This window comes from Vulpes vulpes, chromosome X, assembly GCF_048418805.1.
Source record: "Vulpes vulpes isolate BD-2025 chromosome X, VulVul3, whole genome shotgun sequence".
NCBI lineage: Eukaryota > Metazoa > Chordata > Mammalia > Carnivora > Canidae > Vulpes > Vulpes vulpes.
Window position 1 is genome coordinate 795699 of NC_132796.1, and position 69062 is coordinate 864760.

Sequence of the window (69062 nt, forward strand, 5' to 3'; positions counted from 1 at the left end):
GGGCACAGCGTTTGGCGGTTGTGGTGTTAGAGGGGGGAAGTTCACGAGGGAAGCCCCGTACCTCGGGGGATCCCGCACACGGGGACTGGGGTCGGGCAAGCAGCCCCATCGGATCCCCCTGCAAGGCTACGGGTCCACCGGCTGGATGTGGGCTCGACTGCAGAGCCCGCCTGCGCTCTCGGACGCACCTGTCACCTCTGCTCCCGCCCTGGGCTGTGGCACAGCAGCACCCCAGGGCGCGCCCTGACCCAGCACCCAGTAAGGGAGGGACTCCTTCATGTGGATCCCCAGGCCTGCTGCAGCTGCGTCACCCCAGGGCAGCCCGCATGTGCCGGATGCTGACCTGCAGAGCATCACGCACGCGGGCACCTGGAGGGTGCAGGGCAGGGGGCAGCAGCCACGAGGCCGAGACCCCCGGTGCCGTCCTGCACCCCGCACCTGCTCAGCCCAGGCTGTCGGCCCCCAAGACACAGGACTTCTTACTTCGGAGGCAGGGGTTGCAGAGAAAGGAGGCCGCGGCCGCGGTTCATGTGCAGGGGACTCTGGACCCAACTGTCCGGTGTCCCCAAAACAGGCTCCGGACATGCTTCCCACTGCCAGGGAGTCCCGCGCAGGGTCCCTAGGATCAGGTGTGGGGCTGCTCCAGGCGGCGGGGTCGGGGGGTCTGTCCAGGTGTGGGTCTCGGAGCACCCGGGGGGACGACGTCTGTCCTGGGGCAGGTCTGTCCTGGGGCAGGTCTGTCCCCGGCTGGGGGGGCTGTGAGCAGGGTGGCCCCGCCCCGGCTGGGCGAGGTGTGTCGGGCCCTGCCCTCCTGGCAGCTGTGTGTCCTGCCTCACCCCTTCCCGGTTCCCCTTCTGCTCCTCAGTACCCGCCCCTCACCGTGCCCGGTCTGACCCCCTCCGTCCCGAGTGCACTGCCTGCACTCCCATCCCCCTGGTGCACCGCCTGCCCACACCCGGCCCCATCAGTGGGTGCAGCAGCAGGTGCCCCCTCTCCCCACCTCCCGTGTGCCCCCTCTCCCCCATGCACCGCCTGCACCCTGAGTGCACCACCCTTCCCCCGGGTGCACCACGTGCACCCTCACCCCCGGGTGCACCCCCTGCACCCCCCACCTCTGGGTGCACTGCCTGACTCCCTGCCGGCCCCCCAGGTGCACAGCCTGACCCACCCACCCCACCCACCCACCCCGTGCCCCCGGTGCATCGCCTGCCCCCCTCCCCGCCCCCGTGAACCACCTGACCCCCTCCACCCCCGGGTGCCCAGCCTGGAAGCGCCCGCACCCCTCCCGCTTCCCCACCGGGAGACCTGCAAGTCCGGGCTGTCTGTCCCCAGGGGGGCGGCCTGCAGGCGCTTGGGAAGCGCAGGGCGAGCAGCGGGCTGGAGCCGCTCCGGGGCCCAGGGAGGGGTTCCGGGGCCCCTAGGGCAGAGGCCTGGCACCTCCAGGGACAGGTGGCGTCCTGAGCGCTGCTGCAGGGAGCAGCCATCCGGGCGGCGCCAGCACCGGGTGCGCGACCCGCGGGCAAACCCTCCCGGCGACCCCAGCCCCGCAGGACGCGCTCTCGTCAGCCTCGCGCTTCCTCACCAACCTGCGAAGGCCGCTTCGCCAAGCAGAGTCCGCGCTGGGGACCGGAGGAAGTTGCCCAAGGCGGCCCTGGATGGGGAGCAGCAATTAGGATCGTAGCCAACAGGAACCCGCCCGGATGAAAACCGGAAAATACCGCTTTTCAGAGAAAGGGGAGTCATTCCAGGGAACTCGCGGCGCGGCTGACCCGGGCTCGCGGGGCAGGGACGGTCACCCGGGGAGAGGCGCCCGCCCGCAGGGTCACGGCGGCGCCCGAGCCTCATTGGGTCGCGGCTTGCGGGGTGGGGCCCCTCGCGGGGACCATAAAAAGGCGGAGGACGGGGACCTGGCTTCGCCGTCGCCTTGGGGACGGTTCCTCCCGCACAGCTGCGAAGGCTGCACAGGCGGACGCGTCTGGGGTCCCGCCCCGCGCCCTCCGCGCCCTCCGCGCCCTCCGCGCCCCCGCGCCCCCCGCCAGGCCGGCTGCGGTTCGCACGCGGGGGTGTCCCTGCCTCCCAGGTAAGACCCCCCTGACCCCCGGGCAGCCACGACGCGCATTCCAGTGGGGACCATTGCGGCCAAGGTGCGCCCCCCGCGCTCCCGTGCGCACTGCGTCCGGGACCCGCAGCGCGCACCGCAAACGAGGAGGATGCGGCAGCCGGCGCGAGCAGCGGGGGGCGGGGGCGCAGGCTCCCCAGGTGAGCGGCCCGAGGCGCTGAGCCGCGCACGGAGGGATGCACGCGCCCTTGGACCTCGCGGCCCTGGGCCAGGTGTTCCCTGGAAGAACGCGCCAGGTCTCCAGGAGGCCCCAGGGCCCCAGGGAAACCGAGCCCCGCACCTGCCGCCCCGCGGCCCCACCTCGGGAGCGATGCGCAGGGAGCGGAGCGCACGCTCGGCCCCGCTCCGGGATCCCGCTGCTTGGAAAATGTGTAGAACCGGGCAAATGCACGGGTGGAAAGTGGGTGAGCGGCTGCCGCCTCCGGGGAGGGGAACGGGAAGGGGAGCTCATGCTCTCGGAGGGTCTCTGAGCGGGATGGAAAGTTCGGGAACTGGACCAGCGTGGTGAAGGCACCAGATGTCCCCCGAGTGACATCTGGAAGGGGTGACGTTTGCAGAGCGTGAGTCTCACTCTCATAAACGTGTTGATGACTAGATACGTCTTGAAAAATGCAGAGGGCGGGTGTCACCCCAGGACTCACCCTGAGTGGGTTGTGGGGGACCGAGGTCCCAGAGGTGACGGGGTGGGCTCCCCAGAGAGGCCGCAGACCGCGTTTGGGGCAGCCCCCACCCCACCCACCCTAGGGCACCCACCGTGACCCATCCTCTGGGCTGGCTGAAGGCTGCATGTGAGTGGGGTGCACACCCCTGCACACTCAGGTGCACGTGGGCACCCACTGTGTCCGCCGTCGGCGCCGGGGGGCCACCCGACTTCAGCACCTAAGGCCGCGCTCACGCGGTCTCTCTGTTGCACATTCTCATCTTCGGTCATCGCGATTTCCTGCACGGACCCTTCAGGGTTATGGCTCACGGTGAACATGGGCTTGCACACACACACACACACACACACACACACCCGGAAACCGAGCCCAATGCGGGTTGCGCCTCACCCGAACCCCTGGATTACACACCCGCTACACGGCACCTGTCCCGGGGCGCCTCGCACACACAGGCAGCGCTGGATGCTGCCAGGCCCCTCTCCTGGGAAGGGGCCCCTGGGAGGGCTCCCCGGTTTGACAAGAAGCCCTTTTGCTATCTGATTGTGTAAGAGCTGGCACTTGCGGGAAACCACCGTCAGCCCCGTTGCTCACACGGAAATCTCCCTGAGCCCCAAGGCTGAACTGGGGTCCCTGTTGGGTCCTGCGCTGGGGGCTGTGAATGCTCAGGACGAGGTACGGGGAGTCCCCGCTCTCTCCTGGATCTCGGCTGAGATTTTTCCAGGTGGGATGGTCCGGAGGGGGCACGTTTTGAGGGCGATTCGGAGGGGCAGACGGAGCTGGCCCCGGGCCGTGAGTGGTGTGTGCAAGGATGACAGGGTGGGGAGGATTGGGGGTCCCGCGGGATACCCGCGGCTGATGGTTCCGGGGGTGCCGGAGACGGGCCCGGGCGGGGGCCCAGAGCTAGCGGCGCAGGCACTGCCCTGGAGGCTCCCGGCGGGGCCCCTGGAGCCCTCGCGTCCACCTACAGGAAACTGCATCTGGGCTGTCTTCGTATTTTTAATGACGCTTCCTTCCAGGGCTTTGTGACGCCGCCGTTTCCTGGTGCCCCGCGTGCCACGCGTGGGCTCTCCTGCTTTCCGCACGGGGCTGGGGCTGGGGCCGGGAGCACGCGCAGACCTCAGGGTGGACGTCTAGAGGCGGGCGGACACACAGACAGGGATGCACGCACGAGCACACACACGAGACATGCATACGTGCACGTAAGCACACGCATGTGCACACGTGTAAACACGCACATAGTGTGCACTACATGCGCGTGTGCAATGTAGGCATAAGTGCACACATGAGACATGCATACGTGTACACACACACGCAGGCTTGCACACACGTGTGCACACATGTAAACATGGGGTCTCTGAAGACCAACACCGTCCCCGCCCCGACAGGACATCTGAATCCCAGCCCTGGCTGAGGAGGGAGCAAACGCCCGTCGCCCATCGGGTTACGAAATCCTGTGGCCGTGGCCGCAGCCAACATCCTCGGGCCTGACGCAAGCGCCAGGTGGAGACGCTGCGGGCCCCCGCGGAACCGCCCTGCCCGTGTGTGCACTACATGCATGTGTGCAATGTGGGCATATGTGCACACACAGGACATGCATAGGTGTATGTATGCGCACGCAGACACGCACACGTGTGTAGCACATGTGCACACATAGGGTGTATACAGTATGCACACGTGCGATGTAGCACATGTGCACCCATGCACACATGCAAGACCTGCACAGATGTACACATGCACACAGAATGTGCACAATCTTATACACACATGGGCACGGCAGTGTGTACAGTACATGCACACGTGTGTAATGTAGGTACATGTGCACCACGTACACACAGGAGACCTGCACAGATGTACGCCTGCACCCCAGACATGCACATGCATGACGACCTGTGTGTACGCACAGGTGCATGCATGCACACACGCACACGGCAGTGCGTACAGCATAAGCCCGTGCGTACGATGCAGGCCCCCAGGCACACATGCACACGTGTGACCGTGAATGCACGCCCCCCGCCACGCCCATGCCGGCGCCTCCCCTCCTGGAAGGAGCTGCGGGTGGCGAGAGGCGCTCCGGGCGTGCACCCCTTGCATCCCACACGCTAACCGTCCCTTCTGTTCCAGCGCACGGCCCCTGCTCGGGAGCGGCGGCGCCATGGCCTCGCTGCGGCTCGCGGTGCTTGTGACGTCTGTCTGTCTGCTGCGCGCGGAGAAAGGTAGGACGAGAACCGAGTGCGGTGTGTGGCTGGGAAACCTCAGATCATCAGCGACGCCCTTGCGGCCCGTGCCCGTCCCCCCACCCCGCCAACGGGGTCACGCTTCCACGCGCCAGCCGGGGTGTCGCGTGTGATGCGGTCGAGGTGCTCGAGCGCGAGCAGCCGTCGCCTCCCGCGGTCCTGAATCATCATCCCGGGGCGGAACTGAGTCCCACCTGTGTGACCTCTTCCTGGGCAGGGTCGCGGGAACGACGGTGGTTGCGGGCTGCCCCGTGTCCCCAGCAAGCTCCGCCCTGGAAGCCCTCACCCCAGAACCCGTGCGTGTGACTGTCTTTGCAGGTGGGGTCTTTACAGATGGAACCTAGGATGAGGCGGGGTGGGGGGTCCTCAGGCAACAGGGCTGGTGTCCTCGCAGGAAGGGGACACATGGCCGCAGGCGTGTGCGCAAGAACAAGGCCGCGTGGGCCAAGGACGCTGTCCTTGCTCGTACAAGGAGCTCAGTCCTGCGTGGACCCCCAGGCTCCCGGCCGCGCGCCGGCAGCTCCGGGCCTCAGGCAGGGCGGTTCCGCGGGGGCCCGCAGCGTCTCCACCTGGCGCTTGCGTCAGGCCCGAGGATGTTGGCTGCGGCCACGGCCACAGGATTTCGTAACCCGATGGGCGACGGGCGTTTGCTCCCTCCTCAGCCAGGGCTGGGATTCAGATGTCCTGTCGGGGCGGGGACGGTGTTGGTCTTCAGAGAGCCCTGCACGCCGCATCCCTCCCAGCTCTGGGACGGCACATGGAGCTCCGGCAGGGACACGCTCCCTCCAGGGGCTGGGGGGGGGGAGTCCTCCAGCCTCTTCCGGCGTCTGGGGCCCCAGGCGTCCCTGGGCTGGAGGCCGCGTCCCTCCTGTCTCCCCCTCTGCCCTCAGGGGCTCCTCCTCTGCATCTGCGGCTCCTCTTCTGCCTCTTTCGAGGATCCCTGTCATTGGGTTTAGGGTCCACACCCTCAGAGGACGACCCCATCTTAATTAGTTACACCTGCAACGACCCCATTGCCAAATAAGGTCCCATCGAGAGGTGCTGGGGGTCAGGCCTCGGGCATGAATTTCGAGGGGACGCCGGTGGCTCTGCCCCAAATATTCATGCAGACATCCAGGGTCCTCTGGCCCCTGCAGGGGGCCCTATGGGTGAGAGCCAGAAGGGCCACCCACTCTGCTGTCCTGGAAGCCACTCAGGGGGCCACACCGCACGCCCCGGGGGCTGGGAGATGCGGGAGGCCGGGAAGAGGAGGGGCGTCCTCCACCTCTCAGGCCGTCACCCCCGGCTCTGAGCATCATGTGGTCTCTCCTCCCGGGTCCCACCTCTGCTTTGCCTGTCTTGCCCCGCGGCCGCCTCTGTGGTCACGCCAGGCCCGGGGTACTCGGGACCACTGACCGCAGGTGGGAGCTGCTTTCTAGGAACAGAGGCTGGAGGAAGCAGCTGACGCCATCTAAAGCTTCCACGTAAAAATAAATAAAAATACATTAATTAATTAAAAAATAATAATAATAAAGATTTCACATGTTCGCTTGTAAGCTGCTAACCCCCCACCCCCTACCCTACCGACCCTTCCACTTTGGCCAAAGTGCATGACAAAGGCCGTGGGTACAGCACACGGTGAAACACGGGCGTCCAACCAGACGCCTCGCCTGGGTCTAGTCTTAAGGAGAAGTGGTTAGTCCTTCACCATTGAGTCTGAATTAGCTCAAAGATTCTTTTCATATATTGATCAGGGTAAGGAAGCTTTCCTGCATGCCTGGTTGGCTGAGAATTCCTAGTACCACAGGACTGTTAAATGTGGTCATTCTGGGTTTTTTTTTTTTCTGCTTCTCTGGAGAAGATCATTACTTTTCTGTTAATGGGGGTGAATTATATTCATGATTTTAAAAGCTTGCGTTCCCGGAGTAAATCTCCTGGGTCATGATGTATTATTCCTGGATCGGACTGAGTCATAGTTTTTTTTTTAAGATTTTATTTATTTATTCATGAGAGACACAGAGAGAGAGAGGCAGAGACACAGGCAGAGGGAGAAGCAGGCTCCATGCAGGGAGCCCGATGTGGGACTCGATCCCGGGTCTCCAGGATCACACCCTGGGCTGCAGGCGGCGCTAAACAGCTGAGCCACCCGGGCTACCCTGAGTCATAGTTTCTGAAGGGATTTTACGTCTCTGTTAATCAGGGATATTGCCCTTCAGTTTGATTTTAACCATTTCTCTGTGATATTGGGATAATGCTGGCCTCCTAAAATGAGTTAGAACATATTTCCTGTTGGCCCCCCTCCTTGTTTTTTGAAATTTTGTGCACATGATACTACTTATTCCTTAAATATCTGATAATTTGGGGCACCCGGGGGGGCTCAGTGGGTGAGCGCCTGCCTTTGGCCCAGGGCGTGACCCCGGGGTCCTGGGATCGAATCCCACGTCGGGCTCCCGGCATGGAGCCTGCTGCTCCCTCTGCCTGTGTCTCCGCCTCCTTGTCTCTGTGTCTCTCATGAATAGATAAATAAAATCTTTAAATATATATATGATTTATATTTTTATATTATTTATAAAAAAATAAAACATGATGGGAATATGCTGACATTAATATTTACTATTTCAAAATTGAACAGCAATTTAAAAATAAATAAATAAATAATTATTAAAAAAAACTTACTATTTCACCCTTCCTATCCGTTTCAATGTTCGTTAATGCGTCGGCAGACCTGAGTGTAAATCTTGAGGGATGAGAATCTATCAAAAATTACATTCTGACATAGAAAAAAGTTCCCTAAATGAAATTTTTGTTATTACTAAGGAATCCATTGTCCTTACAGGTCAGAGGCCAATAATGCCGGAAGCCAAAGTGTCGATATGGTTTGGTCTTGACTATGAAGGAAACGTTGTTGATCTTGATAAGTAATCACAACGCCAGTTAATAAACTATGGGAACGTTGATGAAAGTCATATCCTGTAACTCGTTGAAGGGGGGGGTCACAGAGAAAACCTCATGAGGTGTCTGGTGGAGCTTTACAGCTTTGAGTTACGGGCGAGATGTGGCCCCGTTGCTCCTTGTACGAGGGCGAGCAGGTCTTGGGTGAAATCTGGGGAGTTCTGAGGTCGGCTCCGAGCGACGCCCTGTCCACCGACCCTGCAGCAGGAATACATGTGCTTTGACTGCATTTCAAAACGTAGTCCGAGGTCGCCTGCGTGGCTCAGCGGTTGGGCGTCTGCCTTCGGCTCAGGTCGTGACCCCCGGGTCCCGGGATCGAGTCCCACGTCGGGCTCCCAGTGCATGGAGCCTGCTTCTCCCTCTGCCTGTGTCTCTGCCTCTCTCTCTCTCTGTGTCCATCATGAATAAATAAATAAAATATTTAAAAATTTTTAAAAAATAATAACGAGAATGTGTCTGCGAGGGTCCTCGGCCATCTAGACTTCTCCTTCCCGAGGACGTCAGCGAACTGGGTGGGAGGAGGAAGCCCCCATGGTGATGCGGGTTGGAGCATCCACGCGGTGTCTCATCTAACTGTGACCTCTAAACGTTTCAGATCCAGATTCACCGATTAAGAACCTCAGGATGGAGCCGGGAAGCAGGAGACTGACCTGGGACCTCAGTGGAAATGTCTCTGAAATTAAGTGTTTCATCAACTCAAAATTTATCACTAAGGTAAAGCATCTTCCCCGCACTTGGCACGCCGGAGATGCTCGTGTCTTTGGGGGACCTAAGAGCCAGCAGAGCCCAAAGGCCACGTCCGGCTCTGGCGTCGCAGCGGCGGGGGTTCTAGTCTGCGCTTGGCCATGGAACGTGCCGGCGGGGGGCGGGGGGTGCAAGTGCGTCTCCGTCGTCCAAGACTGCGGCCCCGGAGAGCGGTGGAGAGCGACTGTGCTCAGCCGTGGCAGGCGCAGAGCCCAGCCGAGTCCTCGCGTCCTCGTGTGGCTGCCCCTCTGTGCACATCTGCAGCCTCGTCTGCTCTTACAAGGACCCCAGGCCTAGGGGGTCAGGGGTCACCCTGCTGACCTCATTATACCCTAATCCCGTCGTTAAAGACTCCATCCTCAGATACAACCAGTGTCTGAGGTCCTGGGGGTGAGGGAGGCCTCCAGCACATGAATTTTGGGGAACACAGTCCAGCTCATGAGAAGCCTCGCTGGGATCTCCTGGAGCCGGCTGACGTGCGGAACACGCGGGCTGCCCCAGGGCCTAGGACCGCCGGCCCGGAGAGCAGCCTCCGGAGTCCGCCTTCCCACCGCGTCTCCAAATGGCAGAGGGGCCCGTCCTGCAAGTGTGCGGCGCAGAGAAGGTGTGCGGGGCTGAAGGAGGCGGACGACGGGGAAGCAGGAGGCGGCAGGACCTCCTCCCCGAGACGCGACCGCTCAGGCCCGTGGGGACGACGGACCACGGAGTCGGACCGGGTTCCGGAATGCGGTAAAACGCGGCCAGATTGGTGCTACGCGAAGGCCAGGCCGGCCCGGGACTCGGGGTAGGAGAGAGCTGGGTGGCTCCCCCAGCTCCGAGGCCGAGAGGCATCGCCGAGGAGGATCGGGAGGTGCTGGGCCCTGCCGGCCGCCCCCGAAGCGCTGCGCTTTTCCGTAAATCGAATCAGTTGGCGAGACCGGGCTGGCTATGAGCCATCCCGGAGCCACCCCAGGAAGTCTTAGATCGGAGCCGGAGAAGGCACCCGGGTGCTTGGCGCCCCAGAGCTCCACGTGCGCTGTGGGATGAGGCCTCTAACCCCAGTCTGGTTGCGTCTGTTACAGACACATCAACGGGACACCGGGCGTCGTCGTTTATCAATTACTTTCCGCCGATCGGGGTCCCTGGGCCGGCTCAGCTGGAAGATCATGGCCCTGGACGTGGGGGTCATGAGTTTGAGCCCCCGTGGGGCATACAGATGACTTAAACACAAAATCTTTAAAAAAATTTAAAAAAAAAGCAATCACCTTCTACTTATTCATCCATCCGGGGCTTCACGCTCGCCGTTTATATTCACGTGTTGAATCGTGCAGGTGCGAAGCTGGAATCCACCACGACCTTCATACACATTTTCCTTTCATTTTTGTTCCTCCCGCGCTTCCAGGTTGATTTCCTCCTTTCCCGGGCTTTCCCGTGCCAATTCCTTTTATCGTTCGGTTCCTAGAAAAGGGCCAATTTATTCGTGGCGGGATTCGTAAACGGAATTATTACGTATTTATTCCTCAACGGATCTATTTAGTCATGAATGGATCGATTTATTTGTTTATGAATGGATTTATTTCTTTATGTATTGGCAGATGGAGTTAATTTATAGACGTTGTTGTGCAGTTTTTTAAAAATTAATGAATCCTGTGGTCCACCTGTTGGGCCCTCCCTCCATCTCCCCCAACCTGTGATTTCTACACCGTCTCCAATTTGTCGGCCGCCGCGAAATCACTGCCTGGGTTTTTGTTTTGTTTTGTTTTGTTTCTGTTGTTTTTGTTTTTTACTTGCTGGGGTTTTGGTGAAGATCGCGTGGAATCCACAGAGCAAGTGGAGGGCGATGATGGTTTGCGGCTGTTGAGTATCATCCACACCAGAGTCTACGTCTTGTCTCAACGATGAGTAAATCTCGCTCTCTCCCCCCCCCTCTCTCTGTCTCTCTGTCTCTCTGTCTCTGTCTCTCCCAGGCCGTCAACGGCCGTTACTGCCAGTTTTATGTGCTCCCCTTATGTGAAGTGAAAAACTTCACCATCTCCGTGAAGCAAGACCCGCCGTTCTCCACGGGGATTCAGTACGTCCCGCGAGGTGAGGGGGACGCGCTCCTGTCTGCCATCCGTTTGCCTGAGTGCGTGTGAGGTCGCAGGACCTGGACCCCGGAGGCCCCCTTCCGCGGGACTGCCCTTCCTGTCACCTCCCTGCAGGCACAGAAGGAAAGCCGGCGGCGGCCGCGCGGGGCCTGGACTGCTGGGTGCACGACGGGGACTTCCTGACGTGCAGCTGGGAGGTGGGCAGGGCGGCCCCCGGCGACGTGCAGTACCGCCTGTACTGGCGGGACCTGAAGTAGGTGAGGCCGTGGGCGCGGCGCCGCCTCCCGGGCCCGTGGGCCGCCGGTCACCGCGGGTGCTCCGTCCCCGCAGGGCCTACCGCGAGCAGGAGTGTCCGCGATACGAGGCGGACGATCGGGGCGTCCACGTCCGGTGCCGGTTCGATGACGTGTCCAGGTTGCAGAGGCACATCCAGTTGTGGGTGAACGGCACCAGCCGACGCTCCGGAATCCCCTGCTCCGACCTCTGTGTCGAATTACCGGAAATCGGTGAGTCCAGGGCCTGCCTCTGCGCGCTGGTGTCCAGCTCAGCGGCCCCGACGACATAACGCCGTGGTCCCCGGGCTGGTGGCCGCTGCGTCCCATCTCCGCCCCTGTCCCCACATGGCTCCTCCTCTGGGTCTCCTCCTCCGCTATGTGCACACCTGTCCTTGGCGTAGGGCCTCCCCAGTCTAGGACGAGCTCATCTCATCATCCCTCAGCCCGAAGTCGGAGAGGCAGGAGGTCACCCTGCTCGCTCGCCTGGCCTCGGTGGCTCCTAGCGGGCGGCTTCTGACCTGTCTCCAGGGTGCTTGGCCCAGCTGCCCTCTGGGGCACCCCCGCCTCCCTGGCCTCACTCCCTGGTCCCACCAGTGGGTGCACCCTCCCAAGCAGGCCACTTGCCCTCTCTCCTCTTTTGAGGGGAGAAGGCCATTTGTGGAGCTGGAGCGGAAGCGGGGTCCCACGGCCTGCATGGCTGCAGGGAGGAGGGAGGGGAGCTGGGTCGGAGATTATCCATGGGATGGAATTTCGGATGGATTCTGTGGGTGCTGCTGAGGTAGAGGCCTCGACTGAGGGAGGCTGGGTGCCCAGTGACATAATGGAATGGGGAAGTGGAAGGGGAAGAGGAGGAGGCAACGTGATCTTGGGGTGGGGGGGGGCTGCCCTGTACTGAGCTCAGCCAGGTGTCCAGGTGGAGCGCCCGGTGAGACAGGTGAGGACCCAGGGCTGGGCTCCTGGGGCAGGTGGGCCCCGGGGTGTAGATTCAGATGTGGTCACACCGGAAGCTGGAGAAGCCACAGAGTCAGGAGGGCACTTAATGCCCAGAGGGAGGGCACAGGGCTGAGCCCCAACATTGCAGCCCCAGTGGGGATGGCGGGAGGGTCCCAGCACCCAGCAGGGAGGCCCAGATGGACGGAGGATGTCCGGGGAGGAGCTGGCAGGGCAGAGGCCCGGTCAGGGGGGAGGTGAGGATGCAGCGAGGCAGGGGCAGATGTTTCCGGGAGTGCAGCTGGCTGGCCCAGGACATTGGACATGGGACTGGCCCTGCACAGGGTGGGGAGTGGGGAGCAGGCCAGGCACGGAGGAGAGGTTTGTGGGGTGGGGGGAGTCCAGGGCTGCAGGAGGCCTTCCTCCTTCTGCTGGACACTAGTGGAAACATGGGGTGTAGACCCTGAGAGCACCTTCCAGGGGGTCTCGGGCGGGCGGGGGTCTGTCACAGGCTACAGCCTGAGCAGCTAGACCTAAGGCCGACTCAAGAGGATATTTCAACATATTTGGTCATGCATCTATATTGATATTTTGCCCATTCTTTAACCTTAGAGTGGCGCTTTCTTCTCCTCCCACACCCCAAATTTGTATGAAACCTATTTTAAAGTATTTTCGGTGGGGTGGGCGTGGGGATGGGGATGTTGATTTTTTTCTTACTCATTAAATGTTTTTGGTGGGTTTTTTCCTCCTGTTCTAGAGAGATTAAGTCCACCCCACATCACTGCAACCTGTAATAAATCCTATTCAATGATGGAGTGGAACGTATTAAGCCACTTCAATCACAGATTTCTGTATGAACTTCAAATACAAAAGGTAAATGCTTGTCCTAGCTGACAATTCTAGGTTCTCTAGGATCTGTACCCCCGAGGCTTTGGAGGCAGATAAAACATACACACAACAAAAATATGAACCAAAAAAAAAAAAAGTGTTTTGGTCTTTTAAAAATAATTAAACATAAATAAAAAATAAAGATAAAGCTTAAGTAGATTTTAAAATACATAGAAACTAAAAAAAAAATAAAAAAATAAAAATAAAATAAAATACATAGAAACTAAACCCTACATAACAATGAAGATTGTTTTTTGTTTTTGTTTTTTTTTATGATAGTCACAGAGAGAGAGAGAGAGAGAGAGAGAGGCAGAGACACAGGCAGAGGGAGAAGCAGGCCCCATGCACCGGAGCCCGACGTGGGATTCGATCCCGGGTCTCCAGGATCGCGCCCTGGGCCAAAGGCAGGCGCCAAACCACTGCGCCACCCAGGGATCCCAACAATGAAGATTGTTTTTGTTTTTGTTTTTTTTTTTTTTAACAATGAAGATTGTTAACACACACACACACACACACACACACAAATCTGAAAAAAAAACTACTGAATATCATATAAGATGTTGTGTATGTGTGAAAATCATCAAAAGAAGACATACAAACTCTAAAAAAAAAAGTTTTGACTTTAACAAAAGTATCAAAGTTGGCTATTCAAAAGACAGAGGTAAAATTGGAAGGGCAGGTAGGTCACAGATGGAAGACACCAGGTGCATATCTGTCAGACAAAGGACTCCTGTTTGGGGTAGATAAGAAATGCTTCCAAGTCAATACCAAGAAGACAAACAACTGTATTTAAAAAAAAAAAAAAAAAAACAAAGGGCAAACAAATAATCAAAAAACAAAGGGCAATGATGGAAACAGCCACTTCCCCAAAGAAGATGTGTTCATGCCCCATAAACACATGAAATGGTGCCAGAGAAATACAAACCACAGGGAGAGGCCACTCCATAAACTCGTTAGATTGGCTACAATGACAAATTCTAGCCAAACCAAGGGTGGTGAGGCTGTCACCCAGTTGGTTGCAACACTTGCTTGGCACTAAGAGGTGGCCATTGAGAATGGTACGGGTGGCTCCTTCTTCTTTGAAACGTTCCTCGTGGATGACCATTCCCCCTGTTGTACGAGCCAAGATAAAATCCCACCCATTTAAGGAAACATGGCGCAGGCCCTGTGGAAGAGGCGTTGACGGAATCTTGCAGGGCCCACCTTTCCCCGGCTGGGCCAGGCCCGGAGAGAAATGAAACGTAGGCCCACCTGAGTGGGGACCGGGGTGTGGGAATGACTCAAGGGAAGGGATGAGCCAAAGATATCCCGGCCTGGAATCCGGCCCCCAGGGAAGGTCAGCCAGGTAGGCCCAGGTCGGCCGTGGGGGATCCCATTCCTACAGAGGGAGAGGTGTAGTGCAGGACGGTCTACAGTGAGTGACACACCTGTGCTCTGGGTGTGAGCGGGGACGAAGGCAAGGCAGGGGGCACAGGGAAATTTGGGGGTGACCGAGTCATTCCTCGCCTGCGACGGGCGGTGGTTTCACGTGCACGTGTTGCTCAAAAAATCTCAGCAAATCCTGTGCCCTCCGTGTGTGGTTTGCTCAAGCAAATTTTGCCTGAATAAAGTTATCCTAAAAAATGACCAAGTATGGACGCACCTGGCTGGCTCAGCGGGTGGAGCGTGCGACTCTTGAGTTCGAGCCCCACGTTGGTGTAGAGGGTTCTGAGTTTGAGCCCTACGTTGGGTGTAGAGACCATAAATACACTTAAAAAATATTTAGGTCTATAAATGAAAAGGAAACGACGAAATGTTTTGAGGTAATTAGTACTTCATACTCCATTGTCGACTTGAATGTATTATTTTTATTTTTTTAATATTTATTGTTGATGTTCAACTAGCGATTATACTCAGTGTTTCTGTAAACCTAAAACTGCTTAGAAGGATGACGTTATTAGTTCTATATTAAAAAAATAAGGTGTTTTTACGCTAATCCCTGCTTTATACTCTATTTATATGTTATATCGATCATTTAGACCCAGTCACTGATTATATTGTGCTCAGTTTGTCTTTAAACCTAAAAGGGCTCAAAGAAACAAGGGCCTTCGTCAGGGGACAGCATGAGGCAGCCGCCGCTTGTGTCTTGTTTTGTAGGGCACCGATCCTGCGTCCACGGAGAAGGTGAGTGTCCCCCGCGTGCCCAGAACCGGGCATCCCGAAGCGCAGGTGCGTTTTCCTTACTGTGCGGCCTCTCCGCCGTGCGGGACTCCGCGTGGGCCCCACGCACCCACCCCGCGACCTCCAGGATTCGGAGCGGAGGGGAAACAGCTGGGACGTGAGGTTCTGTCTTCACGTGGCTCCTCTGTGACTGGTGTCCTCCTCTGTCCGTATAAGGACCCCTGTCGTTGGACTCAGGGCCTCCTCATCCGGAGGAGCTCCTCTTGAGATCCTTCACTTAAGCACGCGGCAAAGACCCTACTTCCGAATAAGGTCGCGACCAGGAGTTCCAGGGGGACGCATCTTCCTTGGAGGTGGTGGGAGGTCACTGCTGCAGAGCGTGCACGGCAACATGTGTCTGGGGCTCATCAGGGGTGGCTGTGGAGCATCACGTCCCAGTGACATTTTTGTTTGGACCCCACAAAGTCTGGGCTGAGGGGGCTTCCAAGTAAGGTCAGCTTCTAGGATTGGGTGGGTGAGAACTTGCACATCCGAGTTTGGGGAGGACCCGCTGCACCCCTGCCAGGGCCCCGTTGTCTCTCCCCCCTCCTTTTCTTTTAAACTGCAGCTCTACGAAAACCACTTCGTGATTTACAATCCTGGAAACTACGTGGCGAAACTAAAGGTGCAGGGTTTCTTCCGCAAAGACTGGAGCGAATGGAGCGCCCCCCAACTCTTTGGTGAGTGGGGCGCCCTTCCACCTGGCCCTCCGGTGTGCTGAACGCTGGGGGCCACCACGCCTGGCCAGGAGGCACAGCCCCCTCCTGCGCTCTGACGGGCTCCTCATCTGTGCTCTGGGGCCCTCGGCCCCCAAGGGAGCAGGGCTGGAGCTCCACCCACTTCTGTGACCCCAAAGAGGGCTCTGAAGACCACAGGTGACCCTGCGCTTCGTGCTCACCCCATGGGAGGGCAGAGAGTGGGCGGGACAAGACCCCCAGTAAGAGGCCCCAGGGCTTCTGGTAACAAAACGGTCAGCAGGGAAGGGGTGGGGCGGGTCCTCTTTCATCCCCCAGGGTGCCTGCCTGGGCTCCTGACTCTGATTACAAGGATTTCCCCAAAAAAAAGACCTGCTATTTCTCCCTGACCTGTTCTGAAACCACACCGACCAACGTCCCATTTCCGGGGTCCCATGTGGGAAATGTGGGTCAGTGGGGTCCTGGGGCTGCTGCAATAAATGACCTCACCTGACCAGGGAGGGGGCTTAAAACCACAGAATCCATCCTCCCCCAGCTCTGGAGACCTGACGTCTTAGGTCCAGGGGGGGACGCGCTTCCTCCAGAGGTTCCGGAGAGGGTCCCTCCGGCCTCTTCCACTGTCTGGGGCCCAGGTCTCCATCTCCATCCTCACGGGGCTCGTCCTCTGCATCTGCGTCTCCTCTTCTGTCTCTTCCAAGGACCCCTGTGGTTGATGCGGGGCCCATCCTATTCCAGTGGGACCTCACATTTACTTGATTACATCTGCAAAGACCCTCCACTGTGGGCTCAGATGTGTCCCCCAAATCCACATATTGTCACCCCCAGGATGTCAGAATGGAACTGTATTTGGGGATGAGGTCTTTAAAGAGGTGGTCAAGGTAAAATGAGGTCAGTAGGGTGGGCCCTGATCCCATAGGACTTGTAGGAAGAGGGGATGAGGACATGGACGCGCACAGAGGGGCGACCACGCAAGGCCAGGGGGAGAACACAGGGAGACAGGCCTCAGGGGGAACCAGCCTTGGCCCCTCCTCATCTGACTCGCTGCCTGCAGGACTGGGAAATCAGTTACTTAAGCCACCCAGTGTGTGGGGCTTGGTTGTGGCACCCCAGGAAACTCATACCCTCCCTCCCGGGCCTCCTGTCCCAGCGGGGAGCCTGAGGTCCTTGCAGACCCGTGAGCCAGCTGCTCCCCCTACTGGCCACGCTGCAGGGGATGCTGGTGGCCTGGGACTAGCGCTGGGCTGGGAGAGGTGTAGGGGCTGGGGGGGCAGGCATCCCTCTTCTGCTGGGGCCTCACCAGCCCCCCCGCCCCGGCAGGCAGGTGGCCACCGTCCCCTCCTGGACGCGCCTGCTGCCTCTGGAGGGGGCCCCTGGGGAAGCATTCAGGGCTGCGTGCAACCACCACCCCTGGGACCCGCTGACATGTCCCGTGCACCCTCTTCCCTAGTGTGTGACCCCAAGGATGAGCACCTCCGTGACTGGCTGGTGTCCGTACTGGTCTTGCTGGGGACACTGCTGGTCCTGGGACTCGTGGCCCTGCTGTGTAGAAGGTGAGCGCGCCGTGCCTGCCACCTCGCTGGCCTCCCTGCAGTGTGATGCCTGCCGTCCTCGCCCCCCACCACCGGAGGATCTCACCTGCTGGACTGCTCTGTCCCCGGGGGCAGGCCGCTGCCTCAGGCGACCCCATGGGGTTTGTAAGACGTGACCCTGTTAGGCCCTCTGGTCCTTGCCACCCACGGAAACCAGAAGCTGGGTGCCCCGTGCAGCATCCTCAGGACCCTCTGTCCTCAGTCCTGTTGCATGTTCCCATATCTCCCCGATGCTCGGTTTCCCACCCCGTGCCCAGATTCCTCGTCCCCCACTATCCTTCATGGGGGGCTGAAGGGGCTCCTCTCGGATCCGCCCTCCTCCCCCTCTCCCTCCTCCTCCTCCTCCCCCTCCTCCCTCCTCCCTCCTCCTCCTCCCCCTCTCCCTCCTCCTCCCCCCAATCCCCTCTGCAGCAGGCAAGAGTCCAGTGATGGGATAATCATGACCTTTCCCGCCTGAACAACTCTCCTGCCCCTGAGGTGCCTTCCAGATGCCTAGTTGCTAAGCCCTATCAGGCGCTGCCCGGTGTGTGTTTGGGGTGGGGGGGAGGGGGAGGTCTGTCCTAGCAGGCTCTGGCCTCTCTGGCTTCACCCACACCCGCCCCCTCCCAGCCCTTCAGGCTGAGCGGCCCCGCCCAGGGTGCACAACCTGCTGGGTTGATGAGGAAGGGCAGGGGCAGGTTCCATGCAGCCAGCAACCCATGGACCACCTTCAGGCCTCCCGGGGCCCCAGGCAGGGGTCGGGGTGGGGTGCACAGCCCCCCCCTCAGCAGGAGATGCAGGTGTGCTTGTTATGTGGTGGCGCTTTGCCCCTGCGGATCAGGATTCCTCACTGCTGTAGGACTTGGGCCTGGGGGGCAGGCAGTCGAGACCACCCCCCACTGCACCCGGGGACTGGGGCTGGATTCCTAAGTCCATCCGGCAGCCTGTGGCCTCTGAGTTCTGGATTCAGAGCATGTGTTGTCTTTCTCCTCTGAGGTACTCAGTTTTGCAGAAACTCTTCCCTCCCATCCCTCACATGAAGGACCCCATCATGGACAACTTCCAGAGCCCCAAGCTGGTACGTCCTGGCTCGTGCTGGGGAGGAGGGGTGCGGGAGGAGGAGGCCACAGCCCCGCCCGCCGAGGGCTGGTCCTGTCCTGGTAGGAGGGAGGATGGTGGGGGGATGGGGAAGGCTGCCAGGTGACAGTCACGCGAGGAGTTGGACAAAGTCCCAGACCCGCACACCAGGGACCAGCCAGGCCCCCGTGGCTTTCATGGGGGGGAGGGGGCGTGTGTGCAGCCCAGCCTGACCCCTGCCTCCTGCAGGTGCCCTGGGACACCAGCAGAGCCAGCCGGGAGGACTGTCCGGTGGCCGAGGTGCACATTTTGGGGGAAACATGAAGCGGGACCTCAAACGTTCTTCTCCGATTGGCCAGGAGCCCGGACAGCCTGGCTGCGGGGGGACCCACGGAGGAACGTAGTGGGCAGGGGAGGGAACACCTGTGTCGGGCTCATTGTGTAAATAAAGGCCTCTTGCACCCAGCCCCTGGACTCCGGGGAGGCGGGATCCAGATGGTCGTGTGGGGCCCTGGGGCCTCCGGTCTCCCCTGAAATGGGACCGACCCAGATGCTGCTCGCAAGGTCCCGGGACTCGCCGCTCCGAGCCTGTTCAGCGGCCTCAGCGGCCGGGCCTGCTCTCGCTTTCCGGCTTCATTCCGTGTAAGCACCCGACACCCCGAGGTGCACAGGGTGGCACGTGGGAAGCCCCGGGAGCCCGGCTGTCTCCCACCGCCGCCCAGGGGCCAGGGTTGATGTGGGACGCGGGGCCACGGCAGACAGCCGGCTGTATGCAAACCCGCAGATACAGGCTCCCCCCACCCCCAGGAACCAGGATCTCCCCCAGAGACCTGTGCTCCCACGTCCACTGGGGAAGGGGCCTCTGGCCCCTCCGAACCTTCCCTGCAGGGCAGTAAGCAAGCACCCTTCGTTGCAGCCGTCGCCCCGCTTGGTCTGCACCCAGCTCATGAACTGGGGTGGGGGGTGAAAGCACAGCCCCAGGGAGACAGTGACCATGGCCATGGCCCCTAAACCCCCACGGCTCAGCAGGGAGTGCCCAGGTGCCCACGGAGGCTCGTCTGTGCAGCCCGGAGGGCAAACACGGCTGGTCAACAGTGCGTAGTCCTGTCCTATGTCCTTGGAAGCTGCCTCGTGACCCCGGGCAACCCCCCAACCTCCTAATCTCAGACTGGACCCCTCCTTGCAACAAAAACAAGGGTTTGCACTTGACCCCGGTCTCGGGAAGACCAGCCCCGCCTTCCGTGTCGTGTCCTCTCCCAGCCCGGGGGAGGTTTCAGAGCCCAGCTGGCCTTTCTACCCCAGGTCTCCCGCTTCACAGGTGGAAGCAACGGCAGGTCCAAGGTTCAGTCTGGAGACCTGTTCTCCCGCCCTCACGTGGGGGTTTCTGCACAAACAGCCACACAGGATGCAGACCTGCCCCAGGGTGGACTTGGGCCACAGGATGTGGCTGCTGGGGCTACTTCCGGGATGTTTTTCTCAGCAGGGAGACTGGCTACACTGTGCTCCTTCACCGGGGGTGAGAGGGGATTCAGGAGGCCCCAGAGGTCCTGGCAGGTGGCACAGAATGGGAGGCTTGGGTCCATGTCCTGAAAGGTCCCTGGAACAGGGTCCGGCGCCCCAGGCTCCCTTGCACTGGCTTGTCTTCAGCACCCAAGGTGGTCTGTGGGCGGAATGAGCTGCAGATGAGCTTATTTCCATCACCTCACCAGGGTGCTAGGAATCACATCCCAGTCCCCGAAGGACTCTCCTGAGAGCAGAACGTGGCCTCCCTGACCCCGTGCATCTCCCTCCCCACTGCTCACCATGCCCGACCCCAGAGCCCACAAGGCTGCTCCGTTGAAAACAAAGCACCAGAAACTCTGTGTCCCAGTTTTTATGGTTTTGCAGCAGAATGCCCGACGTGGAACATAATTGCAAATATTCGGCTGTGCAAAAGAGAACAGTGCTTAAGTACAAATGGAGACATGATTCTTTTTTTTAAATAAATACTTAAACACAACCCGGGTCCCACAAGCACCTGGACTCTATGGTCTGAGCGGCGGAGCTGCCAGCCCAGCCCGTGGACCCACGAAGACGTCATGATTGCCCTCCCCCCGGAATCAAAACATGGAACCTGGTGCCGATGATCGATCACAATGAGCCCCCTTTGGAACCTTCCCCAGCCCTGTCTACGTGATCTGGCCGGGACAAGGACACTGGAATTTCTCGAAGATCAATGGTCCGTAACAGTTAAAAGGATTCTACGTGATTCCCTTGGCCCCCGGGTCTGGAGGAGGAATGTCTAGATGACTTTCTTCAGCTCGTCATACAGAACCAGCACGAAGGCGCCCCCCATGCCCCTCAGGACGTTGGACCACGCGCCCTTGAAGAAGGCTTTGCCCCCTTCATCTTTGAAGATCTTCCGCCAGCAGTCGACGGTCCCCTTGTACATGATGTCGGCTGTAAGAAGGACAGACAGGAGAGCTTACTGGGAGGTTACTCGGGAAAAGGGCAAAGGGAACCCAAGAAGACACAGTCCACACACCCAAACCAGATGCCACCCTCCAGGCGACCTGGATTTCTCATCGCAGGGAAAAATGAGGCTCTGCACACCAAGAGCCCCAGGTCTTGGCCGCTGCTCAGCCCACTGCTGTGGCTATAACCAAAACACCCAAACTGCAGCCCCGTGTCCACTCCTGGGGTCAGTGCAAGGTCCCGCCCCAGTACCCGGCAGGGCTGCGGGGTTCTAGCGCCCCTGGATCAACAGTTACGGTCTCAAACCCTGTGAAGAGCCTTATCTCTTAGCCCTGCTTCCCATGGCCTGAGGCCACCAAAGGGCCTGTCATTCCAGGAGCTCTTGCATCTCTCACCTCCCGAGGACAAGGCGCAGTCACCAGGACCAAGACAACGTACCTCCTTTGCGCCCGGACTGCATCATCATCCGCCGCCGCACGGTGTCGAAGGGGTAGGAGACCACGCCCGCCACGGCCGTCACGGTCTGGGCGATCATCCAGCTCACCACGATGTGCGTGTTCTTGGGGTCTGGGAGCATGCCTGCGGGGTCACCAGCCAGCGTTAGGTTCCAGTGCCACAGCACAGCGGGGCAAGAGCAGTACTGCCTGCCCTGGTGCCACGTGGAGCCCCCGTGACCAAGAGGAACCACCCGCAGGGCGTAGAGTGGTCCCTGAGGCCCACGCTTAGTGCCTGGGAACGGGCTCTCTCTACAGAGAGGAACAGGCGAGCCTGGTAAGTGCGTGTACCACACAAGAGGCGGTTCTGCTGCAGACACTAGCTTTCAGGGTGCGAACGGCACACCCTAATGTTCACGCTGAAAACCCCAGATACCTCGGAATAACCGCCTTTAAAAAACAGTATAAAGCGTCTTCAGAGGAGACCCTAATCCAACACCATCAACACCCTGTAAAAAATCTAAACTCAGACACACAAAAGAGGCCCATCTACACACCGAGGAGACGCCACGAACGCCAGCAACCCTGTGAACACGTGGATGTCAGACTTCCCACCCTGCAGAGTGCGGCTCTGCCAACAGCCGATCCCGGAGCCCCCGCCGCACGTGCAGCCCCACACCAAGAACACACGTACCCTTGGCCGTGTCGTAGACGCCGAAGTAGGCTGCCCGGTAGATGATAATGCCCTGCACTGACACATTGAAGCCCTGGTAGAGGCCCCGGATGCCGTCGGACTTGGTGATCTTCACCAGGCAGTCTCCAAGGCCCTTGAACTCCCGCTCGGTGCCTGACTTGCCGACGTCGGCTGCCAGACGGGTTCTGGCAAAATCCAGCGGGTACACGAAGCAGAGGGAGGTGGCGCCCGCGGCCCCGCCTGAGGCCAGGTTGCCGGCAAAGTACCTCCAGAACTGTGTGTGCTTGTCCACGCCCCCCAGAAAGATCTGCTTATACTTATCCTTGAACGCAAAGTTGAGGGCCTGCGTGGGGAAGTAGCGGATCACATTGGCCAGGTTGCCCCTCCAGAAGGACAGCACGCCCTGCTCCTTGGGGATGCGCACGATGCAGTCCACGATGCCCTTATACTGCTTGTCGGCGGCGATCTGCTTGCTGGCGTGCTGCACCTGCGAGACAGACGGGCAGACAGGCGCGTTAGAGGGTCCGCAAGCGGTACCAGCCAGCGTCCCCAGGGTAGGCGAGTCCCTGGAGGGGAATTCCTGCATGTGAGCACGATAGCCCCACGGGAGAGCTCACATCCCGGGGGGGGGCCTATGCCTGCAAGCTGGAACCGCTCATCCGTGCACGGGAGGAGCGCACTAGCTCGACAGGATGGGGCACAGCCCAGAACACTGGTCCCTGCAGGTCCGCACTGGTCAACCGAGCACCGGAGCACACTCATCCCGGGAGGCGCTTCCCTGCAACCGCTCAACCGTGCACGGAAGGAGCGCAGTGGGTCGACAGGACGGGGCACAGCCCAGAACACTGGTCCCTGCAGGTCCGCACCGCTCATCCATGCACGGGAGCGTGCACTGGCTCGACAGGACGTGGCACAGCCCAGGACACTGGTCCCTGCAGGTCCGCACCGCTCATCCGTGCACGGGAGCGTGCACTGGCTGGACAGGACGTGGCACAGCCCAGGACACGGGTCTCCGCAGGTCCGCACCGGCCAACCGTGCACCGGAGCGCGCTCACCCCGGGAGGCGCGTCCCTGCGAGTCGGAACCGCTCATCCGAGCACGGTAGGAGCGCCCTGGCTCGACAGGGCGGGGCACAGCCCGGGACACTGGTCTCCGCAGGTCCGCACCGCTCATCCGTGCACGGGAGCGCGCTCATCCCGGGGGCCGCGGCCGCGACAATGTTCCCGCTGCCCCCCCCCGCAACAACGTCGCCAAGGACGCGCTGCAACAATGTTGCCAAGGAGGCGCCGCAACAATGTTGCCGTCGGCTCGCCGCGGGCGCAACGACTTCCCAGCGGAGCTCTCAGGCCGGAGCGGGGCGGAGCAAAGCCCCGGCCTCCATCGCAGGGGGCGCTCGCGGGGCTCCCGCGGTCCGCTCGCCCTCGACGGTGGGCACCGCGGGGGCGAGGCCCGCGCTCCGGGCGCCCGAGAGCTCGGCCGCAGCGCGCACGCGCGGAGGGATCCACGTGACGCGCGGCCTGCCCGGCCCCGGAAGCGGGCGGCGCGCGGACAAAGCGGCGCGGCCTCGCACTTCCGGCGGCCGCGGGTCCCGGTGCACGCGGCCGGGCCGCCCTGCTGTCACCCCCCCCGCGAGCCCTCCCAGCACGCCCGGACCCCCCCCCCCGACGGGACCGCCGTCCCGGGTCCCCGAGCGCGCACGCGCCGCGCGCACCTGCAGCAGCAGCTTGACCCGCTCGATCGGGGCCACGGCCGTCTTGGAGATGGCGGCGGCGATGCCTCCGGCCAGGAAGTCCTTGGCAAACGAGATGGCCTGCTCCGTCATGGCGGCGGGCGGACGGCGGACGGCGGAGTGCGGGCGCGGACAGCCGGACGGACGGGCGAACCGAGGCAGGGAGGGAGGGCGCCGCTGGCTCCGCGCTGCCGCCGCCGGGACCGAAAGGACGGGGCGCCCAGCGCGCAGCCGCTAAGGGCCCGAAGCCCCGCCCCGCGCCCCCGCCCGCCGCGCCCATTGGCCGCGCCGCCCGCCGACGCCCCGCCCCTTCCCGCGCGCCGCGCCCCCGCGGGCTGCCGGGAGCCGCAACGCGCCCCGCCCCGTGCCCGTCCGCGCCGCGCCCATTGGCTGCGCTGCTGCCGTTGCCCCTCCCCTTCCCGCGCGCCGGGCCCCGAGGCATGCCGGGAGCGGGACCCCGCCCATGCGCCGTGCGGCCCCGAGGGCTCGGCCGCCGCCGTGACCTTGTCAAGGTCGCCGAGGGGAAGGGGCGGCGTCGGCGGGTCCCGAGCCCGGGCTCCTTCCAGCCGCTGGCACCCCGGGCGCGCCCCAGCACCTCGACCCCGACCCTGCGCGACCCGTCCCCCGTGTGCTGACCCCAGGTCACGTCGTGGCCCCGGGCTCCTCTGGAAGACCCCAAGGTCAGGTCGAAGACCGCAAGGTCAGGTCACCTGCCACCTGCACTTCCCCCCTCTCCCAAAGCCCGCAACCCCACTACTGGCCGCCGCGACCCGTCCTCACTGCAGCGCCCCGCCCCCTGACCCATGTGGACGCCCCAGACAGCCCCAGGAGCCCATGCCTGGGCCCCCCAACACCCCGCGCCCTCATGTGGGGGTGCTGCAGCCCGCTTGGACGGTGACTCGCGGCGGCGCTCGCTGCACGGGCCCATGCGGAGCCGGCCACGCATGCACCTGCGCATTCGTGCACCTGCACACAGGGCACCTGCGCACGCAGAAGGCACCTGCACACGCACGTGCACCTGTGCGTCCAGCTGCACACGCAGAAGGCACCTGTGCACACGCACATGCACCTGTGCGTCCAGCTGCACACGCAGAAGGCACCTGCACACGCACATGCACCTGTGCATTCCTGCAGCTGCACACAGATGGCACCTGTGCACACGCAGATGGCACCTGCACACGCGCGTGCACCTGTGCGTCCAGCTGCACACGCAGAAGGCACCTGTGCACACGCACATGCACCTGTGCGGCCAGCTGCACACGCAGAAGGCACCTGCGCACGCACATGCACCTGTGCATTCGTGCACCTGCACACACAGAGGGCACCTGTGCACACGCAGACGGCACCTGCACACGCACGTGCACCTGCACACACACATGCACACACCCCCCGGGCACCCCCAGGAGGGAAGCTCAAGCCCGGACACGGTGTCCTGGGAACGTTCCGTTGACCTTGAACCTCTTACTGGATTGTAACCGCGCGCTCCGAGTGGAAGGTGTGTCGCTCGCTGGCTTGGCGGTGGTGGGCCTGCGGCTCGGGGAGGCGCCCTCAGGGCTCCGCACGACTCGCTTTAGGCCTCCCTGTCTCCGTGTCTCTCTCCTGTCCCTGCCCCCGCTTACCTCCTCCTCCTGCCCCCTCCCGTGCTCGCCCCACTTCTGTCCCCCTGGCAGGTAGGGAAGCCTTGAGCGGGTGGCCGGACGCCAGCAAAGCGTCGCGGAGCTTTGTGTCCTTGTCCAGTTCCCTGTGTCCTTGCGGATGCCGGCTCCGCCCGGGCCTGGCCTCCGGGAGGGGCAGGTGAGGCTCCGGCACCACGCCGGCCAAGGTGCAGGGGGGTGCTGGGGGAGCACCCAGAAGTCACTTAGAGGGCCACAGGGTCCGGGCTCACGAGGCGTCAGGGTCCGGGCGTCAGAGGTTCTGGCACATTCTGGGGGCTTCAGTGGGACAGGGAGCGGGAAGGTCCCCGGAGGGTCGGGCCCCACGCTTGGCGCAGCGGCCTCGGGGGGCACCTCCAGGTGACAACAGGACGGGCCTGTCTGGGCCGGAAGGGCCAGGCACCGAGTGCCAGCGCCCCAGAGGTCCGCTGGGGGGGGGGCGCCCAGGCTGACGACTGCAACGACTTGGGACCAGCGAGGAGCTTCTCTAGAGCGCCAGGGTGGGGGGCTCCAGCCGTGAGGGGCGGTTAGCCTCTGCTCTCTGCTCGCTCTGAACTCCCAGCAGCCGGCTCAGCGCCCTTGGGGCCCCGGGAAGCTTCTGGAATCCGATTGCAGGAACCAACAGGAGCCCTTGCACTTAGGGCTAATTGAGGTTCAGGACACGATTTCCCTCGGAGGGGGGGGCGGGTAGGCTCAGGCACTGACCTGTTTGTCCTTGGAGTGTGTGTGCAGGTGACACGGGCCCGGGCTGCACGGGAGCCGGCTACAGGGCAGCGGGCTGAGGCACAGTAGAAACCAAGAAGCTCGTGTCCCGGGCAAGGCCACAGCCTGCACCGTCTCGCCGGGACAGGGCAGGGGTGGCAGGGAGGCAGGGCGGCCCGGGTCCTGGCAAGGGCCGTTTCCAGCCCGCGCGGGGACCCTGAGAAGCACCCTTGAGCCTAACACTGCACGGGGCGCCCTGGGTGCTCGCAGGTGCCTCACGCCGCGGCCCCACGGTGTCTGGAAAACGGGTGTGGGAATTAAACAAATAAAAGATTTTAGTAAAACTGTTTGCAAAGATTGTGTTTTTCAGCTGATGGCTGAGCACGAGGGGGTGGGCTGCGCGCTGGGGGTGGGGGTGCCTTCCCTGAGGCCCTGCCTTTAAGGAACCCAGTCGGTTGGGTCAGATGGTGCCCTCCCCCCCCACGGGACCCTGCGATGCTTCGTCACGTCCAGGCCAGTTGTGTCAGGAGAGTGGTGACGCGTTCCCCGGGGGCGCTGCTTGGAGCCCTGGGGTCACACACCTGCCCAAGGACAGGCGGGGTGCGTCCAGGAATAACTGTCCCCTGCACAGGTGCTGGTGGGGGGGGGGGGGCAGCCGCAGAATTCCACCCTCCAGAGCCCCCCTGGCTCCTGAAGACTAAGGCCCTTTAAAGACACGCGTGCCCGGCCCTGCTCCCCGTCAGACGCCCCTAAAAAGAGCTGTATTCCCGACAAACGGAGAGGCAGGTCCTGTGGCAGCGAGGCCCCACGTCGTGATCTCATTTTTCTGGTGATTTGCTATCAAAAAAGACACGGGACAGCGCGTGGTGTAAGGAACCCACGGACCCTCGCCATCTTCTGAGATGTTATCTGGCCGCTGGTTCCCAGCCGCGGTCTCGGTGGGTCGTGGGGTCAGGGCGCCCGGGGATGTGCGCTCCCAGGGGGGGCCGGTGCTGGGCCCGGGGTCGTGGGGTCGGGGGCGCAGGCACAGAGCGGGGGGGGGGGGGGGGGGGGGGGGACACTTGGATGTTCCGAGGGGCCTGGTGAGGAGCGCGGTTGCTTCTAACCCTGCGTCCCTGAGACAAGTGGCGGCGACCGAGAGCAGGTGTGCGATGTCACCGGGTCCGTCAGCGTCACGCAGCGCGGCCACCCCAGAGGGCACGAGGGCGCGGGACCCTGCGGGCTGCTTAGCACCAGCCCACGGCAGGGGCGGCGGACCCGGTGCAGGAGGGAGGGGCCCCGCGGTGGGAGGAGCCCGGTCACCTGCCCGAGGCCTGCGCAGGTGTTGGACGCGGTGGGAGGAGCCTGGAGGGGGTGAGAGGAGCCCGGGTCACCTGCCCCAGGCCTGCGCAGGTGTTGGACGCGGTGGGAGGAGCCTGGGTCACCTGCCCCAGGCCCGCGCAGGGGTCGTACGCGGTGGGAGGAGCCTGGAGGGGGTGAGAGGAGGCCGGGCCACCTGCCCCAGCCCCGCGCAGGGGTCGGACGCGGTGGGAGGGGCCTGGGTCACCTGCCCCAGGCCTGCGCAGGTGTTGGACGCGGTGGGAGGAGCCTGGGTCACCTGCCCCAGGCCCGCGCAGGGGTCGGACGCGGTGGGAGGGGCCTGGGTCACCTGCCCCAGGCCTGCGCAGGTGTTGGACGCGGTGGGAGGAGCCTGGGTCACCTGCCCCAGCCCCGCGCAGGGGTCGGACGCGGTGGGAGGGGCCTGGGTCACCTGCCCCAGGCCTGCGCAGGTGTTGGACGCGGTGGGAGGAGCCTGGGTCACCTGCCCCAGGCCCGCGCAGGGGTCGGACGCGGTGGGAGAGGCCTGGACGGGGCGAAAAGGGCCTGTTTCAGGGGCGCCGGGCGGGGCCTTGAGCCCGAACCCTCGTCCTGCAGCGGGGCAGCTGCGGGCACCGCCCTGGACGCCGCGGCCCCGCTCATCACCACCTCATCCCTCTTCCACCCCAGGCCCCGATCGACACCCAACTTGCCATTATTATTATTATTTTTAAAATTTGGCCTCTGACCAAAAGCATGCACTGACGTCTGCGTGAAGGCACATCTAACGAGACAGCATCGAGCCCAGCGCGATTGGGGTGAGTCTACACACGCACACGTGGACGTAACCTGGTGTCTCTGTAGAAAACCCGGCCACACGGAGAAAGCTACTGTGCGTAGAAGCATGTGGAGGCCCGCGCAGCTGCTCATTCTTACTATTTTTATTTAAGGATTTATTTATTTGAGACCGAGCGCACGTGCACCAGTGCACACGCGCGTGGGAGGCACGTCAGCCACAAGGGATGTGACCGACTGGACCGTTTTCCTAATAATTCCACAAGGTCCGCTCACAGACACCTTGCGAGCTGCTCCGCACTGTCATTGCCCGATATACAGAAGAGCGCAAGGCACCTGCCTGTTCAGAAGATAAATTAAGGCACACGCACACAAGAGTTGAGCGTGGCACCGTCGCTCCGGGACCTGCGTGGAAAGGAGTCCTGTCCACCCCATGACCCGCCACCTGCGTGAGGCAGCAGCTGCTTAAACACGCAGAAGCGCGGGGTAAAGAGGTGTGGAGGAGGCGCCCAGGGCACCTCTGCTGGCGAGTGCGGCCCTGGGTGCCACCGGGCCTTTGCACAGGCTGTGCGGCTCCCGCAGGGACCTCCGGCGAGCGCCCTGCGCCTGCTGCGGCCTGCCCCACCGCCGGGGCTCAGGGTGGCGAGGCCCGGGTGCCCAGCAGCAGGTGCAGCGCGCCCCCCGCCGCGGCCGCCACCCGCACGTCCCGGAAGCCGTGCTGCTCCAGCAGGTCCCGGTACTCTGCCCCGCTGCGGCCGCGCCCCCGGGGTCGCACCAGCAGGCTCAGGGCCGCCGCCAGGTTGCTCCGCGCCGCCGCTGGGTCCTCGTCCACGGTCTCCTCGGCCACCAACACGCCGCCGCCTGCGAAGCACACAGCCAGCTGCAGTCAAGGGCAAGTTTTCCATGGTGGGCCCCGTGGGGACACCCCGCATGGGGGTGGAATGAGGTGAGGGGACGGCCGGGCCTCCTGCGGCAATGTGGGGACACTGCCCGCCAGTGTGCGGGGTGAGCAGAACCACAGGGGACAGAGACCCAGACCCTGGGAAGGGACAAGGATGCAGCACCGGGACGCGGAGCCGGGGGCAAGCCCAGAGCTGGCGGACACAACCCGGGGCCAGGATGGTTCACCTCGTGCACACGGGTGGGGGAAACCGAGTCTGGGTGCGGGGACCGCGGCCCCATCACGGCGCACGCATGCTGGAAATCCCGTAAGAAAATCTTACAAAAGGCCACTTTGAGGTCTGCGACCCCTGCGCCCTGGGTGCAGGCCACCGGCAAACTGGCAGCTCTGCAGGTGCAGGGAAGCCCTGGGCTGCGAGCTCTGACACCTGTGAACCTGTCCGGGGGGCGGCCTCAGCGCCCCGGGCTCGCCCCTCCCGGCCATGAAGGTCGCCTGCAACCGCACTGTCCCAGGGTCACATCCTCGCCCAGCTCTGGGGTCCAGGGGGGACACGCTCCCTCCACAGGCTCCGGGAAGGGGCCCTCCTGCCTCCTTCACGGCGCAGGTGGGCCGTGTCCAGTCAGCTGAAGGCCTCGGAGAAAACGTACGGGCGTCGCCTGCACACTCGCACGTCGCCCGTCGCCCGGGCCACAGCCCATCTCTACGCCGACACGCCCCGTTGCACTTCACACTTCACGTTCCCTTCTTTCTTTTTGTGCAAAATCGGGAGACCCCACATGACGGGCGTCTCCCGGCCCAAGTGCAAGACTACAAGCAGCCTCACGGCGCACAACACAGGACACGCGGATGGCCGGCTCGTTTACGCTCCCCAAGGCCGCAGGGAGGCCCCCCCAGAAGTGCTTCGCCAGACGCCAGGAGCTCAGGACGCGGAAATGAGAGCCGTGCGTTCCGGGACTGCGACCTCGAGGGCCTGCGACAGCGCCGTGGGGTGGCTGGACGCGCCCTGCTGCACGGCCTCACGGGCCACGGCGGCTGTGACCGCCTCGGACACGGCCCGGGGGACACGGAGCGCCGAGGCCGGCAGTCAGGGGAGGTGCACAGCCTGCGTCCTCAGAGGGACCCACCTGGGGCGCGTCCAGGAGCCTCCGGGGCCCCAGAGCGCAGACGCCGTCACCGGCTTTATGGGGCCAGGACACGCGGCTCCGGTGAGAGGTTCCCAGAGCTCCCGGCACGCTCCCCGCGGACCGAGCACGCCCTCCGCGGGGCCCAGCGGGTCACCTGGCTCTCCGCCAAGCCACCTCGTCCTGTCTTTCCTTTCTGGGTGCGCGTGTGCAGGAAGGCCCCGGCCCGGGCCCGGTCTCACCTGGCTTGCAGCGGCCTGACAGGCGGCCCAGCAGCGCGTGCACCTGGTCGTCCGGCCAGTCGTGCAGGATTCTGGAGAGCACGTACAGCTCTGCCTCCGGGAGGCTGTCCTTGAAAAAGTCACCTGGGAACAAAATAAAGAAATAGGAAAATAAAAAATAATAATAATAAAAAGAAATAAGAAAATAAAGAAATAAAAAATAAGGAAATTAAAAGAATAATAAGTAAAATAAAATTTATAAAACAAGAAAAAAAGAAAAACTCAGGGGAAAATAAATGAATAATAAGAAATAAATAAAATGAAATTTTAAAAAAAGAAAAGAAAAAGGAAAACTCATGTGGAAAAAAGAATTGTTTGTTTTTTTTTTACTTTTTTTTAGAATGTTTTTCTTTTTTTTTTAAATTTTTATTTATTTATGATATTCACACAGAGAGAGAGAGAGAGAGGCAGAGACACAGGCGGAGGGAGAAGCAGGCTCCATGCACCGGGAGCCCGACGTGGGATTCCATCCCGGGTCTCCAGGATCACGCCCTGGGCCAAAGGCAGGCGCCAAACCGCTGCGCCACCCAGGGATCCCCGGAAAAAAGAATTGTTAATTAATTAAATGAAGTTAAAAAAAAAAAGAAAAAGTCACCTGGTGTGGAAACAAGGTGCTATGAGCCCGTCAGGGACGCGGGAGCTACGTGTCCACCCGACAGACACTTGACGGGGGGGCGGGGGGGCGGGGGGGGGTCGGCCGCTCCCCAGAACTGCTGGCAGCAGGGACAACTGTGTCCTGATCCCGAAACATGCAGAAGTCCGGACCCTGGGCCGTCAGCACACGTGCCCTTGGGCCGGGTCGCGGCGCCCACGGGATTCAGGACCGCAAGGGTTTCTTTTCAAGCTGCTCCCACGTTTGCATCCACCCCCTGCCCCGGCCCTGCAAGTTCTCCCTCGCGTCTAACTCAAGGCTCTCCTGCTCCAGCTTGTGTGGCCATGGTGGGTGCAGACACCTGCAGACGCCCACCTCTGCCGACCCACGTCCCCACGTGCCCGCCCAGCACCGCTGCTTCCAGGGCCGCTGACACGGCCGCTCACGCTCACGTTATGTGACATGGAGATGCACACGACTGTGCACGGACACACGGAAACTCATGTGCATGCACACACGCATGCAGACCACACGCAGGCACACACACTGCACGCACATGCACATCACACACACATACGTAGCTGCACACACGCGCATAGACAAATACACGGATGATGCACACATGCATGGACACGCAGAGACAAATACATGCATAGATACGTTGGAATGCGCATACACACATGCAACACACATGTACTCAGACAACACGCGTATCATGCACACACAGGGACACTGACACAGAGACACGTATAAAGGCCCATGCATGCGGACGGGCAACACGCGGCCATGCACACGCACAGAGACACACGTGCAGGCACATGCACACAGAGACTGAGACTTAAAGACGTCACACACAGAGATATGCACAGATGCAAACACACACACTGCATGCACACACAAACACACGTGTGTACATGCACAAACACATGCAGAACAAGACATACGTTTGCACGCACAGACAATGCACACACGCACGTACATGCAGAGACAACAAATGCGTGCATGCACATAGACATTTGCGTTTACACAGACAACACACACGCACACATGCACTCAAACACGCGTGTCATAAGCACACATAGGCACACCGACACAGAGACATGTACACAGGCACAGATGTGCATGCATACAGGCAACATGCGTGCATGCACATGCGCACAGAGACTGAGACTTAAAGACGTCACGCACAGAGATGCACAGATGCAAGCACACACACAGGCACAACTGCATGCCCACGCAGACACACGTGTGTACATGCACACACACGCAGAGACAGACATTTGCACGTACACAGACAACACACACATGGACATACATGCAGAGACAACAAAGCATGCACACACACAAAGACGTTTGCATTTACACATGCAACACACGTATGCACACACAGACAACACACGTGTCATAAGCACGCACAGGCACACTGCACAGACGTGCCCAGGCACACAGGTACATGCATAGACACAGGCACGCACACGCCCAGACACACACAGAGCCACCCCCCGCACAGGTAACCGCATGTGCACACACACAAATGCACCCATGTTCACATTCCCAGAAGACACGCACACCCACACCCTGCACGCTCAGCCCGGAAGCCCCTACGGTCGGCCGAACGTCGACGCTCGGCAAACACAAAGCAGCGCGCACCTGGCACGAAGCTGATCCGCTCCGAGGGCCGCCCTCCGGGCTGGAAGCACGCGACGTGCTCGAGGACGTCCGGGAGGTCGAACACCGTCACCCTCATGCGCGGGTACTCGTGGGCCAGCTCGTGGGCCAGCGCGCCCGTGCAGCCTGCGGGGAAGGGGACGCACACCTGCTCCGTGACCCGCCTGCGCCCCCTGGCCGGCCGCCCCGGTTCCACCTTGGCTAAACCAAAGTGATGCTTGAGCACGCACACTGGGGCCGGAAGGCAGCCGCTGGCAGAGATCTCTGCTGTCTCACACAGGCCGTGGGGCCTCTTGGGGTCAGGACCTGGCTAGGCACGGCAAGACCAGTGCTGGCCCAGCGCAGGTGAGCCAGGGCTCCGGGTGGGCACAGACTCACGCAGGGAGCATCGTGGCCCAGCTGGGGGGGGTGGGGGGCTGCACTCCTCCCATCTCCTTTCTGCGGCAAGAATGTAGATGTGATGGCTGGCGCCCCAGCAGCCGCTCTGGGCCACCAGGAGGAGAGGCGTACAGATGACTGGGAAATGAAAGCTGGCAGCTCTGGGCTCCCCGTGGGCCCCCACATTCAATGTACCCCTTGCCCATCCCTAGAACCTCCTCACACTTGGGATGATCTGCCCCCAAACCCCAGCGGGTGGCACGGCCAAACCCAGGGACTTCCCTGCTGCATGGAGAGGGGAACCCATTTTGGACATCGCATTAGCAGATGAGGCGGGCGGGACTTCTCCCGGGGAACACACAAAGCCGTCTGCGCCCCATTCCTGGCCCCGGAGGGCGGGGGTGCAGTGGCTACGCACCTCCCAGGTCACAGGCCGAGGTGAACCGGGACAGGTCGAAGGCCGTGGCCACCCGGCGGGCCGTCAGCTTGCTGAGGCCGTGCATGGCCCGCATGAACTGCAGCGTCGTCTGCTGGCTCTGAAACGGGACGGGGTCTGAGGGACCACCCACAGGGTGCTCCTGGGGCCCGGCTGCTGGCCCCACCCACCTTTCTGCAGGGAGCATGAGGGGACAGCCGGACAGGGAGCGGCTGGGGGGGGGGCAGTCAGGCCTGGGCCGCCGTGGGTGTTCCTATGGGGCCCAGCCCTGCGGGGAGGGGTGGGGGGGCGGACCCGGGTCAGGCAGGCTGTGCTGGGGCAGGGCAGGGTCCAGCTCAGGGTGGGGTCCTGCCGGGAGGGAGGGCGGCTCCAGCGGGATCCAGGATCCTCCCTTCAAAACAGACGCCCGGGGCCAGGATCTGGAGTCAGCCAACAGGCGCTCACCCTAGAGCCCCCAGGCTCCCCAGGAAGGGTGTCGCTGCCCAGCAGGTGGGAGGGACCAGGTGGGGTCTCCCCGGTGGCCCCTGCAGCGGGCACCATGCTGGTGACCCTCTGCCCGCTGATCCTTTGGACCCTGCAGCCACCCCGCACCCCCACCCCCGCTGTGGGTCGCATGTGGGCAGGGCCTCCGCAGGGGGAGGGGGGACCCAAGCCCCTGCTGGGACAGGTGGCCACGGAGATGGCCAGCTGGGAGGGGGTGGGGAGGATGTGCAGGAAGTGGCCCTGAGTCCCACAGGGACAGGCGGGGCCGGGGGGGGGGGGGCGCCCACCTCAGCCCCCACCCCACCTGGGACGTGGATCCCCCCCAGCCCTGCCCTGCCTTCCGTGCTGCCTCTCCATCCTGCGGGGGGGGGGGGGGGGCTGAGGCTGCGACTGCCCCCACTCTGCTCCCTGGGAACCCCGCCCCCCCACCCCTCCACCCCTGCTCTGCTCCCCAGGACCTGCTCTGCTCCCCGGGACACACCTCCCTGCTCTGGTCCCCAGGACACCCCCCCTGCCCGCGCCTGCTCTGCTCCCCTGGACCCCCCGCCCCTGCTCTGGTTCCCAGGACCCCTGGCCCCGCTCTGTTCCCCAGGACCCGCTCTGCTCCCCGGGACCCCGTCCCTCCCTCACTCCCGGCTCTGCTCGCTGGGGGGGCAGATGCTGCCTGGTGCTTCTGTGCCCCACTGTCTCTGCTCAGGATGGTGCCCTCCCCCCCCCCAATTTCCTATGTCAGAACCTAACCCGGAGGGGATGGTTGGCATCGGGACAGCATCTGGGGCGGTGGGGTCATGAGGTCATGAGGGTGCAGCCCCACGACGGGCCTGGTGTCCCTGCAGGGCCCAGGCAGATGCCCCCTGCCCCTTCCACCACGTGAGGGCCCAGCGGGAACACAGCGGAGGGTGGACCCGAGTCCGCAGGCGCCTGGACCTGGGACGGGACTGAGAACCATGACAAGGACTAGGACTTGCCTTGCTTGTGCGCCCCCTAGCGGGTGGTGCCCCCCAACCCCGTGTCCTTCCCACCCCGGGACCTCCCCTGACCTCCCCATCACCAAGGCGGGCAGCCAGCGGCTTCGTAGGAGGTCGCAGGTCATGGGCCGCAGCCATACCCGTGGGTCCTTTCGCAACACACGCGTGTGATGGGCAGGTGTGCGCCCGGAGCCCCAGTACCTGAGCCGGGTCCTCCACCTTCCCGCCCGCAACCGCATTTGGTCCCTGTCGCACGGCCACCTCCAGGCGCGTGAAGAGCTCCCAGGCGTGGTCGTCGTGGCGCGTCACCAAGCCGTGGAGCGAGTACTCGCCGTCCGACGCCAGGTGCCGGCTTGCCACCTCCGTGTTGCGGTAACCTGGCACGACAGGGCATCGTGGGCGCTCGGGCCGGGGACGCCCCAGGGACCCCACGCACGACACCTGCTCAGGGCTCGGTCATCCGGAGACCTCGGCCCAGACCCACCCGGAACCAGACTCATGGAAGTGTGACCCGAACATGGGGACGCTCCCAGAGGCGGTTCCCCCGAAGCCCGGGGGCGGTCACTGCACGGCCAGGGCCCAGGAGCACCCACGCCACGCCAGGCTGCATACCGCTGTGCAGGGTGGTCTGACCCCTACGGCCGTTTACGCGAAGGGGATGAGGCCGTGGGCGATGTGGGCCGGAGCTCTTCCCTTCTTCACACCCGGGTGGCTGTGCGTAGGGCCTGGCCCCCCCGGGGAGCCCCCCGGGACACCCGCACCCAGAGAACGGGAGCCTGGGGGCACAGGTGGCGATGGGAGACCCGTATCCGCCAACACAGGGCCCCACCAACTGTCCTCATCGAGACGAGGAGCCGCGCTGCGTCCGTCCTAACGCCTAAACCTTGTTACTTCTGAGCCTTTGGAAGAGCCGCAGGACCTGTGCGCGTGCGTGGGGACTGCTCACAGGTTCGCCCGCAGAACCGTGCAAGGGCCCCGCGAAAACGGGCCCGAAGAACCTCCCGGGTGATTGAAAGTCTGGACACGGGAGCTTTCTCCACGTCCCGTCGTTCTTTTTGATAGAGGAGGAGGAGATCGTGACAATGATCTGGCTGGGGAGAAAGGCCCGCTTCCCGCGCCCCAAATCCTAACCGCACGCTTGTACGACTTTGTGCAAAGGGCAGCTCCTGGGGCTAGGCCGGCGCCCCACATTCCTCCTTATCACGCAGGTGAAGGTGCCTCGAGCCCCCTGTCATTCCCAAGGCATCGGAGGGACCATCCCTTGGACTGTCTGCTCGGAGACCGAGCTCGAGAGTCTCGTTCGCTTGGGCGAACACGCTGTTGCCCACCCATCCACCTACCCACCTGTCTATGCTTCCCCCCATTCACCCATCTACCTACTTAACTAACCATCCACCCATCCACCCATGTACCCATCCATCTACCTACCTATCAATGTATCCTTCCTTCCATTCATACACCTACATCTACCTATTTAACTACCCATCCATCCATCCACCCATCCATCCACCCATCCATCCACCCATCCATCCACCCATCCACCCACCCATCTATCTACCCATCTACTACCTACCTACCAATCCATCCTCCCTTCCATTCATACATCTACCTACTTAACTACCCATCCACCCATCCATCCACCCACCCATCCATCCAGTCTACCATTCTTCCATTTATCCATCTACCTACCTACCCATCTACCCATCTACCCACTTACCTACCCATCTAGTCTTCCTTCCATTCATACATCTACCTATTTATTCATCCATGCATCTATCCATCCGTCCACCCACCAGCCATATGTTCACCCATCCACCTACCTATCCATCTATCTATTCTTCTTTCCTTCCATTCATTCATCTACTTACCTACCCATCTATTATCCATAGACCCACCCATCCATCTACTTACATACTTACCTACCCATCTATTCTTCCTTGCATTCATACATGTACCTAATTACCTACCTCTCCAACCATGCATCTATCCATGTGTCCATCCATCCACTCAACCATCCATCTATTATCCATGCATCCATGCATGCATCTATCCATCCATCCACCTACCTACCCATCTATTCTTCCTTCCATCCATTCACCCACCTACTTACGTACCTATCTATCCATCATATCCATCCATCCATCATATCCATCCATCCATCCATCCATCCATCATATCCATCCATCCATCATATCCATCCATCCATCCATCCATCCATCCATCATATCCATCCATCATATCCATCCATCCATCCATCATATCCATCCATCCATATCTATCCATCCATCATCCACCCATCCATCCATCATCCATCCATCCATCCATCAATCCATCATCCATCCATCCATCATATCCATCCATCCATCATCCATCCATCCATCCATCCATCATCCATCCATCCATCATATCCATCCATCCATCATCCATCCATCCATCCATCCATCATATCCATCCATCCATCCATCCATCCATCATATCCATCCATCCATCCATCCATCCATCATATCCATCCATCCATCCATCCATCATATCCATCCATCCATCCATCCATCCATCATATCCATCCATCCATCATATCCATCCATCCATCCATCCATCATATCCCATCCATCCATCCATCATATCTATCCATCCATCCATCCATCATCCATCCATCCATCATATCTATCCATCCATCATCCATCCATCATATCCATCCATCCATCCATCCATCCATCCATCCATCCACCTATTCATCTATCCAACCTCAGTCTATCCATCCAAATCTCCTGTTACCTACCTAGCTATTTCCTCTCCCTATTATCTATGTACCTGTGTATCCATCCATTTATCTCATCTGTCTAAATAATTAAAAACATGTACCTGCCTTGTGCACATGCCTATTCCACTGGTTGTGTTTCTCTCGTGAACCCTGAGGGATGCAGCTCCTTTGAGAGCAGAGCCTGTAATGACGTCACTCTCCTGACATGCACGTACACTCACTACGTTTCCTCTCCCCCATTCTCTGTTCTTATTCTCCGGGAAACGCCACGTTCCGCCTTCGCTCAGAAGCCACCTTTACTGGGTGAGCGACTTCCACCTGCGAACAGTCAGCACAACACGCAGGACGTCCCCTTACCTCCGTCTGTCTTCTCCAGTAACCCCAGGGCCACACAGGCATCCAGGAGCCGTCCAGTTCCACACACTGAGGCGTCAATTCTGCCCGCAACCTCCGCGGCCTTCAGGGGGGCCTCGTCTTTCAGTACGTCGAACACCTTCAGCTTGCAAGCCGTGAACAGGGCCTGTGCGTTAAAAACAAGTACAATTACACTTACGTGACCTGTCAGGTACGTTTTACTGCTACGGACCCAAAAGAAGGAGGTCAAAGCTGTGAAAACTGTCAACGGCAACTTCTCCAGGGGCACCTGGGTGGCTCGGTGGTTGAGCATCTGCTCTTGGCTCAGGGCATGATCCCGGGGTCCCAGGATTGAGTCCTGCATCGAGCTCCCCGTGGGGCTCTGCTTCTCCCTCTGCCCCTCGGCTTGGTCAGCTCACCTGACCGCCGGGAGCCCTTGGTCAGGAGAATGAGGTGATAGGTGGGCAGACGGGGGCACAGGTAGGCAGGTGGGTCGATAAATGGATGGATGCTAGATCTGAGAGATGGCACGTAGGTAAGTAGATTTATGGACACAGAGATAACTGACGGTCCGGTGATGCGCATGGAGGCGGACACCTGACTGGCAGGCAGGCAGCTAACGGATCATAGACGAGCAGATGCCGGAGCACAGCGGACCTCCAACCTGTGACAATGCAATGTTGCCTGAGCTCTGTTTTAACTATTATTTGCAGGAAAATTCATTATTTCGAGGCCTGACACAGCACAACCACCTGATCACGACAGCGCCTGCCCTGCCAAGGCCGTCAGAGGGAGGCGGCCGGTGGGGTGTGGGGGGCGTGGGAGGGAGCAACCCCACAGCCACTGACATGCCGACCCCTGTGGAGCCCAGGCACGGGAAAGGCCACCCCCCTGCGGCCTCTCAGGGGCCCAGAGCCCTCGGGCAGCCGGAAGGTCGGCCGAGCGGGGCCGTGGGAGAAGGCCGGAGAGAAGAGGAGACCGCCGGGTGGGTGAGCCGCCGTGGCCGCGATAGTGAGGACGACCAGGTGTGCGTGTGCCTGAGATGCTGCGCCGGCAGGCCCGGGCGCTTCTCGGACGCGCCTGTGAGCACGCAGGAAGGACAAGGAGGCCACAGGCACCGGCACCCGCGGGCTCCCGTGAGCACCAGTGGCCTGCAGGCTCTCACCCCACCTGGGGCACCCTGTGGCTGGGATTCCAAGGCCATGGCATGGTGAGGACACAGATCCCTGCACACAGCTGGTGACCTGGCGCCAGACCCCACCTGCCACCTGGCCAGCCGGAATGCGCTGGGCATCCCGAGGGTGCTGCAATGCTCAGCCTTCCGGCCTCGTCTCCCTGGGCCATAGTAGAGGCCTCTCAGGGGTGCACCGTGTCCCCGTGCTGCAGTCATCAGACCCTGTGCACCTTCAAATACCCATAGACACTTCATCCCCAAAAGAGATGCCCAAGTCCTGACCCCTAGAACCTGAGATGGGAGTCGAATGTGGAAACGGGGTGTTTGCAGATGGGAGGACGTGAAGGCTCTGACACGAGGTGGCCCTACGTCCAATGACCAGGGTCCTCGTAAGAGACAGAAGAGGAGCTGCAGACGCGGAGGAGGAGCCCCATGAGGACGGAGGCGGAGATGAAAGGGACGCGGCCACCAGCCTGGGGACGCCTGGGGCCCAGACGCCGGAAGAGGCGGGAGGGCCCCTCCCCGGAGCCCCAGCCCTGGACCTCGGTGGTCCTGCCCCCTGGAGCTCAGAGTGTGGTCTCCAGAGCCGGGGAGGATGAGTTCCTGTGGTGTTAAGCCCCCGAATCTGCGGTCATCGCTGACGGCAGCCCCAGGACGCTCAGACCGGTACCTTCGACGCTTTAAAGCCGTCTATGAGTTCTAGAAGGTCCGCTGGGAACGGGGGCGGGCTCTCCACCGCGCCGTTGGCCTCAGCTCCCCGCGTGCCCGCAGCAGCCTGTCCTCCGGGGCCGCCCTCGATGCCCCCCGCGGGGTCCGAGCCGCCACCCTCCACGTCGCTCAGGTCCTCGAAGGTGTCGACGGCCGGGATGGAGTCGTGCTTGACGCGCCGCACGTCGTGGCGGCCGGGCGGGTAGTAGAGCTCCACCAGCTTCTTGCAGAAGTGGTTCAGGGGGAAGCCGACCACGTTGAGGAAGTCTCCGCGGACGTACTCCACCAGCATGCCGCCCAGCGCCTGGATCCCGTAGCCCCCCGCCTTGTCCCTGAGCGCGGGGAGCGACCGGGTGGGGGGACAGACGGCGGGACCGTTACGGGACCAACCAGAGTCCTGGGGGTCGCACGATCGCTTCCCCCTGGCCCTCCGACCCCACAGCCTGGGGCGGGAGCCCAGCGACCACCCCGGGGCCCTTCGGGGACCAGTCTGGCTCTGCACAAACTGCTAAGTGACCCTTGAGTCCTCAGCACGGGCAGTGGCCAGGTGTCCCTAGCTGGCGGTCCCTGGGCTCCCTGACTCCTCCATGCCCCCTGGGGCACGGCCCTCTCAGAGGCCGGGGAGGGGGCGCCCTGAGGACCCCGACCAGCGGCTGCGCCTCTGCCGAGACCTCCTTAGGGACGGAGGAAGGGCCGTGCAAGAGCCGCTCCTTCCTGGGCGCTGACACCTGCCTCCCCAGTGCTGCCGCGACGGACCCAGGGGCGCCCTCCCCGTCCCACCCGGCGCGTGCACGCGGGCCTGAGCCTTGGTCACATCAACCGCAGCACACGGCGGCTCCTCCGGAACAGGGGTCCCCGTGCCGCTGAGGACTGTGAGTACGCGTCCCCCCGTCCCCAGAGGCATCACGGTGACATCGGCCCCGCCACGGCAGTGGTGCCGGGAAGCAGGTGCATCGCGAGGGCCGGGGGCACGCGTCCCCGTCGGGGGCACTCACATGGGCTCGCCGCTGTCGATGTACTCCCACAGCAGCTCCTCCGACAGCCGGGAGAACCTGACCGTGGTCTCCTCGTGGAACTGACACACGTCCGTGTCCAGCTGGCCGCCTGCAGCACGGGCCGAGGTCAGGGCGGCCCCCGCCGACCTCTGCCCCCGCTCGCCCCACCCGCCGGGGGGGATGGTCAACCGCGGGGTCTGGGGGGGACAGGGAACATGAAGCCAGTGAACCCCGCGAGTGGGGGGACCACCACGCACGGGGCTCCTCGGGCTCTCCCTCCGGGCCCTCTGCCCTGCGGCCAATTGTGTGGCCAGGTGAGCCGGCACTGTGCACTGCACAGGACTGGCCAGCGAAGTGCCCGTGCGGGTCACGCCCACGGTGACCCCGTGTCCCGCAGGGGCGCACAGGCCTCCAGGCAGCCCTGACCTCTGCAGATAGGGGCACAGATGCGCTCGCGGGGGACCCGAGGGCTCAGCTCTGCAGGGACACCTGCTCCTCCCGCGGAGGCCCAGACCCGGGACAGGGACGGGGACGCGGCTGGCGCGGTACCTTTGCTGCAACAGTGGATGATGGCGACGCCCGTGAACACGCTGTGCTCCTTGCCGTTCAACCTGCAGGACGCCCTGGACGTGACGGGTCGGACCCCGCGGGGGCGCCTCCCCGCCACCCGCCGTCAGCCCGCGTCTGTCCATCCGTGCGCTGCTGCTGTGGCCGCTGCATGAGGGGCCCGCCCACGGGACGCGGCGGGGACAGGTGCGGAGGGACAGGTATGACCCTCCCCGGACCACAGCTGAGGTCCCCACCCCACCCTGGACATGAGCCCCACCCCAGGGGCTGACCCTCCCTGGGGCCACAGCTGAGGTCCCCACCCCACCTTGAACATGAGCCCCACCCCAGGGGCGTGACCCTCCCTCCCTGGGACTGCAGCTGAGGACCCCCCCCACCCTGGACATAAGCCCCACCCCAGGGGCTGACCCTCCCCGGGGCCACAGCTGAGGTCCCCACCCCACCCTGGACATAAGCCGCACCCCAGGGGGCTGACCCTCCCTCCCTGGGACTGCAGCTGAGGACCCCCCCACCCTGGACATAAGCCCCACCCCAGGGGCTGACCCTCCCCGGGGCCACAGCTGAGGTCCCCACCCCACCCTGGACATAAGCCGCACCCCAGGGGGCTGACCCTCCCTCCCTGGGACTGCAGCTGAGGACCCCCCCACCCTGGACATAAGCCCCACCCCAGGGGCTGACCCTCCCCGGGGCCACAGCTGAGGACCCCACCCCACCCTGCACGTGAGCCCCACCCCAGAGGGCTGACCCTCCCCGGGACCTCAGCTGAGGACCCCACCCCACCCTGGACATAAGCCCCACCCCAGGGGGCTGACCCTCCCCGGGACCTCAGCTGAGGACCCCACCCCACCCTGGACATAAGCCGCACCCCAGAGGGCTGACCCTACTCGGGACCTCAGTTGAGGACCCCCCCACCCTGGACATGAGCCCCACCCCAGGGGCTGACCCTCCCTCCCTGGGACTGCAGCTGAGGACCCCCACCCCACCCTGGACATGAGCCCCACCCTAGGGGGCTGACCCTCCTCGAGGACCTCAGCTGAGGACCCCCCCCACCCTGGACATGAGCCCCACCCTAGGGGGCTGACCCTCCTTGAGGACCTAAGCTGAGGACCCCCCCAACCCTGGATGTGAGCCCCACCCCAGGGGCTGACCCTCTCCGGGACCTCAGCTGAGGACCCCACCCCACCCTGGACGTGAGCCCCACCCCAGGAGCTGACCCTTCCCCCGAGGACCTCGAGGACCTCGGCTGAGGACCCCACCCCACCCGGGACATGAGCCATGAGCCCCACCCCAGAGGGCTGACCCTCCCCGGGACCTCAGCTGAGGACCCCACCCCACCCTGGACATAGGCCACACTCCAGGGGGCTGACCCTCCCCAGGACCTCAGCTGAGGACCCCACCCCACCCTGGACATGAGCCCCACCCCAGGGGGCTGACCCTCCCCGGACCTCAGCTGAGGACCCCACCCCACCCTGGACGTGAGCCCCACCCCAGGGGCTGACCCTTCCCCCGAGGACCTCGGCTGAGGACCCCACCCCACCCTGGACATAGGCCACACTCCAGGGGGCTGACCCTCCCCGGGACCTCAGCTGAGGACCCCACCCCACCCTGGACATGAGCCCCACCCCAGGGGCTGACCCTTCCCCCGAGGACCTCGGCTGAGGACCCCCCCCACCCTGGACGTGAGCCTCACCCCAGGGGCTGACCCTCCCTGGGACCTCAGCTGAGGACCCCACCCCACCCTGGACATAGGCCACACTCCAGGGGGCTGACCCTCCCCGGGACCTCAGCTGAGGACCCCCCCCACCAGGGACATGAGCCCCACCCCAGGGGCTGACCCTTTCTCCGAGGACCTTGGCTGAGGACCCCACCCCACCTGGGACATGAGCCCCACCCCAGGGGCTGACCCTACTGGGGACCCTCATGTGAGGGCCCCACTCCAGGGGGCTGACCCTCCCCAGGACCACAGCTGAGGTCCCCACTGCACCCTGGACATAGGCCACACCCCAGGGGGCTGACCCCCCCCACTGAGGACCTCAGCTGAGGCCCCCCCACCCGGGACATGAGCCCCACCCCAGGCACGGACCCCGACCCAGGCCCCGACCCCTCCCAGGCTCCCGCTGCTTCCCGGGGGACCACGGCGCACACCCACATGGACAGCATCCTGTACGCGTCTTGCTTGTCCACCGGCTTCTCCAGGATCAGCCCCCCGACCGTCTGCAAGAGAACCAAGGAGGGCCGCGCTGAGCGAGCCGGGTCTCAGCGTCCGCACCTCGGTCTCTGTCCCCAGCACAGACACAGCCAACAGGCGGCCAGAGAAGGCCCCGAGGGCACTCACCACGATGGTGTCCGCTCCGATGACCACGTCGGGGGCCCGGAGGTCCTTCTGCGGGAAATGCAAACGCAGCTTTAGACATGACGCCCGCGTGCGTCTTGTGCAGACACCTGGTGGCGCGAGGGGTGGGTATGAAGCCAGTCCTACTTGGGAGAGTAGGATCCGGGCTTCCTCGAAGTCCCCAGCACGGACCGGAGTGTGAGCCCGGGACCCCGGCAGGTGAGGGGCTGCAGCCTGCAGGTGTTCTGTGGTCACGTGGTGGGGATGCACCTGCCAGGCAGCACTGCAAACAGCAGTGTCCGCCCCAGGAGCTCCTCCTCCGTGGTGGGGGTGGGGTGCGGGGGGGGGTACCGGTACCGGCGCCGCCCCAAATCCTCCCCCAGCTATCCAGAATTACGGACAAAGCCCTCTCCTGACCCGCTCAATGGCAATTAAGGAGAAGGCCGTCTGGGCAATTAAATCAGTCCGCGTGGAACATTCAGGCTCAGGGCCGAGCTCGCTCGTCTGGGATCGCCTCTGTGTGTAGGGAACCTTGAACCCTGGGCGTCCTTAAACATTAACCTTTCTGCCGCCGAAAATCAATTAATCAATACTCGAGTATTTATCGCAATAGCTGATGTTATAGCGCGGGGCACACAGCACGTGTGGTATGACGGAGTTGCGGTGGGATGTCACTGTGGCGCCTGGTGACATGGCGCACGGCGATCGGGCATCGTGAATGCGTTACGGTGGGACGGCGGCTAGTGACCTGCAGGGACACCCGAAGTGCCGCCGCCACGCTCCTCACGATGGTGCGTGAAATGACTTCGCGGTGTCAATGGTAACGTTGTGTTCATTACGACGGTGCATTAAGTGACTTTATACCGTGAATAATGTTACATCCATTATGAGAAGTGCGTTAAATAACCATGTTAAAAATGACGAAGTTATATTCATTACGATGCGTATTAAGTGACTTTATATCGTAAATAACAGCGTTACATCCATTACGACGGTATATTAATTATATCATAAATAATGACGTTATATTCCTTACGATAGGGTATTAAATACCGTACATTATAAATAGGCTCATATTCATGACGATGGTGTGTTAAATAACCTTATATTGTAAATAATAATGTTACATTCATCACGATGGTGTATTAAATGACTTTGTATTGCAGATGGTGATCTTACATTCCTTATGATAGTGTATTAAATAGCTATATTAAAAATAATGAAAAAATAAAAATAAAAATAACGTTATAGTCATTACGATGGTGTATTAAATAACTTTATATTGTAAATAATAACATTATATTCCTTTCGATGGTGTATTGAATAACCTTATATTCTAAATAATAATGTTACATTCATTACGATGCTGCATTAAATAACTTTATATCGTAGATAATGATGTTATATTCCTTAGGACGGTGTATTAAATAACTATATTAAAAATAATGTCATAGTCATTACGATGGTGTATTAAATGACTTTATATTGTATATAATAGTTATATTCATTATGATACTGTGTTAAATAACTGTATTAAAAATAATGTTATATTCATTACGATAGTGTATTACATAACCTTATACTGTAAATAATGACATTATATTCGTTATGATGATGTATTAAATGAATTTATATTGTAAATAATAATGTTATATTCCTTATGATAGCATATTAAATAACTATTAAAAATAATAACATTATATTCCTTACGATGGTGCATTAAATAACTTTATATTGTAAATAATGATGTTATATTCCTTAAGACAGTATAAAATAACTATATTGGGATCCCTGGGTGGCTCAGCGGTTTAGCGCCTGCCTTTGGCCCAGGGCGTGATCCTGGAGACCCGGGATCGAATCCCACATCGGGCTCCCTGCGTGGAGCCTGCTTCTCCCTCCGCCTGTGTCTCTGCCTCTCTCTCTCTCTCTCTCTCTGTGACTATCATAAATAAATAAAAATTTAAAAAAAATAAAAAAATAAAAATAAAATAACTATATTAAAAATAACGTTATAGTCCTTACGATGGTGTATTAAATGACTTTATATCGTATGTGATAGCGTTATACTCCTCAGGACGGTGTATTAAATCACTAACTAAACATAACAACGTATCCATTACGACAGCGTATTGCATGACTATCCCGCGAACAACAGCCTTACCTGCGTCCCAGGTAACTCACGTCCTAGCTAATGCTCTATCCGTTACGATGGCGCGTTAAGTAACCCGGACGGTGAACGCCGTCGTCCCCGTCAGGACCGAGTACCGCGAAGGCTGCCTGCGAGCAGGTCAGCGCCGACCCCGGCCCCGTCGGGAGACCCCAGCGCCGCCCGGGGGCTCGGATCCTAACTAAGCCCCGTCACTCCTTTGTGCTCAGTGGTCCCGTTGGGTTCCTGGAGCGCGCGCTGCAGGGGATCGGGCCCACACGCTGGGACCCGAGACCCCAGGACGGTGCGGCCGGCCCAGCGCTCGGCCCTGAGCCCACCGCCCTCCCAGCCCGGGCCGCTCGCCTGGTACATCCTGGCGGCCACCTCCAGGGCCTTCTGCTTGGCCGTTTCCATGGCGTAGGCGTAGGGCGCGGGGAAGGAGGCTTTATCCAGCGTCTCTTTGAACCTCGAAGGAACCACCTCAAACCTGAGACCCTAGAACACAAGAACACGGGGTGTCAGGCGCCGCGGGGAGAGCCCACGGACCCCGAGCAGCGAGCGCCCCCTCTGTGGTCCACGAGGCCCTCCCCACGCACCGGCTCCTGCCCGGCCTGTCCTCCCGGCACAGGGACTCGTGGGTGCTGCCCGGAGGCCCGGGGGGAGCGGGGTGGCTGGGGCCCAGCAGACCTGGGGGGAAGCCACTGCCGTCCACACGGTGGCCACGCACAGGCCAGCTGGCCGGCTTGCTTGGGCCGGGGTCTGAGGCTCTGAGCGGTCAAAGGGCTCGTGGAGTGTCCCCGAGGCCGGCACGTCAGCACCGGCGGTGGGGGGGGGGGGGACAAGCAGCTGGAAACTGACCGCCCGCACAAAACGCCACGGACGCTGCTTGACCGCGGTCCCCAAACACGTGTGGACAGGCAAGGCCATCCCCGTGGGGGCCAGTCACACAGTGACACCACCCCGCAGTCGGGTGGGGACCAGCTCCAGGACGGACCCAGCTCAGGCACAGACACGGCCTTGGCCGGGCAGTCCCTCGGCCAGCAGGTCACTAGGCCACTGGGCCTGGCTGAAGTCTCGAGTCCCAGGCCACGCAGACCACACACATCCCAAGCACCCTGTCACTAGGACCTGGAATCCCTACGCCGTGGCTCCAACGAAGACCGCAGACTGCAGACCCCTGTCCCCTGGTCACACAGACCCCTAGCCCCGGCACTGGCCTGCACTCCTGGTCGCTAGGTCCCCTGGGCAGTATCCCCGCAGGTCCGTATGCCCCTGGTTACTAGGTCTCCGGCCTCAGACCCCCAGGTCTCCAGGCCCCTGAGTCACAGGACCCCGAGCACTAGTCCCAGGCCTCCAGGTCCCCAGATGCCCAGCCTCAGGTCCTCCCGGCCCCAGACCCCCCGGTCTACAGACCTCCACGTCCTGAGGCCACCAGGTCAGCTGGACTCCCAGCAGTAGCCCTGTGGGTCAGTAGGCCCCAGGCCCCTAGGTCACCAGGTGCCTGAGCACTAGTCCCATGGGTCAGTAGTCCCCAGGCCCCCAGGTCCCCCGGTGCCCGGCCTCAGGTCCTCCCGGCCCCAGGCCCCCAGGCCCCCAGGCCCCCAGGTCCCCCGGTGCCCGACGTCAGGTCCTCCCGGCCCCAGGCCTGCAGTCCGCAGACCTCCCGGCCGAGGCCCCAGGTCACTAAGCCCCTGGCCCCAGGCCCCCCGTCCCCGGCCGCCCCTCCCCCGCCCCAGCCCCGGCGCAGGCCGCTCACCGCCTGGCTGAGGATCTCCCGGCGGCGGGGGGACGCGCTGGCCAGCACCACGCGCTTGTGCAGCAGCTTCCCGATCACCGGGCTCAGCGCCATGGCGCCCGCCCCCCCACCCGCGCCCGCGCCCGCCCCCGACCGCAGGGCACGCTCCGACCCCGATCCTCCGGGCCGCGCGCTCCGCGGGCACTGGGGCCGGCCCCGCCCCCGACAGCGGAAGCCACGCCCCCGACCGCCACGCCCCCGACAGGGCCGCGGCCCCGCCCATCGCCCCGCCCCGACAGCGGAAGCCCCGCCCCGCCCGCCCCGTCCCCAACAGGGCCGCGGCCCCGCCCATCGCCCCGCCCCGACAGGCGGAAGCCACGCCCCCGCCCGCCCCGAGGCCCCGCCCACCGCCCGGCCCGCCCCTGCCTCCCGGCCCTACTGAGGCTGCGCGTCCTCTCCGCGCCGCGCCCCAGAACCCGCGGCGCCGCCGGGACGGTGGGGGTCGTTGTGGGCGGCCTCGGGAGCACCCGTCCGGGGGGCCTGGTGGGCCGTGCGAGGGCGAGCGTGGAGACGGGGGTCCCCGGGAAGACGTGGGGGCGGAGACGGGGGTCCTCGGGAGGAGGCGGGGGGCGGAGACGGGGGGGTCCCCGGGGGGAGGCAGGGGGGGCGGAGACGGGGGTCCCCGGGAAGACGTGGGGGGCGGAGACGGGGGTCCCCGGGAGGAGGCGGGGGACGGAGACGGGGGGTCCCCGGGATGACGTGGGGGGCGGAGACGGGGGTCCCCGGGAGGAGGCGGGGGGGGGCGGAGACGGGGGTCCCCGGGAGGAGGCGGGGGACGGAGACGGGGGTCCCCGGGGGGAGGCGGGGGGGGGCGGAGACGGGGGTCCCCGGGAGGAGGCGGGGGACGGAGACGGGGGGTCCCCGGGATGACGTGGGGGGCGGAGACGGGGGTCCCCGGGAGGAGGCGGGGGGGGCGGAGACGGGGGTCCCCGGGAGGAGGCGGGGGACGGAGACGGGGGTCCCCGGGGGGAGGCGGGGGGGGCGGAGACGGGGGTCCCCGGGAGGAGGCGGGGGACGGAGACGGGGGGGGTCCCCGGGATGACGTGGGGGGCGGAGATGGGGGTCCCCGGGAAGACGTGGGGGGCGGAGACGGGGGTCCCCGGGAGGAGGCGGGGGGCGGAGACGGGGGTCCCCGGGAGGAGGCGGGGGACGGAGACGGGGGTCCCCGGGGGGAGGCGGGGGGGGCGGAGACGGGGGTCCGCGGGAGGAGGCGGGGGACGGAGGTGGGGCTCCCCTGGAAGGTCCCCGGGGGGAGGCGGGGGGGCGGAGACGGGGGTCCCCGGGAGGAGGCGGGGGGCGGAGACGGGGGGGTCCCCGGGATGACGTGGGGGGCGGAGATGGGGGTCCCCAGGAAGACGTGGGGGGCGGAGACGGGGGTCCCCGGGAGGAGGCGGGGGACGGAGACGGGGGTCCCCGGGGGGAGGCGGGGGGGGCGGAGACGGGGGTCCCCGGGAGGAGGCGGGGGACGGAGGTGGGGCTCCCCTGGGAGGTCCCCGGGGGGAGGCGGGGGGGCGGAGACGGGGGTCCCCGGGAGGAGGCGGGGGGCGGAGACGGGGGTCCCCGGGGGGAGGCGGGGGGGGCGAGACGGGGGTCCCCGGGAGGAGGCGGGGGGCGGAGACGGGGGTCCCCGGGGGGAGGCGGGGGGGGCGAGACGGGGGTCCCCGGGAGGAGGCGGGGGGCGGAGACGGGGGTCCCCGGGGGGAGGCGGGGGGGGCGAGACGGGGGTCCCCGGGAGGAGGCGGGGGGGAGGAGACGGGGATCCCCGGGAGGAGGCGGGGGGGGGGGCGGAGACGGGGGTCCCCGGGAGGAGGTGGGAGGGCGGAGGTGGGGCTCCCCTGGGAGGTCCCCGGGGGGAGGCGGGGGGGCGGAGACGGGGGTCCCCGGGAGGAGGCGGGGGGCGGAGACGAGACGGGGGTCCCCGGGGGGAGGCGGGGGGGGGCGAGACGGGGGTCCCCGGGAGGAGGCGGGGGGCGGAGACGGGGGTCCCCGGGGGGAGGCGGGGGGGGGCGAGACGGGGGTCCCCGGGAGGAGGTGGGAGGGCGGAGGTGGGGCTCCCCTGGGAGGTCCCCGGGAGGAGGCGGGGGCAGCGGAGACTGAGGTGGTGGCGGGCGCCGGGGCAGGGGCAGGGGTTCCCCGGGAGGCAGAAGAGTGTGGCTGCGACCCCTGCGGCGTGGAGCCGGGCACCGGGTGGGCAGGGCGGTAGACGGACACCATCTCCCCGCTGAGGCTACGGGGGACCTCGGCGCCACCACTACTGACGTTTGGGGTCGCCTGGTTCATTGCTGTAGGGCCGTCCTGGGCGCACCGGGGTGTGGAGCGCCTGCGCGGTCTCCCCACTAGATGGCACTGGCTCCTCTTCTAGCTGTGACCACGGAGTGGTCTGCGGTGCTCCGGGTTCCCTGGGGACAGAGGAGGCCTCGGTGGGGGACCGGGACCGTGACCGGAGATAGACACGATGGATGGATGATTGGCTCATTGATATGATGGATGATGGATGGTGGATGGAGAAGCGGTGGGTGGGTGGGTGGGTGGGTGGAGAGACAAGGCGGTGCCTACGCAGACAAGGCGCATGGATAGAGCGGGTGGGTGCCTGGATGGACGCACGGGTGGACGGACGGATGGACACGGACATGACGGGTACACAGACAAGCGTCTGTCCTGCCAGGCTTCTCCGCCCCGGGCACTGCGACAGCAGGGGCTGGTGACCGTGTGAGGCGGGGCGTCCCGGGCACGGCCTAGTGCTGAGCACTGTCCCCGTGTCCACCTGCCAGATGACACCAGCGCCCCACGCCTTTGTGACCACCGGCGGGCCCCGGCGACTACGCACACGTGCCCACCGCGCCACACCGTACCCCTGTGTGTGCGTGTCCGTGTATATGCGGCGCAGGTGCGTTTGGACACAACCACTGATGACGCGTTTGGCTGCCGTTGTTACGTCTCCGCTTCGTCCCCCTCAGTGTCCTGTGCGGGCCGCTGTCCCGTGAGGCAGCGGATGGGGGCTCCGAGCAGGCCGAGGCCCAGAGCCCGTGTGGGGTACAGAGGGGGACGCAGAGTGGGCAGGGGCGCGGGGGCCGGGGTGGGGGACATGGGCCGGGGAAGCAGCTCCCAGAGCCTGCGGACCCTCCGCACGGATCACAGGGGCTCCCGTCCTGTCCCGGGGGCTGTCCCCACAGAGGGCCGAGAACCAGAGCAGCGGCCGCAAATATCCCGCATCTTTCAGACGTCGGGGCGGGCCAGGCTGAGCTTTCTCCGGCCCCGTCGTTTCTGTGCGCGGGCCCGCGTCTCATTTAGGGCCGCGCTGCGGTGCGGTGCCTTTAGGCTCGTGGGGAGGCTGCCCACGTAGGACAGCGCGTCCCCAGACGCAGGAAGGGGCCCCGGCAGGCGTGGGATCGGGCTCCGGGGACAGGTGCCAGCAAGGTTCAAACCCAGGGTCGTCTGCCCCCCAGCTCTGGGACCCCGGAGGAGTCCCTCCACCGCTTTGTGCCCCAGTTTACTCCTCTGCAAAGTGGACCCAACAGCTGCCCCGTCGTAGGAGCTCGAGCATGTGACAGACCGGGGGATGCCCGGGTGTGGGGTTGATGCTACGCTTGCTGCCCGTTGTGTGGGGTTGACCCGGGAGTTCCCGAAACCAGCCGAGCCATCACACAGCGTGTCCCCATCCCAAGCCCTCACCCTGTGCCTCACTCGCATTTATTTACTCCCTCCCTGGAGGTAGCTTCACGGCGTTGAAAGGCAACCTCGGCGACATTTACCGCGGCACACAGACGTCCAAAGAGGTCAGCCGCCCCCCAAAAAAAGCAGCCAAGGTCAGCCGTGGAAACCTTTTAGCAAGTCAGCATGAGCCCGGTTGCGTCGCACGGTGGCCGCATAACTACGCCTTCTCACGGCTCGCTAAGTGGGAGGCGTTTTCTGGGCTGTGGTTTCCAGAAAGAGCGCACCGTGGAGGGTGGAAGGACGTTCCCGGCGCCTTGTGATAGACGCCGGGTTCTAGACGTTCCGATCCTTCAGCGTCATCGTCAGCACCAAGGGTGTATGACCCCGCTGACGTCGCCAGGGCAGGAAGGACACGGGTGCGGAAGCAGAGACCGCGCGTGTGCTTGCCCGAGGCTGGTCGTCGGGGTGGGGAGCACTCGGGCGTCGGACGTCTCTTTGGGGCGACGGGAATACCCCAGAGCTGCCTTGTGGTGTTTCCGGGACAGCTCTGCGAGCGGGCCACAGGCCAGTGAACCGTGCGGTGGCTCGAGCCGGGGGCCGTGGTGCTCGGGGACCCAGGGACACACAGACGGACACGTTGTGCGTGACCGCGCGTGTATAGCAGGTGTCGCCTGTGTAGGGACGGCAAGCGGATGCTGGGCGGCGGGCCTGGGGTTGTCACAGCCTCCGTGCCGCAGGATGAAGAGTTCTGGACGCGGATGCTGGGGACGGTGCCACAGCGCCACGGATGCGTTTGCGACCAGTGACCCGACGCCGTCACAGGGTTAACACGGTGGATCTTGTGTCTCTGTATTTTATCACAATATACAAAGAAATACTCGGAAGGAAAAGATAAGAGAAAAAAAGGACAGATACGCGGGAATGTTTGCTTCTTCCGTGTTCAGCGCTCTGGAGAGGTGACTGGGCAGAAATCGATGGTTTTGTGTGACGTCTACCGGGTCGCCTCTTTCTTTTTAGGGTAGATATTTTCAAACAGGCTCATAGGAAAGAGAATTATCGAATGGAAGCCCACATTCCCTCCACCCATCATCAGTGCTCAGGGTTCTGCCATTTTTCTTCCAGTCCCCCAAATGCGTTTGCAAGCTCACGTACATGGATGTGTGTGTGCAAGTGGGAGTGCGTGCATGGATGGATGCCCACACGTGTGCATGCGTCGATAGGGTACATTGTGTGCATGTGTGTGTGCATGCATGTGTGTGTGCATGGATGGATACGTGCATGCATGCGTGTATATGGGTGCACACGGGTATGTGTCTGTGCATGTATGTGTGTGCACATAAGACTGCATGTGTGTATAGGGTACATTGTGTGTACCCGTGTGTGCATGTGTGTGTGCGTGTGCATGGATGATATCTGCGTGCATGCGTGTATATGGGTGCACGTGGGTATGTGTGTGCATGTATGTGCGTGTGCATATAAGAGTGTGTGCATGGATGGATCCCCACGTGTGTGCATGCATGGATAGGGTACCTTGTGTGCATGTGTGTGTGTGCATCTATGTGTGCGTGCATGAATGGATGCATGCATGTATATGGGTGCACACGGGTATGTGTGTGCATGGATAGATGCCCACACGTGTGTATGCGTCGATAGGGTACATTGTGTGCATGTGTGTGTGCATGGATGGATATGTGCATGCATGCATGTATATGGGTGCACACGGGTATGTGTCTGTGCATGTATGTGTCTGCATATAAGACTGTGCATGTGTGTATAGGGTACATTGTGTATACCCGTGTGTGCATGTGTGTATGCATGGATGGATATCTGCGTGCATGCATGTATATGGGTGCGCATGGGTATCTGCGTGTGCATGTATGTGTGTGAATATAAGAGTGTGTGCATGGATGGATGCCCGTGTGTGTGGATACGGTACATTGTGTGCACGCATGTGCGTGCATGTATGTGCATGCATGGATGGATACCGCGTGCATGTGTGTATGTGGGTACATGGTGTGCATGCATGTATAGGGTACATTGTGTGCATGTGTGTGTGTGTGCACGGATGGATGAGTGCATGCCTGTATATGGGTGCATGCAGGTATGTGCATGCGTGGATGCCCACACGTATGCATGCACGTACATGGGTATATCGTGCATATGTGTGTGTCCATGGATGGATGCCCACACGCATGCATGAATGTGTGTATGCGTGCATGAGCACATGAATGGATGGACACCTGCATTTATGCATGTGTGTACATGGGTACATGCATGTGTGCATGCGTATGAGTGCAGGGAGGATGGATGCCCACATGCGTGCATGTGTATACAGGTGCATTGTGTGCATGTACGTGCAGACACGTATGTGTGTGCGTGGATGGGTGCCCGCATGATGCACGAACGCGGGTCCATGCGTGTGCACCCATGTGTCTGCTCTAGTATTTTAAGCCAAGCATCAAACGTCATATCATGAGACACACGGACATTCACACACGCATCTCTTACAAGAAAAGGATTTCTTTCTTGTTAAGGCGCCACCGTCCCAGGCAACAAACCCTCGATGGCATCGTGCGCCCTCCGCGGGCTGTGTTGCCCCGACGCAGGCCGCGTGCTTCCCAGCACCCTGACTGGGCCATCGGAGGAGAGCCTTGAGGTTGGAGACCCCAAGGTCTGGCTGAGGGCAGCACACGCTCCAAAGCGACGTGGGCGCCGTCGTTGGGCAGCAGGGGGCTCCGAGGTCAGAATGGGGAATGTGCTCACCTCCCGAAAGGGGAGACAATGGGGTGGCGCCCGGGTGTTAGGTGTCGGGCGCCCCTGCCTCTCCCCCTGCAGCAGGAGCCCAATCCGGGCATCACATCTTTCCAGAAAGCCCCCAAGCCGTGCGTACCCCCAACACGTCATACTTTTATTTGATACTTAACAGGCAAACAGGTGGAGTTTCTGGGCGCACACGCACGAGGCACACGCGGTCGGCGTGTCGAGCCAGCAGCAAGGCCCGTCCTGGCATTTCGGGCTCCAGCACAGACTCCGTGGCGCGAAGCCATGACCTCTGCGGCCGGGAAGAGGCCCCGTCCCCCAGCTAAAGCGGCCGCTGCCCGCTTACAGGACGGTGGCCCCGGGGCCAGTCCCCTCTGTCCTCCCGACGGCGTCGGGGCCCTGACATCCTGCGGCGGCGGACGATGTTATGTAGACGGGCTTCGTCCCGTTCACGCCGTGAGGCGCTCCGTGCGGCTGCTTTGAGGTTCTCACAGCTTCGGCGCAGCGGACAGGCCAGGCCCACGCCCAGAGCGCGGGTGGGGGCGTCCTGCTGGCTCTGGACTTCCGACCCTGGATGCTGCTGCCTCGAAGATGCTTTCTAGGGTTTAAGACAGTTGGGGGACGTGCTTACTTGGTCACAGAATCCAGGTCGCTAAGGCCAGGCTTCTTGGAGTCACCTGGGCCTCCCCCCACCCCCAAGCCCCCCCAGGTAAATGCCTCTGCAAGTAAGTCTCAAGGGGTCTCTCTGAAGGGTCCTTACGGTGGCCTTGGACTCCGTGCTCACAGCTGGGCATTCAGGACCAAGTGGCTTCAATGCCGTCCCCGGCAGGGACCTTCCAGGTGCAAGGCGGTGGGTGATGACCGTGGTGACAGTGTCGACGGGCCCCCAAGCCCGAGTCTCAGGCCCCAAGGGCACGCACAGCGAGGGCTCACCCACTTTCCACCTGCAGGGGCGCCAGGGCAGGGGTGGGAACGTGGGTCTCGTCCCAGGGCCACACCCTCCTCCCGCCGGAGCCGTGCGTGCGTCTCCGGTTACTCCCCGGAGCAGGTGCCCTGTGAAGGGCGGCCGTGTGCATGGCGTGGGACTCCACGCGGGGACGTCACCGTGTGCAGAAAGGCATCGAGGGCACGGGGCATCTCAGGTGCCACCACCCCGGGGACCCTCCTGGAGGCTCTGTGCCCCGCATTCACCCCGTGACTTACGAGGGCCAACCCCGGAGGAGACGCCTTGTCTTGTCTTCTGGAGAGCCCTGCACACCACATCCCATCCCAGCTCTGGAGACAGGACATCTCAGGTCCAGGGACTCCGGGGAGGGTCCCTCCCACCTCTTCCAGCGTCTGGGTCCCCAGGCGTCCCCGGGCTGGTGGCCGCGTCCCTTCCGTCCCCGCCTCCGCCCTCACGGGGCTCCTCCTCTGTGTCTGCAGCTCCTCTCCTGTCTCTTCCTGTCGTTGGATTTAGGGCCACCCCGATGCAGGAGGTCACGTTCTGAGCTCCTGGATGCACACGGGTTTGGGGTCACTACTTGGTCCCGGACAGCCGTGGGCGCTCTTACGTGTAGGGTCGGTGGTCTGGCCAGGCGCCCGGGTCCCAGAGGGCTCCTTGGGTGAGGCGAGGTGCACGAGGTCAGCCCACACCCTGGGAGGACTCGCACGTGGCTCAGCGGCTGTCACCCGGCGGGAGGAGGAGGCTGAGAACCGTCCGGAGGGCGCCTCGGGGCCTGGAGACGTCCGGGACCCCAGTGGTGGCAGCAGCCGGCCATCGTCGTTCACGGAACTCGTCGTCAGCAGCCTGTGCTCCAGCTGGAGGCCCTGCACCCGCGCCTCCTGCGTGGTTGCCCGCCGCGTGCGGACGTGGGGAGTCGTGACATTTTGGAGAACGTGAGCCTGGAGGAACCAGAGTCACCAACCCGTTTGGAAGCCCTTGTGGTTGCTCCTGGCAGGGGGGGTCCCTTTGCCATAGCAGCGCGGAGAGGGGGTGCTGGTGAGCTCCGGGAGCACAGAGGTCAACAGGGGCACGTCTACCCGCGTCTGGGGTCACGCACACTGACCGAGGCTGCTCTGCACGCGCGGTCCAGGCTGTCCAGGGTCTCCAGCAGCAGGTGCACAGAGCAAGGCCGGCGGACGCTGGGGACCCAGGGGGACCGGGATGGGCGGCTGAGCGCGTGGTCAGGGTGGGTGCTGGGCATCAGGGAGCCGGCACCGTGCGTCCTGCACCGCTGCAGCGGCCTCCGTGCCCCAGCGGCGGCCTGTGCGCACCTGCAGCCCCGGGGGAGGGGGCGGCGCGGGGCTCAGAACACGCTCTCCTGCCTCCTGAGGGCCGGCCGGCCCGGACCCTCCAGCCCGTCGCCGTGGCCGCTGGACATGGAGCGCGCCGACAGCGTCCGCGGCGAGAACAGGCTGTCGCGGCCCGCGTCCCGGCAGGTGGCCGGCAGCGGCCCGTAGCCCAGGTAGCGCCGCAGGCGCAGCTGGAACTCGCGGGAGGCGAAGTAATACACGAAGGGGTCCAGGCAGTTGTTGACGCAGCTGAGGCACAGCGTGAGCTTGTACACGTGGTAGTAGCTGCGGCCCAGGAAGAGGCGGCTGACCATGTGCACCAGCAGCACGAAGTTGTTGGGCGCGAAGCAGGTGACGAAGGCCAGCAGCACCACGAAGGCCAGGCTGACGGCGCGGCGGCGCTGGCCGCGGCCCTGCGGGTCGGAGGCGCGCAGCAGCGTCAGGATGGTGGCCGTGTAGCAGGCCACGGTGACCACGAAGGGGATGAAGAAGAGCACGATGAAGAGCGTGAAGAGGAAGATGGCCCACATGGCCACGCTGGGCAGCATGGTGGACTTGAGCACGTCGAAGCAGGTGACGATGCCCAGCTCCTCCACGGCGTAGGTGAGGTCGGTGCGCGCCAGCGGGGACAGCGCGACCAGGAGCAGCAGCCACGCGGCGGCGCAGGCGGCCACGGCGTAGCGGCGGCGGCGCCAGGGCGCGGAGGCCAGCGGGTACACGACGCCCAGGAAGCGCTCCACGCTGATGCACGTCATGGTGAGGATGGACGAGTACATGTTGGCGTAGAAGACCACGGTGACCACGTTGCACAGCACCTCGCCGAACACCCAGTGGTTGCCGTTGCGGTGGTAGTAGATCTGGAAGGGCAGCACGCTGGCCAGCATCAGGTCCGTGACGCTCAGGTTGATCATGAACACCACGGACGGCGACTTGGGCCCGATGTGCCGGCACAGCACCCACAGCGAGAACAGGTTGCCCGGGATGCTCACCACCGCCACCAGCGAGTACACCACGGGCAGGGCCACCGCGATGACGGGGTCGCGCAGCATCAGGATGGTGGCGTTGTCCGGCCCCGACACGTTCATGTCCATGGTGGCGCCGGTGCGCGGGACGCGGTCTGCAAGGCAAGGGGCGCTCGGGTGAGGGATGCAGGGGGGGCCGCCCCGGGCGCTCCCCGCACTTTGCCACCACACCAGGGCCCGGAGCGGTGCGGTGCTTCCCCATGGAAGCCCGGAGGACGTGTGCACGGCAGCATGCCAAGGGACTGACCCGCTTTCCGGGTGCAAACCCTGGCCGGGTGGGGGGGCACCCTGGGGCCCGCTGGCTATGACTGCTGCCCTGGATGGCCGCTCAGGGGCACTGGGCCGCGGCAAGGACACCCCACCACCTGCCCCGCTGGCACCCTGCACGGAGCGGCCTTGCTTCCTCCGCCCTTGCGCCTCACGGGACACGGTGGCTCTGCTCCCCCACAGCGGGGACCCTGATCTTGGGGGATCATCATCACCGACGGGGTGGGGGGGTTGGAGACCCCGACGAGGCTCTGGGAGGGCGCATGGACACTGCACAGTGCTCATAGGTGATGGGGGGAGCTTTGGAGACCCCGACGAGGCTCTGGGAGGGGCACACACACACCGTGCAAGGTGCTCATAGGTGATGGGGGGGGCTTTGGAGACCCCGACGGGGCTCTGGGAGGGGCGCATGGACACCGAGCAGGGTGCTCATAGGTGATGGGGGGGCTTTGGAGACCCCAACGGGCTCTGAGAGGGGCGCACACACACCCGCAGGGTGCTCATCACCGACTGGAGGGGGCTTTGGAGACCCCGACGGGCTCTGGGAGGGCGCACGCACACCCGCAGGGTGCTCATCACCGCCGGGGTGGGGGTGGGGGGCTTTGGAGACCCCGACGGGCTCTGGGAGGGGCGCAGGCACACCGCACAGGGTGCTCATCACCGACTGGGGGCGGGCTTTGGAGACCCCGACGGGCTCTGGGAGGGGCGCACGCACACCGCGCGGGAAGCCCCCCTTCCATCCCAACGGCCCAGCACAGCACCCCCCCCCCTCACGCGAAGGTCTATGACCACGGGGAGGGGCGGAAGGAAGAGTGCACACGTGTGTCACATGATTGCTCCACATCTGAGCTTCAAGGCCACGACGCGCACGCACCTGCTCAAGGTACCGCGGCCGGGCACCTGCGCCGAGGAGCACACGCTCGCCTCCCGTGTGGCTGCAAATCCCCCAGGCCCCGGCCTCTCGGAGCGCACACAGCACTAGGGAACCTGGACTCGCAGGTCTGCAGGTCGGGGCCCTGTCCCCACGGCCACCCGAGCCTCACCTCTGCGTGCTGTTCTCGGTCGCCCCCACGAGGCACTCTTCTGCCCGCTGGTGGAGCCCAGGGGCACAGGGGAGCAAGTGTGCCGGAGAGGCGGACCCTACCTAGACGGGTGGCCGATGCGCCCACGCGGCCGGGCTACAGCGCGCGCCAATGCAGCTGGGTGTGCATGAGGCGGTGGCCGTGCAAGGGTTTCATGGCTGTGGCCCCCGGAGCACAGGCAGCCGCCTTGAAGGAAAGAGGCGATGCTCTGGCCCGTGGTGGGCCTCGTCTCATCAGGGGAAGGCCCGAGGGCGCAGCCAGGTTTCCCAGAGGAGACGGTGTTCAACTTCCAGACGCCCCGAGCTCTCTCCTGAGGCTCCCGCCGGCCTCCTGCCCGCAGATGTCACGCTTGCGCCGCGCAGCCGTGTGGGCCAGGCCTTGACGGAAGGTTTTGTTGTATCTGTACATGCCTCCACACATGCAGGTCCACACGCACGCACACACGTGTTCTGTTGCACATGTTTCTACATGTTCCTGCAATACACATGGCCTGTTGTGTGCACATTGCGTTGCGTGTGTGTGCACGCGTGTGTTGTGTGTATATGTACGTGTGCACACATCCAGGTGCATGTATGTACGTACACACGTTCTCTTGCGTATTTATCCTGTCGCATATGTACGCACGATACACGGATGCACGCATCTTGTGTATTTATCTTCCCGCAGACGCGTGCATGGATATCGTGTTGCACATGTGTGTACGTGTGCACGTCCTGGTACACATTAATCCTATCGCGTACATGCATGTGTACACGCACACACACCTTACTGTGTATTCACCGTACGGCATATACCTGCACGTATATGGACGCACACCCTACTGCATGTTTATCCTGCTGCAAACACAAGTATGCACACACACACACGATCCTGCATGCACGCTACTCCTTTATATACACGCATGCGTGTCATGTTGTAAACACATGTATGTACACGCACACCCTCCTGCGTATTTATCCTGTCGCATATGCACGTGTGAATATATACACCCACGTCCTACTGTATATCTGTTGTCACGTGCATATGTGTGTATACACGTGTATCCTAGTGCATATTTATCCTGTTGCAAATAGGTGTGTGCACGCAGCCTACTCTGCACGCATTCGACTGTATTTCCATGGACACACACATACGATGTAAATACATGTAAGCACACACAGTCCTGTTGTGTATTTATCTTATTGCATATGTATGTGCACACGCATTCTATCGCATACGTACCCTGTTTCATGAAGATGTACCCGTAGCCACACGTATGCCCGGTCATATACGCATTCTATTGCATACATGTAGCCCATTACATGCACGTTTGTATACACACACATGCAATCCTCTTGAATATTTGTCCTGTTGCACATAAATGTATACACACACACACACACCCTATTGTGTGTGCATTCATATGTATATACACATCCGGATGCATGTATTGTGTGCACGTCTTATTGCATCTACATGTATGTTTCTACACACACATCTACCCTGCCATTTGTATACATACATATGCACACACACACACCCCTTATTGCATGTATGTGTATTTATATGTACACACATATATATACCTTATGGTGTGTTCATATGTGCACACACAATACCCTATGGTGTGTTCATATGTGCGCACACACATATCATATGGTGTGTTCATATGTGCACACTCATATATATCCTATGTTGTGTTCACATGTGCACACACACATATCCTGTGATGTGTTCATACGTGCACACACACATATACCCTGCGGTGTGTTCATATGCACACACACACATATGTCCTATATGTATCCTGCCTATGCAGAAGCTCACAGCACACGCGTATATTCTCTTACTTCACGTCCTACTTTCCACATCTGTGTCTATATAGGCACAGGCATGTGTCCTCCGGCACGCGTGTCCAATTGCACTTAGACGTGGTATGGCGGTGCTCTGTCCGTACATACGTACGCAGCCTGCAGCTGCAGCAGCCCTGTACGTGCAGGCACACGCACAAGCCATCTATGGACGTCAAAGCCATGTGCATCCATCTGCAGCCTTTCGGGTCTGCTTCTCCGGAGAACCCGCAGGGATGCAGCGAGGGTGGCCTGCAAGGGGCCTCGTGGGCGCTGGGAGACAATGACCAGCTGTTCATTATCTTTGTCCTGATTCTCCCGTAGGAGACAGGGGACAGCCCCACGTGCCCCTCGCCAGCGTCCCCACGGCAGACGGTGGGTGTGGCCACAGCTCTGGCCTCTGACCTCTCTCCCCAGGTCTCTGCAGAGGCCCAGCCCATGAGGACATAGGTGCTGCTCCTGGGGGACGGGGTCTCCTCTGACGGTGCATGTCGCCCCGGGACCCCAGGCCCCGTGCATGCACACCCTGCCTGGGACCTCTGCACCCAGGGCGCCTGCCCCGTGCTGCCGTAGGCCGTCCCGGGGTGAAGATCCCTGGGCCTTCATTTGCATCAAGGTGAGACGTGTCCAGACGCCTCCCCAAGGGCTTCCCTGCCGCACTCATGCAGACACCTTCTCTGCTGAAAACCCCGGCGCGGTGCATCCTGTGGAGCTGTGCCCCCTGCAGCGCCCAGGCAAGCACAGGTGGGCACAGACCGAGGCCTCTTCTCTGCAGAATTGCAGCAAAATCATTCTGTGCCAGGAAGCGCTTTTCTGGGCGGCTCCACGGCACCTTCCCATGGCTTACGTGTCTATGTGCATCTTTGCAACAGGGACCCGGCATCATGCTGGGGCCTGGCATAGACACGGGTGCTCAGTCCCAGGGTCCAGACACAGAGTCCAGCTCCTGGCTCTGCAGCTGGACCCACACGGGACCTCGGGCACGTCCCCAGCGCCGCACGCCCAGTGCTTCTGGAGCTCTGCAAGGCAGGCACGGAGCACCCCACCAGCTGCAGGTGCCGCATGACGGGGCCTTGAGGTGCAGATGCCCCTGAACATGGGCTGGAGTCCCCACAGGGGGACCCTGGATACCGAGCCCCCTCTGCCAGCTGATTTGGCTTGACTATCTTGTGGCCTGATAAAGCTCACAGAGAAGTGTGCAAACCTGCACACCCCTGCTCCGGGGCAGCCCGGCAGCAAAGGGACCCCCACCCCAGGGCGCCGGGCTCACGTGGACACGTGGTGGCATGGGCCTCAGCATGCGGGAGGGTGCCCCTGAGACGGCGCCGGCCTCCCCCGGGGACCCTGCTGCGCCCTCTGTCGCCGTGATGCCCGCCGGCCTGGCACTGGCCGCCACATCCTAGGGCAGTCCCTCCGGGGGTGTCTGCTTGTGGGCCACTGGAGAGCCCCAGACACTGCCTTCGGGGCCCATCTACGTGCCCCTCCGCTGCCCCGGGGGGTGGCGTGGCTGCCGCGGAGGCCTGCCACCTGCCGCCCGTATCTGCACGGACAGGTTCCTCAAACCGGCTTAAAAACGGCCCCGGGTTTCACTTTGACTGTGACGCTTTCTGCTCTGCTCACAGGGTGGCTCCTACTGTCACCCAGAGGCCACCTCTGTCCACGGAGCGGGGGGGGGGGGGGGGACACACACCAATGCCTCGCAGGGTGCAGAGCACGAGCAGGGACGACAATCTGTGCTCCGGGGACATGCAGGTCGCGGGCACGTGTGCGCCACGGGGATGCGTCCATGGCCGGGCGCCGAGCAAGTGTCCTGGGGCACGGACGTGCACGCAGGAAACCAGCCCCTGGGAATGCAGAGCCTTTCTGCGCGGGGCGGGAATTGGGGGTGGGAAACTGTTTCCCTTTCTGCTTCCGGAGGCGAGCGCAGCAAAGAGGGACGAGCTGATCTATTGTTGTCCCCCCAGGTGGCGGCCCGGGAGGCGCCCATTTGCATGCTGTGCAGCCGAGTTGAAAGCAGAGGTGCACGCGCGGCAGGTGGCGGAAGATGACACCCCAGCTCCCCTGTGTCATCTCAGGACGACACGCAGCCCGCTGTGGCTGCACAGCCCCCGCTGCGGCCTCGGGGCGTCTGGGCCCCCGCAGCGTGGCCGCCGGCCCAGCGCCACGGGTGATTAATAAAGAAATCAGCTCTTGCAGACCCGGCTCCTGTGACACACGGGCACTTGTGGTTTGGGCCCGGCTGGTGGCGGCGGGTGGGCGGCAGGATGGAAATTTTACCAACGGAGCAAAAAGCGGGCGAGCGGAGGGGGCTCCTGCGGAGGGGCCTCGGCGGGCGGCCGGTCAGCCTGTGCCCACAGGAAGTGCCCGCGGTGTCAGCGCCGGGCGCCAACGGCCGACTGCTCGGGCCTGGGTCAGCCGGATGCCCCTCATTTCTTTAAAAAAAAAAAATTTTTTTTTTTTGGTGTTTCACACCTTCACTGAGATATGATTTACATATGGTCAAGTTCACCCGTTTGAAGTGGACAATTCTGTGGTTTTGAACGTCTTCGCAGATGTGCCGGCAGGAGCACAATGCGACCCCTGAAGGGAAGCCGGGCGCCGGGGCCGCGTCCTCGCCGCCGCCCCCAGCCCCCGGAGGGGTCGCACGTCCACGACCTGGGTCTCCCCGGATGTGCCTGTTCTGGAGCTTCGCCGACGCGGGATCGCCCGCTCCGTGCTCGCCGGCGTCTCCCAGAGCATCGTGCTCTCAAGGCCCACGCTGGGGGCAGCAGGTGTCAGAGCCGGGGTCCTTTCGGTGGCTGAGGACGCCATTCGGTTCATCCATCCTTCCGTGGATGGGTCGCATCAACCTTTGGGGTTGTTCCTGCTGCTTGGTGACTGTGAACAGGGCTGTTGGTTTTACCCGCAGCCCCGGACACGCCCCACCCCACGTGAAGGCTCACAACACGGAGCACCGGGTCCTTTGGGTCAGTTGAGGTGAGGCTGACTCAAGGGTCTGGGGAAAAGCAGAGGGCAAATGGGTGAAGAGCATCAGTGACTCAAGCTCTTGAGAGCTCCTCTCAGGGCCCCGGAGCGTCCTTTCACTGTCACGACTCCTGCTTCCTGAGTGCTGGGGGCCGGCCCGGGTGCTGCGCTCACAGCGGGGACAGGAAGCCACCGGCCAGCCCCTTGCACTGCAGGCTGGTCTCCCTTCGGGGTGTCTTGGTTCTTGGCAGCCCTCACGTGGTGCCGTTGAGGATCCACACGCATGGTGGCTTTTGAACGGGTATTCATCCTCCCCAGCTCTGGAGACCAGAAGTCGGAGCTGCAGTGGGGCAGGGCTGTGCTCCCTCCGGAGGCTCCGGGGAGGGTCCTTCCCGCCTCTGCCAGCGTCTGGGGCCCCAGGCGTCCCCGGGCTGGTGGCCGCGTCCCTCCCGTCTCTGCCTCCATCCTCACGGGGCTCCTCCTCTGTGTCTGCGGCTCCTCCTCTGTCTTTTCCAAGGACCCGTGTCGCTGGACGTAGGGCCACCTCGTCTCAGAGCCTTCATGTCATCCCATCTGCAAACACCCTATTTCCAAACAAATCACATTCCCAGGTTCTGGGGGCCACGTCTTTGGGGGCCCCCATTCAGCCCACCGTACGAGGTGTCAAGGAGGAGAATATTCCTAAGAGCTGTTTGTAGTATTTTCTGGGTCCTCCACCTTCAACGGACAGACAGAAGCGTCCGTCAGGAGTGACTTCTCTTGAGGCGTCATCAGCATGAGAGCCACCCTCCGAGACCCAGCCAACTGGGTGCAGCCAACTGCTGCTGACCCTCGGAGCACCCGAGGGCCGTGCTCCCGGCTACAGCGATGGCCCCGCCAGTGCCGAGAGGCCTCGGGACGCCCAGCCTGGGGTTTGGAATCTGACCGTGACACCCAGAGGTTCTGGGCATTGACACGTGGCCCTCGGGAAGCTGTGTACCCCCTCACCAGCCTCGTCTGGGACACCACCTTCTTGCCCAAACCCCGAGGCATGCCCAATGTCTGTCATGTGATTCAGGAGAGGAAGCTGCTGGGTTTTCTGGTCAACCATGGGCCACTCACCAAAGACACAAGAAAGTCTGCGGTTGTCGTGGGCTGAAAGGTGCCTCCCCCAAATGCATGTGTTGAAGTCCTAATTCCCCGGACCTCAGAAAGTATGTGACCTTCGTTAGAAAGAGACTTTGCAAGTTGTCCAATTACGATGGGACCAGACTCCAGTATGCCTGGCGTCTCGATGCAAAGGGGGAAGTCTGGACACAGACAGGCACGTGGGGAGGACGCCATGTGGAGATGGAGGCAGAGATAGGGTTGATGCAGGACCCACCCCTGGGTCATCTATCTATCCATCCATCCGTCCCTGTCTCCTTTTCTCTCTCCCTTCATCCATCCATCTATCCATCCATCCCTCCATCCATCCATTCATCCATCCAATGATCCATTCTTATCTTCAATACATCCATTGGTCCACCCCACCCATCCATCCATCCAACCATCCATTCATATTTTCTATCATCTATCTATCCATCCAACAATCTATTTATCCATCTATCCATTCATCCATCCATCCATCCATCCATCCATCCATCCATCCAACAATCTACTCGTCAGTTCAACCATCCAGGCATCTATCCATCTATATCATCTATCTATCCATCCATCCATCTACTTATGCATCTATACATCTAACAATCTATCCATCCATCCACCCATCCATCCACCCATCCATCCAACCATCCATCCATCCATCCATCCATCCATCCATCCAACCATCCATCCATCCATCCATCCATCCATCCATCCATCCATCCAACCATCCATCCATCCATCCATATCATCTATCTATCTATCTATCATCTCTCTATCCATCCACCTATTCATCCATCCATCCACCCACCCATTTTGTTGGTGGTTTCATGTTGCATTAACATTTTATATCCCTATGTCACAAAATCTTTCCCACGATGCCTTCTATATTTTATACCTTTCTCAGGTTTAAGTACCGACTATCTTGTATGAAATATGTCTTTCCCATGCTGTAACTATAAAATATTCTCCTTCCTCTTTTCTGACTGCTTTAACAGTTTTTAGTTTCCCGTTGTCATCCTCGGGCTGCTGCCCAAGTGTGTTATAATTGTTCCCTGTGTGCTGTCAGACAGAGGGATTGTCATCATGTGTGCACCTCACCCCAGCCTGGTGTGTGCTGAGCAAATGGGATCTAGGAAAACACAAGATAAAATCAGAAACTAATGGTACCCGAGAGATGCCTGAGCTCACTGGCCCATCTGAGCTTGTCTGTTCCCCCAACTGGGGTTGTAAGCCATCACCTTAAGGTGCTACAGCCTGTGTAGGAGAGAGGAGAGATACCTGCAAACCCAACACCTCCTTACCAGACGTGGACATTGACCAACCGACCCTAGGGTTGACCTGGAGAGGCAACAATGTTGAAGGAAAAGCATGATTTCACGACTTACTATAAAGCAACAGCAGTGAATACAAGGTGATATTCTCAGAAGAAGACACCAATAGATCAATGGAGTAGAACGAGGGCCCAGAAACAGCCCCATCAATAGAGTCAACTCATCTTTGACCAAAAAGCCAGGGCAATCCACTAGAGCAAAGATAATTTCTTCAACAGATGTTGCTGGAGTAACTGGACATCCACATACAAAACCCCAAAACTTAAAAAAAATAAAACCAAAAACCCAAGAATATAGACACAGATCTTACATCCTTTGGGGGGGGGGGGGGGGAAAGAACTTAAAATGGGTCACAGACCTGAGTGCAAAATACAAAACTACAAAAGTTCTCCAAAAGAAAAGAGAATCCAGATCATCTCGGGCACGGCGGTCGCCTTTTAGACGGAACGCCAAAGGCACGATGCATGAGAAAGCTAACGGATAGGCCGGACTTGATCAAAATGAAGAAAGGATAATGTCAAGAGCACGTGAAGACAACACGCAACATATTTTAGAGAAAATATCTGCCAGAGACACATCTAAAAATAAGCAGTCTATCTGTCTGTCTGTCTGTATGTCTATCTATAATATACAAAGAATTATTAAAAGTCAATGATAAGAGAAGAAATGGCCCCATGTGACCCCATCTGAAAATGTGCAAAAGATCTGCATGACAGCTCGGCAAAGAAGCCATATGATGGCACGAAGGCCTCTGGAAAGGTGCCCCCCAGGCCCCCAGGGAGCATCACATGAACACCCCCATGAGACGGGGTATCCGAATGCCTGGGGTCAGGAGGCTGCGGAACGGTGGTCCGCACGTGAGGGGCCTTGTGCAGGCCTGTGCCTTGCCGGCGGCCTCCCGGTCACTTTGTGGGCTGTGACGGGCGCTTCTCTGAGTGTGACAGGGTACAGCCCGTGCCTCCCCCCCTCCAGGTCCCCGATCTTTGTGGACTCGGGTCTCACGTTTGCCGCCGCCTCGCCTCCCGGAGAACAGTCTGATCTGAGACTTCAAAGGGGTGAAAGAGCGGCAGTCGTGGGGACAGCTGGCGGGTGAGGGCGGGGGGTGGGGGACGCGGGCCCGGCCGTCTGCTCAGATCACGGTGCAGGAATCGTCCCCACTAAGCACACACGCTCACGTGACGGTCTGGTCGCTCTCTGTTCTCCTATTTCCCTCTGCATTGCACAACCCGGAGCGCGCCGTCCGTGACGGGTGATTTGCATGCCGAGGTCTGTCTACACGCGTGTGGACTGTGCAGATTTTAATCTACACCTCATGCAACGTAGCAGCCGCGATCGCAATCCTTCCTGCCTTCTGCGTCTTTTTTTCCCAGGGTGGGACACGACCGGAGGGCGACCTCGCCAGCCAGAGACCCGATTCTCTGAAATGCAACCAGCCCCTTGCTTTCTGCTTGCCTGACATTGTTGCTTTTTTTTTTTTTTTTTTTTTTTAATTCTTTTCCACTTTCAAGCCGCACCCCCTACGCACACGTTCCTCAGCCGGGCCGTCTGAGCGGCACCTGCCAAAGCAGCCTCTGTCTGTGAGGCAGGAAGCCGCTGCATGCAGGCATTAATTAACGTGAAGACGCATTCCGTGAAAGAAAACCCGGCCGGCCTGGGGCAGGGGGTGAGCTGCCAGGAAATAGCACTTTGCAAGCAGCACATAACAGGAATTTCGGGCACTTCCTACCACAACCGAACCACAAACGCAACTGGGTGAATGTGTCAGAGGGGGTTTTTGCAGAATGAGCCCGTGGACGGAGGGGTCGGTGCGCACGCGGTCAACTTGACTGAAGCTGCCCTCTCTTCAACCACGGGGATTGAAATCTTTGCTCTCGGTTAACAGATCGACGTGCCCTGCAAGAGTTTCACCACACCTGGGTTCACGGTACGCGTCCACTTTGCAGCAACGTGGGCTGCAAAGCTGCCAAAGGGAAAAGCAGCCCAACGGACGTTTGAGGAGAGACCAAGTCGTCCCGAGGGTCTCACGCCTGCCTGACCCCGGGGATGGGTCCCTTCCCTTGTCCTCCTGACTCAAACCCCCAGGGACAGGAGCCATTCTGGGTGACATGCCCTGGGTATGTGCACGTTTTCCTGCTTTCCACATAGAGTGGGGACCTGTCTCTAGCGGATTAAAGAGCTGCCCAACATGCCGATGGAGATGACACAGGTGCACCCCGGGTGATGTCAGGAAGGGCTTGGCTTCCAGAGAAGGGCCTTTGATTTTTATTTTTTTTATTTTATTTTTTATTTATTTATGATAGTCACAGAGAGAGAGAGAGGCAGAGACATAGGCAGAGGGAGAAGCAGGCTCTATGCACCGAGAGCCCGATGTGGGATTCGATCCTGGGTCTCCAGGATCGCGCCCTGGGCCAAAGGCAGGCGCTAAACCGCTGCGCCACCCAGGGATCCCGAGAAGGGCCTTTTAAAGAAGGCACCAGGTATGTGTGCAGATCAATATATAGACAATAGAGACAGATAGATGACTGCGGGAACCTGGGGTCAGGTAGAGAGGTAAATAGATCATTGGTGCAGTTGGATGGATGATAGATGATTGATAGGTAGAGGATAGGTGATAGATACAAGATGGATGGATGGATAGATAGGTAGATAGATAGATGATAGATAGATGATGGATGGATAAGAATAGATGGATAGACATATGCAAACATAGATAACAGATAGATATAGATGGAGAGATGGATTGATGAGTAGATATGACGGATGGATGGATGGATGGATAGACGATAGATAAAGAACAGATGGATGAATGGATAAGAGGATCCATGGACGGATGGAAAAGAATAGATAAGGACAGATGGATAGATATAGAGGCATAGATAACAGACAGACATAGATGGACAGGTAGGTGGATGGGTGGATAGCTGATCGATGACGGGCGGGTGGATGATGGCAC

At 61.7% G+C, this 69062-nt stretch overlaps 4 protein-coding genes and 1 long non-coding RNA gene across 7 annotated transcripts in view; 2 read left to right on the plus strand and 3 right to left on the minus strand.

The window, feature by feature from the left end:
• Positions 1–1858: 1858 nt before the first annotated feature.
• On the plus strand, positions 1859–18851 carry IL3RA (interleukin 3 receptor subunit alpha). 2 transcript variants are annotated; one of them, XM_025984602.2, is made up of 12 exons: positions 1859–2080; positions 4900–4991; positions 8539–8657; positions 10634–10751; positions 10868–11006; positions 11084–11259; positions 12716–12831; positions 14983–15009; positions 15614–15725; positions 17188–17290; positions 18305–18386; positions 18635–18851. In XM_025984602.2, exons 2-12 carry the CDS (start codon positions 4931–4933, stop codon positions 18707–18709), a joined length of 1128 nt encoding a protein of 375 aa, XP_025840387.2. In that variant the 5' UTR covers positions 1859–2080; positions 4900–4930; the 3' UTR covers positions 18710–18851. The 2 variants fall into 2 exon arrangements, with proteins under 2 accessions (XP_025840387.2, XP_072600933.1); XM_072744832.1 differs by having other exon boundaries at positions 18313–18386.
• Positions 18852–20243: 1392 nt separating this feature from the next.
• SLC25A6 (solute carrier family 25 member 6) lies at positions 20244–23986 on the minus strand. Its single transcript, XM_072744549.1, has 4 exons — positions 23679–23986; positions 21968–22454; positions 21278–21418; positions 20244–20824 (listed from the first exon to the last, which is right to left on the minus strand). Exons 1-4 carry the CDS (start codon positions 23787–23789, stop codon positions 20667–20669), a joined length of 897 nt encoding a protein of 298 aa, XP_072600650.1. The 5' UTR covers positions 23790–23986; the 3' UTR covers positions 20244–20666.
• A 4286-nt stretch (positions 23987–28272) lies between these two features.
• ASMTL (acetylserotonin O-methyltransferase like) lies at positions 28273–47949 on the minus strand. Its single transcript, XM_072744826.1, has 13 exons — positions 47763–47949; positions 46370–46501; positions 43864–43911; positions 43678–43742; positions 41511–41572; positions 40962–41070; positions 39929–40298; positions 38088–38250; positions 35171–35346; positions 33501–33618; positions 32687–32830; positions 30406–30528; positions 28273–29002 (listed from the first exon to the last, which is right to left on the minus strand). The coding sequence occupies exons 1-13, from the start codon at positions 47853–47855 to the stop codon at positions 28776–28778; spliced, it is 1830 nt and encodes a 609-aa protein (XP_072600927.1). The 5' UTR covers positions 47856–47949; the 3' UTR covers positions 28273–28775.
• Positions 47950–50346: 2397 nt separating this feature from the next.
• On the plus strand, positions 50347–62884 carry LOC140596190 (uncharacterized). Its single transcript, XR_011998209.1, has 2 exons — positions 50347–50688; positions 62654–62884. It is a non-coding gene; the product is annotated as an uncharacterized lncRNA (long non-coding RNA).
• The window catches only part of P2RY8 (P2Y receptor family member 8), a 36787-nt gene continuing 22067 nt past the window's right edge, over positions 54343–69062 (minus strand). For both annotated transcript variants that reach the window (XM_072743875.1, XM_072743876.1), the window contains exon 2: positions 54343–57606. In XM_072743875.1, coding sequence (XP_072599976.1) covers positions 56504–57580 — 1077 coding nt within the window. In that variant the 5' untranslated portion in view covers positions 57581–57606 and the 3' untranslated portion in view covers positions 54343–56503. The remainder of the gene's footprint in view (positions 57607–69062) is intronic.

Coding starts and splice junctions, on each gene's coding strand:
- IL3RA (XM_072744832.1), top strand. CDS start 4,931: ATGGCCTCGCTGCGGCTCGCGGTGCTTGTGACGTCTGTCTGTCTGCTG. Junction 8,658..10,633: donor ACTCAAAATTTATCACTAAG/GTAAAGCATCTT, acceptor TGTCTCTCCCAG/GCCGTCAACGGCCGTTACTG. Junction 11,007..11,083: donor CTGTACTGGCGGGACCTGAA/GTAGGTGAGGCC, acceptor CCGTCCCCGCAG/GGCCTACCGCGAGCAGGAGT.
- SLC25A6 (XM_072744549.1), bottom strand. CDS start 23,789: ATGACGGAGCAGGCCATCTCGTTTGCCAAGGACTTCCTGGCCGGAGGC. Junction 22,455..23,678: donor GGGTCAAGCTGCTGCTGCAG/GTGCGCGCGGCG, acceptor TCTGTCTCGCAG/GTGCAGCACGCCAGCAAGCA. Junction 20,825..21,277: donor GCAGTCCGGGCGCAAAGGAG/GTACGTTGTCTT, acceptor TCCTTCTTACAG/CCGACATCATGTACAAGGGG.
- ASMTL (XM_072744826.1), bottom strand. CDS start 47,855: ATGGCGCTGAGCCCGGTGATCGGGAAGCTGCTGCACAAGCGCGTGGTG. Junction 41,573..43,677: donor GCGTACAGGATGCTGTCCAT/GTGGGTGTGCGC, acceptor GGCGTCCTGCAG/GTTGAACGGCAAGGAGCACA. Junction 38,251..39,928: donor ACGGCTTTAAAGCGTCGAAG/GTACCGGTCTGA, acceptor TTTAACGCACAG/GCCCTGTTCACGGCTTGCAA.